The sequence below is a fragment of the Leucopleurus acutus genome, assembly GCF_964270905.1.
Source record: "Leucopleurus acutus genome assembly, chromosome: 18".
In the NCBI taxonomy this organism is placed as follows: Eukaryota; Metazoa; Chordata; class Mammalia; order Artiodactyla; family Delphinidae; genus Leucopleurus; species Leucopleurus acutus.
In genome coordinates, this window is record NC_139160.1 from 54671775 (window position 1) to 54743863 (window position 72089).

Genomic DNA, 72089 nt, shown 5'->3' on the forward strand with positions numbered 1-72089 from the left:
TTTATTTAAATATTCATACACTACAAAATAATGAACATCTGTTAATTTACTATTCAATACAGGTATACCTCGTTTTATTGTGTTCTGCTTTATTGAGCTTCACAGATATTGTGTTCTTTATAAACTGAAGGTTTGTAACAACTCTGAGTTTAGTAATTCAATGAATGTAATTTTTCCAACAGCATTTGCTCAGTTTGTAACTCTGTGTCACATTTTAGTAATTTTGCCAAAATTTCAAACTTTTTCATTATTATTATATTTGTTATGGTGATGTGTCATCAGTGATCTTTGACGTTACTATTGTAATTGTTTGAGGGGGAGGTGCCATGAACCTCGCCCATATAAAATGATGACCTTAATTCATAAATATATGTGTTTTGACTGCTCCACCAACTGGCCATTCCCCACCTTTCTCCCTCTCCTTGGCCTCCCTATTCTCTGAGACACAGCAGTATTGAAATTAGGCCAGTTAATACTCCTAAGATGACCTCTAAGTGTTCAAGTAAAAGGAAAAGTTGCACATCTCTCTCTTTAAATCAGCAAGTGCTGATGTAGAAGCTGCAGCAAGTTATCCAAAAGATCTAGCTAAGATAATTAATGAAGGTGGCTATGCTAAACAACAGCAGACTTTCAACATAGATGAAACAGCTTTATATTGGAAGAAGATGCCATATAGGACCTTAATAGCTAGAGAGAAGAAGTCAATGCCTGGCTTCAAAGCTTCAAAGCACAGGCTGACTCTTTTGTTAGGAGCTAAGGCAGCTGATGACTTTAAGTTGAAGACAAAGCTCATTTACCATTCTGAAAGTTCTAGGGCCCTTAAGAATTGTGCTAAATCTCCTCTGCCTATGCTCTATAAATCGCATAACAAAGCCTGGATGACAGCACATCTGTTTACAACATGGTTAACTGAATATTTTAAGCCTACCATTGAGACCTACAGCTCAGAAAAAAAAGATGAGTTTCAAATTATTACTGCTCATTGACAATGCATCTCGTCACCCAAGAGCTCTGATAGAGATGTTCAAGGAGATTAATGTTGTTTTCATGCCTGCTAACACAACATCCATTCTGTAGCCCATGGATCAAGGAGTAATTTCAAGTTTTATTATTTAAGCCAATCTCATAAGGCTATAGCTGCCACAGAAAGTGATTCCTCTGATGGATCTGGGCACAGTAAACTGAAAACCTTCTGAAAAGTATTCACCATTCTAGATGCCATTAAGAACATTCATGATTCATAAGAAGAGGTCAAAATATCAACATTAACAGGGTTTGTAAGAAGTTGATTCCAACCCTCATGGATGACATTGAGGGGTTCAAGACTTCAGTGGAGGAGGTAACTACAGATGTGGTGGAAATATCAAGAGACCTAGAATTAGAAGTGGACCCTGAAGATGTGACTGAATTCCTGCCATCTCATGGTAAAATTTTAGTGGATGAGGAGTTGCTTCTTATGAATGAGCAAATAAAGTAGTTTCTTGAGATAGAATCTACTCCTGGTGAAGATACTGAGAAGATTGTAGAAATGACAACAAAGGATTGAGAATCTTACCTAAACTTAGTTGATAAAACAGCAGCAGATCTTGAGAGGGTTGACTCCAATTTTGAAAGAAGCTCTATTGTGGGTAAAATGCTATCAGACAGCATTGCATGCTGCAGAGAAATGGTTTGTGAATGAATGGATGGAGTGATCTTTATCGCTGTCTTATTTTAATAAATTGCCTCAGCCACCCCGACCTTCAGCCACCATCCCCCTCATCAGTTGCGAACCATCATCATCAAGGCAAGACCCACTACCAGCAAAAAGACTATGGTCCCCTGAAGGCTCAGATGATGTCTAACATTTTTTAGCAATAAAGCATTTTTTAAATTAAGGTATGTACATTGTTATTTTAGACATAATGCTATTGCACATTTAATAGACTACAGTATAGTATAAACATAACTTTAATATGCACTGAGAAACCAAAAAAATTGTGTGACTTGCTTTATTTCAATATTTGCTTTGTTGTGGTGGTCTTGACTGAATTTGCAATATTGCTGAGGTATGCCTTAAAATAATTAGAATATTGCCAGTAACATGTAGGTACCTATATAATCCTCCTCTAAGCTGCCAAGTGCATCTTCCCACCATGGTAAGCATTATCTCATTTTTAATGTTTATCATTCACCTTTTTGTTCTCAACAGTCTTATCACATACCTATGCACGCTTATACAATATATTGGTTATATATTTTTTGAATTAGAGATATGGAATATGAAAAAAATATATAATCTCAGAGTTGCTTTTACTTACCCAATATTTTTTCTTAAAGTCTAACCATGCTGTTGCATATTACAGCAGACTTTTATTTTTACTACTGTATACAATTCAATTCTTTGAATATACTACAGTTCATTTATCCATATTCTGGAAATGGATGTTGTATGGCTTTCAAGGTTTTCTGTCAGAGAAGTGATGTTATGAATTTCTCTCAATATCTCTTTTTTTTTTGATGAAGTCTATTTGTTTCACTATTTTTAAATTAAACATTTTATTTTAAGATAATTGTAGATTCACATACTATTATAAGAAATAATGCAGAGAGATTCTGTGTACACTTCACTTTGTTACTATTGTTTTATAGTCAATATTTATTTAATTTTAGGTTTATATCAATGTTAATAGTCAAACTGAATTAAGTGTAACTTCACTAGAAGATAGTAGGAGAAAATCTTGGGGTAGGCAAACATTTTTTCAATTTAATACAAAAGCACATTTCCAAAAATGGAAAGCTTAATAAATTAGATTTCATTGAAATTAAGATCTATTGAAAAAAGTATTTTAAAAAGTTAGAAAAGCTGAAATATTGAGAAAATATTTGTGATACATATATCCTATGTAGGACTTCTATATAGAACACATAGCTACCAATTAATTATATCAATTAAGTATAAAAAGACATGCATAAAATTTAAAAATGATAAAGTTACTTGGACATTTCACAAGTATCCAAACAGCAAAAAAAAATACAAAAACATGTCCAAATTACAAGTAATCAATTCAAATTTAAATGTAACCTGTAATGAGATACCACCAGTGCCCACTGGAAAGACTAAATTATTATTACTTTTAATTACCAGGTGCTTTCAAGGATGTAGAACAATTTTTAACTATATATTCTGTTAATTGAGTATAAAGGGAGATATCCACTTTTGAAGTTTCAACTATGGATCAACATACATGTGTCTTAGCAGAAATTCCTATTCTGGTTATATATGTAAGAGATGTGTAGAAATGTGCAAAATAAGCCATGACAAAAAGTACATTAGGGCATTATTTGTAATTACTACTACCATCTAAATGTATATCAAAAGAAAAATGTATAAAATAGATATATTCATACAATGATTTACTATATAGCAATAAAAACAAATTAGAGTTATGTCCAAAAATGGGGTGACTCTTAGAAACATAATATGGAGTGAATATAGCAAACAGAAAAGTACTTGTGCTGTGATCCCATTCTTTTAATGATCAAAAAGAATCAAAATGAAATGACTATTAGTTATCAGGATAAGATTTGCCTTTGTGGAAGAGAGAAGGGATAGTGATTGGAGAGGGTAGGAAGGGTCTTCTGGGTTGCTATTAGTTTTCTATTTCTTGACAGCTGTAGTTGCAAAGATGTGATCATGTTGTGGTAATCCACTGAACTGTACAATTCTGAACTGCGCACATTTCTCTTTGTATGCCATACTTCAAAAGTGTATGTATTGTTAGCAATATTTTAGAAATTTTCCTCATTCACACATGCAAGACTTTCACTGTAACATAATTTTCAACATTAAAGGATATGACAATTTTCTTTTTTGAAGAAGCTGCAACAAGTTATAATCACATTAACAATAAAAAAGTTATAATATCCATTACCATGATATTTAACACTTGATATTGTTAGGGTATCAATTTTTAAATATTGGTTTTGTATCTTATTTTAATCCTGTTTGCATTTATCTGACTATTGATAAAGTTAAGGATGTCTTCATTAATTTACTTCACAATTTGCAACCCCTAATGCTCTAGATATTCAGAGCATTGTATTTATACAATACATTGTATTTATACTATGCTATTTATAGCATGTACCTGGATTTATGTATGTATTTATTTATCTATATCTATGGTGTGAAGTGAAGTTTGTAAAGGGTACCTTATTTATTTTGTTATGGTATGGTATGGTATATCATGTTATGTTATGTTTTTTTTTTTTTTTTTTTTTGGCTGCATCATGCAGGATCCTAGTTCCCTGACCAGAGATTGAACCCAGGCCCTTGGCAGTGAGAGCACAGCATCATAACCACTAGACTGCCAAGGAATTACTTAGGATACTTCATTTTAAATTTTAGTATGTGAATATTGATACTTTCTCTATGCTTCAAACTAGCATTACTACCAGAAAAAGTTATATTACTGGTTTTTGCATAAAAGTGGTCATCTCCGAATTGTGTACAAATTGCACTAAATATGTTTGGAAGGTACTAGGAGATTCTAATATGGAGTAATAAGAATCTTTATAACATAAACAAGTTTCATAAAACAAATTATACATCACTTATGTAATGAATTATATAACGTTGGGAGAAACCAATCAAAACACTGCTAATGCAACTGCAGACTAATAAAATGTAAGGTTTACACAAAGCTCCCAGGACTATTTTATTTAGCATATAAGCCAAGTCAACCAAATTGATAAGGAGCCTCACTTCCCTTTGTCTCTCTGGAGTGTCAGCTGAGCTCGCTATGGACCAAAACAAGCTGATAATAAGGTGATTCCAAGAAAATTACAGGTCAGTATCACTGATGAACATAGATGCAAAAATCCTCAACAAAATTCTAGCAATCCAAATCCAACAATACAGTAAAAGGATTGTCCACCATGATCAAGTGGGATTTATCCCAGGGATGCAAGGATTTTCAATATCCACAAATCAATCAATGTGATACACCACATCAACAAATTGAAAAATAAAAACCATATGATCATCTCAATAGATGCAGAAAAATCTTTCGACAAAGTTTAACACACATTTATGATAAAAATCTCTCCAGAAAGTAGGCACAGAGGGAACATACCTCAACATAATAAAGGCCATATACAAAAACATCTATAGCTAACATCATATTCAACAGTGAAAAGCTGAAACCAGTTCCTCTAAGATCGGGAACAAGACAAGGATGTCCACTGTCACAACTTTTATTCAACATAGTTTTGGAAGTCCTAGCTACGGAAATCAAAAAAGAAAAAGAAATAAAAGGAATCCAAATTGGAAAAGAAGAAGTTAAACTGTCACTGTTTGTGGATGACATGATACTATATGTAGAAAATCCTAAAGATGCTACCAGAAAACTACTAGAGATCATCAGTGAATTTGGTAAAGTTGCAGGTTACAAAATTAATGCACAGAAATCTCTTGCATTTCTATACACTAACAATGACAGATCAGAAAGAGAAATTCAAGAAACAATCCCATTTACCATCGCATCAAAAAGAATAAAATACCTAGGAATAAATCTACCTAAGGAAACAAAAGACCTGTACTCCGATAACAATAAGACGCTGATGAAACAAATCGAAGACGACACAAACAGATGAAAAAATATACCATGTTCTTGGATGGAAGAATCAATATTTTCAAAATGAGTGTACTACCCAAAACACTCTACAGATTCAATGCAATCCCTACCAAATTGCTAATGGCATTTTTCACAGAACTAGAACAAAAAAATTTTTTAAATTAATATGGAGACACAAAAGACCCCTGATAGCCAAAGCAATCTTGAGAAAGAAAAATGGAGCTGGAGGAATCAACTCCCTGACTTCAGACTATACTACAAAGCTATAGTCATCAAAACAGTATGATACTGGCACAAAAATAGAAATATAGGTCAATGAAACAGAATAAAAAGCCCAGAAATAAACCCATGCACCTATGGCCAATTAATCTATGACAAAAGAGTCATGACTATACAATGGAAGGAGGACTGTCTCTTCAATAAATGGTGCTGGGAAAAATGGACAGCTACAGGTTAAGAAAATTGAACTAGAAAATACTTTAACACCATACACAAAAATAAACTCAAAATGGAATAAAGACCTAAATATGAGACCAGACACTATAAAACTCTTAGAGGAAAACATAGGCAGAACACTCTCTGACTTAAATCTCAGCAGTATCTTTTTCGATCTGTCTCCCAGGGTAATGGAAATAAAAACAAAAATAAACGGGACCTAGTTAAACTCAAAAGCTTTTGCATAGCAAAGGAAACCATAAACAAAATGAAAAGAGAACCCACAGAATGGGAGAAAATATTTGCAAATGATGTGACCGACAAGGGATTAGTCTCTAAAATTTACAAACAGCTCATGTGGCTTAATATCATCAAAACAAACAACACAATCCAAAAATGGGCAGAAGACCTAAATAGACATTTCTCCAAAGAAGACATACAGATGGCCAAGAGGCACATGGAAAGATGTTCAAAATTGCTAATTATTAGAGAAATGGAAATCAAAACTACAATGAGATATCACCTCACACTAGTCAGAATGGCTATCATCAAAAAGTCCACAAACAATAAATGCTGGAGAGAGTGTGGAGAGAAGGGAACCCTCATACACTGTTTGTGGGAATGTAAATTGGTACAGCCACTATGGAGAAGAGTATGGATGTTCCTTTAAAAACTAAAAATAAAGCTACCATATGATCCTGCAATCCCACTCCTAGGCATATATGGAGAGAAAACCATGGTCCAAGAGGATACATGTGCCCCAATGTTCATTGCATCACTGTTTACAGTAGCCAAGTCATGGAAGCAACCTAAATGTACATCAACAGAGGAATGGATAAAGAAGTTGTAGTACATATATACAATCGAATATTGCTCAGCCATTAAAAAGAATGAAATAATGCCACTTGCAGCAACATGGATGGACCTAGAGATTGTCATACTGAGTGAAGTAAGTCAGACAAAGAAAGAAATATTGTATGATATCACTTATATGTGGAATCTAAAAAAAACAAAAAACTGATACAAGTGAACTTAAACAGAAACAGACTCACAGACTTAGAGAACAAACTTACGGTCACCAGGGGGAAAGGTGGACGGGGAGAGATATTTAGGAAGTTTGGCATTGACATGTACACACTGCTATATTTAAAATGGATAACCAACAAGGACCTACTGTATAGCACAGGGAACTCTGCTCAAGATTATGTAACAAGCTAAATGGGAAAAGAATTTGAAAAAGAATAGATACATGTATATGTATTGATATAACTGAATCACTTTGCTGTACACCTGAAGCTAACACAACATTGTTAATCAACTATACTCCAATATAAAATTAAAAGTTTAAAAAAATAAAAATTAAAGAAAAATAAAGTGATTCCAATCCCTTGGAAAGATATCCACAAACAAATATTACTAGACATCCCAGCAGGAAGTGAGCAGAAGGCAAAACAGAGAAACCGATGAGTCCCTTGTTGAAAAAAGTAAAGTATTAAGTCATGTCACCTAAGTCCTGTTTGTTTCCTACTTGCAGATACCTCAGACTCAGGCTTTTGGTGATCTTGATTTTCTGTTTCTCAGAATCATTCAGTTGGTAATGAGATGTACTTAAGAGAGGATCGTGAGAAACTGATCCCTATCTCGATAAAATGATGGCTTTGTATATTATTTCTGCTGCTGGATGTGCTAGAAATACTTAAGAATAAATTTGTAAACCCTGTGAAAGATAGCTATTTTAATAAAGAGATGGAAAATGTTTCTTAGAAATCAACCCTTGGTACCCCATAAAAAAAATTTAAAAAATATTAGATAAAAAGCCAAATGTTTTGAGAAGAAATGTCATAAAATCAGGAAAAGTTTTGAAAAAAAAAAAAAAGAATCAGAAAAAAAGGGACCAAAGAAAACAGTATGAACACTACAAGTACTATAAATAATTACAAGGGAATATTAAATATGGCATTAAAAATTAAGCAACGTTGGTTCAGTCCATAGCTGTCTAATGCAGCATATAATGATTGGTCTCTAGCAGCTTTGCTTCTTTATGTTTTTAGAGAAACAACATAAGTAGAAGAAAATTGAGAAAAAGAAGGTATAAGTCCACGGCACATATTGGGCAGACTTACAAAATCTGAGAACTTTGTGCCAAGACCCAGGACAGAATCTCAGTGACTTTTCAATTTATATTTTTTAAAAAACATTGATAAGGCTATTTTTATCAGTACCAGCAGTGAAATATAAGAAATATAACTAGAAATAAAGGATTTATTCATATCCTTAAAGCAATAGATGCCCATGAGAAATATACAAAATACGTTTCAATTTAGGTATTTGAAGCATGGAAGCATTAATTCTCAGTACATAATATGAATTGCATGGCAACTAGGTCTTGGGAAAAAATATGAGTGTATCAAATTAGATAATTAGATATTTTAGGACCAATATTAGATATGACAGAATGGAAATATAAACCTTAACCTAAGCTAGCATTCCAAATATCACAAGCAATACAAAATTTTCTAATAGATTATTACCAGATTGGATCTGCAACACACAAAAGAAAAATTATGACTAAGTAGGAATGTAACATTGGTTTAATATTCCAAAATTAATAAATTTGAACTAGATAGCCTTTTGACCTAGATAATGAGGCTATTCATACAATAGGCAAACATCAAGATAAACAGAGAAATGGCCATGGGTGCAAATGAATTTGATTTGTAAGCCATATAAAATTCACTTATGATTAATAATATTTGACAAATATATTGTAATGATTATGTAGACTGATGGAGATGCTACCTGGACCTGGGCTTAAGTTTACCTCTGAAAGTTAATAACTCAGTAACTTGTACCACATCAAGTTAAAAACCACTCTGTGAAAAAAAGAGATTACTCATTCTTGATGGTGTGGTGATGGTGGTAAAATAACCTTACCACCTGATATACACATATTCATTAACTGTATGATGTCATAATTATTACTTTGTTTTAGTATTATTGGTAGAAATATTACAACCATTTGTTCAGATATCCATATTGATACCAACCCTCAATTATTTGATTTACAGTATATTCTGTTACACTTATTATTAGAAAAGGGCATGGATATGACAAAATTTAGACCTTCCAACTTTCAGGAACTTTATTTTGCAACTATATAATGAAGTATAGAAATAACAATAATGCAGATCAGATCCCCAAAGTAAATTCTTTCCATTTTCTCTACTAGTTACAGACCATAAAGTACTGTCATGTAAATATGAGATAAACAGAAATTACTATTCACTTATCTTATCATATTCTTCTTCTTTATAGTAGCATATCCTGCTGCCCACACAACATTCTCAAAAACTAATGAAGAGCTTTCATGGCATTCCTATTTAAGTGTGTGGGAGTGGGGCTGTGCATGGAAGTCAAGCCAATAATTTAAAAAAAAAAAAAAAGAATTCTAGGAATTTGAAAGATAAATCAAAAAGAATAAGGATAAACTTTTAAAAATGACACTAAGACTACTCAGTGTTTTAGCTTCACTTCAGTGTTTCCCAAAGTTGATCAGTAGGACCAAGTTAGAAATTTATATTCTAGACACCTTCCTAATCCAAATATATTTTCAAACCATGAGGTCCTTTAGGAATAATAAACTCTGCATCCTTAATAAGTTTCCAAGTGACAATTTTGCATAACATAGTTTGAGAACTACTCTTCTTTCTTGACAACAGAAAGCTTCTATTTCTGTTTCTGAGAGGAATTTTTTAATGGTCAACAGCTGAAAGCAAATTATAAAATGGGTGTCAAAGCCTTTATCCCATTAGTAAGAGTCATTTTTAGCTCAACATTACTAAAGTTTGAATAAACATCACTATATGTTATGATTTTATTGCAAATAAATTTCTCATGAATGAGGGAAGAAGGAGGACTATCACTGACATTTGAATTTTGTGAAAAACAAAATCTAAACGTGGAGTGCATAGGTTTCTATATAATGCTACTGTTTTACTTGTGTTAGCAATGAACCAGAAAATTAAGATATAATGGTTGATGTGGATTAAAAATATTTATGTTAAAATCAACCTGTCTAGGGTATGGATTCAGATGGAGTTATCAAAATCCAGATGCAGATAGGAAAACTGAAAATGTTAAAAAAAAAAAAAAGAAAGAAAGACAGTGTGTAGCAGGGTTATTCCAATTAATATCACTATATAATAAAGCACACAAAAATTAGTGACATAATCACAAGAAGAATATGATAAGATAAGTGGATAGTAGTTTATGTTTCTGTTATATTTACATGAAGATACACAAAGCACACAAAAATTAATGACATAATCACAACTTATAGTCACAAATTAATGACTTTTAATCATTTTATTATCTCTCATAGTTTTGCATGTCAGGATTTCAGCAAGGATTCATCTAGATTTCAGGCTCAGAAACTCTCTTGTTATTCAGATGGTGGCATGGGCTGAAATGGGAGGGGTTGGGTGGAATAGACGGGTACAGGCTGGGCATTTCACTCTCTTCATGTTATCTTAGTTGTTTTCCATGGATTCTCTCCTTTTTGCTGTTTTGGACTTCCTCAGAGCATAACCACTTTTTGTGAGTGAGATGACTTAACATCAAAGGTCAGCAAACTATAGCACAAATAGAATTGCCAGATAAAATAAGACAGTCGGTTAAATTTGAAATTCATATATACATGAATAACTTTTGTGTATAAATATGTTCTGGACAATATTTGGGACAAAATTACACATTAAAGAAAAATGTATTTGTTGTTTAACTGAAATTCAAATTTAACTGGGTGTCCTGTGTTATTAGTTAGGAAATCTGGCAACCATGGTTCAAATCAGGATGGCCTTCTGTTTATGTAAACAAATTTTAAGGGGAACACAGCCAAGCCAAAACATTTAGGTATTGTCTATGGATGCTTTGGTGCTGCAACAACAGAACTGGGTAGTTACAGCAGAGACCACATCTGACAAACACTGAAATGTTTACTACCTGACCCTTTACGGAGCAAGTCTGCCAGCCCCTGTCTTGTAAGGCAGCTTTCCAGTAAGAAAGGTCAAAGCTACATCCACTTTCATAAGCAAACCTGAGAAGTCTCATAGCTCACTTCTGGCATAGTCATAGGTTTCAAGGTGAGAAGAATTAAACTCCTTTTTCAAAAATGAAGGGAAAGTTTTCAGAAAAACATATGAGATAGTAGATAAACTTTTACAGCCATCTTAGAAAATACAAAACTGTCAACAAGATTGTGACTTGTTTTCTAAAAGACAGCACTCTGAAAACAAATGAGGTAATTCAGAAACAAGAAAAGTGATTTTTATTTTAAAGTTTTCCACTATATAAAATTAAGATGTATAGATTAGAGGTGTTTTCCCCTAACAGTAAAATTCATTGAAAAGAAAAGCATATACAGTATTGCTTTTTTGTTTTGTTTTGTTTGTTTGTTTGAATTTTATTTTTTTATACAGCAGGTTCTTATCAGTTACGTATTTTATACATATTAGTGTATATACGTCAATCCCAATCTCCCAGTTTATCCGAACACCACTCCCCACCCCGCTTTCCACCTTGGTGTGCATACGTTTGTTCTCTACATCTGTGTCTCTATTTCTGCCTTGCAAACCAGTTCATCTGTACCATTTTTCTAGATTCCACATATATGCATTAATATACGATATTTGTTTTTATCTTTCTGACTTACTTCACTCTGCATGACAGTCTCTAGATCCATCCACGTCTCTACAAATGACCAAATTTCATTCCTTTTTATGGCTGAGTAATATTCCATTGTATATATGTACCACATCTTTATCCATTTGTCTGTCGATGGGCATTTAGGTTGCTTCTATGACCTGCCTATTGTAAATAGTGCTGCAATGAACATTGGGGTGCATGTGTCTTTTTGAATTATGGTTTTCTCTGGATATATGCCCAGTAGTAGGATTGCTAGGTCATATGGTAATTCTATTTTTAGTTATTTAAGGAACCTCCATACTGTACTCCATAGTGGCTGTATCAATTTACATTCCCACCAACAGTGCAAGAAGGTTCCCTTTTCTCCACACCCTCTCCAGCATTTGCTGTTTGTAGATTTTCTGATGATGGCCATTCTAACCAGTGTGAGGTGATACCTCATTGGAGTTTTGATTTGCATTTCTCTAATAATTAGTGATGTTGAGCAGCTTTTCATGTGCCTCTTGGCCATCTGTATGTCTTCTTTGGAGAAATATCAATTTATGTCTTCTGCCCATTTTTTGATTGGGTTGTTTCTTTTTTTATTATTGAGCTGCATGAGCTGTGTGTATATATTGGAGATTAAACCTTTGTCTCTTGATTCATTTGCAAATATTTTTTTTGCTTCTGAGGGTTGTCTTTTCATCTTGTTTATAGTTTCCTTTACTGTGCAAAAGTTTCATTAGGTCCCATTTGTTTATTTTTGTTTTTATTTCTAGTATTCCAGGAGATGGGTCAAAAAAAGTTCTTGCTATGATTTATATCAAAGAGTATTCTTCCTATGTTTTCCTCTAAGAGTTTTATAGTGCCTGACCTTACATTTAGGTCTTTAATCCATTTTGAGTTTATTTTTGTGTATGGTGTTAGGGAGTGTTCTAATTTCATTCTTTTACATGTAGCTGTCCAGTTTTCCCAGCACCACTTATTGAAGAGACTGTCTTTTCTACATTGTATATTCTTGCCTCCTTTATCAAAGATAAGCTAACCATATGTGTGTGGATTTATCTCTGGGCTTTCTATCCTGTTCCATTGATCTATATTTCTGTTTTTCTGCCAGTACCATAATGTCTTGAGTATGGTAGCTTTGTAGTATAGTCTGAAGTCAGGGAGTCTGATTCCTCCAGCTCCATTTTTCTCCCTCAAGATTGCTTAGGCTATTCAGGGTCTTTTGTGTCTCCATACAAATTTTAAGATTTCTTGTTCTAGTTCTGTAAAACATGTCATTGGTAATTTGATAGGGATTGCATTGAATCTGTAGATTGCTTTGGGTTGTATAGTCATTTTCACAATATTGATTCTTCCAATCCAAGAACATGGTATATCTCTCCATCTGGTTGTGTCATCTTTGATTTCTTTCATCAGTGTCTTATAGTTTTCTGAGTACAGGTCTTTTACCTTCTTAGGTAGGTTTACTCCTGTGTATTTTGTTCTTTTTCTTGCAGTTGTGAATGAGATTGTTTCCTTAATTTCTCTTTCTGATCTTTCATTGTTAGTGTATAGGAATGCAAGAAATTTCTGTGCATTGATTTTGTATCCTGCAACTTTACCAAATTCATTAATTAGCTCTTGTAGTTTTCTGGTGCCATCTTTAGGATTTTCTATGTATAGTATCATGTCATCTGCAAACAGTGACTGTTTTATTTCTTCTTTTCCAATCTGCATTCCCTTTATTTCTTTTTTCTTCTCTGATTGCTGTAACTAGGACTTCCAAAACTATGTTGAATAACGGTTGTGAGAGTGGACATGCTTGTCTTGTTCCTGATATTAGAGGAAATGCTTTCAGTTTTTCACCATTGAGAATGATGTTTGCTGTGGGCTTGTCATATATGGCCTTTATTTTGTTGAGGTAGGTTCCCTCTATGCCCACTTTCTGGAGAGTTTTTATCATAAATGTGTGTTAAATTTTCTCAAAAGCTTTTTTTGGAAGAGTTTGAGAAGCATGGGTGTTAGCTCTTCTCTAAATGTGTGATAGAATTCACCTAGGAAGCCATCTGGTCCTGGACTTTTGTTTGTTGGAAGATTTTTAATCACAATTTCAATTTCATTAGTTGTGATAGATCTGTTCATATTTTCTGTTTCTTCCTGGTACAGTCTTGGAAGGTTATACCTTTCTAAGAATTTGTCCATTTCTTCCAGGTTGTCCATTTATTGGCACAGAGTTGCTTGTAGTAGTCGCTTATGATGCTTTGCATTTCTGCAGTGTCCGTTGTAATTTCTCCTTTTTCATTTCTAATTTTACTGATTTGAGTCCTCTCCCTCTTTTGCTTGATGAGTCTGGCTAATGGTTTATCAATTTTGTTTATCTTCTCAAAGAACCAGCTTTTAATTTTATTGATCTTTGCTTTTGTTTTCTTTGTTTCTATTTCATTTATTTCTTCTCTTATCTTTATGATTTCTTTCCTTCTACTAATTTTGGGATTTGTTAGTTCTTCTTTCTCTAGTTCCTTTGGGTGTGAGTTTAGATTGTTTATTTGAGATTTTTATTGTTTCTTGAGGTAGGATTGTATTGCTATAAACTTCCGTCTTAGGACTGCTTTTGCTGCATCCCATTCGTTTTGGATCATCATGTTTTCATTGTCATTTGTCTCTAGGTACTTTCTGATTTCCTCTTTGATTTCTTCAGTGATCTCTTGGTTATTTAGTAATGTATTTTTTAGCCTCCATGTGTTTATGTTTTTTACGCTTTTTTCCCTGTAATTTATTTCTAATCTCATAGCGTTGTGGTCGGAAAAATTGCTTGATATGATTTCAATTTTCTTAAATTTACTGAGGCTTGATATGTGACCCAAGACATGACCTATCCTGGAGAATGTTCCGTGTGCACTTAAGATGAAAGTGTAATCTGCTGTTTTCGGATGGAATGTCCTATAACTATCAATTGAATCTATCTTTCCTATTGTGTCATTTAAAGCTTGTGTTTCCTTATTAATTTTCTGTCTGGATGATCTGTCCATTGGTGTAAGTGAGGTGTTAAATTCTCCCACTATTATTGTGTTACTGTTGATTTCCTTTTTTATAGCTGTTAGCATTTGCCTTACGTATTGAGGTGCTCCTATGTTGGGTGCATATATATTTATAATTGTTATATCATGTTCTTGGGTTGATCTCTTTATCATTATGTAGTGTCCTTCCTTGTCTCTTGTAACATTCTTTCAAGTCTATTTTATGTGATGTAAATATTGCTACTCCAGATTTCTTTTGATTTCCATTTGCATGGAATATCTTTTTCCATCCCCTCACTTTCAGTCTGTATGTGTCCCAAGGTCTGAAATGGGTCTCCTGTAGACAGTAGGTATATAGGTCTTGTTTTTGTATCCATTCAGTGAGCCTGTGAATTTTTTTTTTTTTGTGGTACGCGGGCCTCTCACTGTGGTGGCCTCTCCCATTGTGGAGCACAGGCTCCAGACAGACGCGCTGGCTCAGCGGCCATGGCTCATGGGCCCAGCTGCTCCGTGGCATGTGGGATCTTCCCAGACCGGGGCACGAACCCATGTGCCCTGCATCGGCAGGCGGACTCTCAACCACTGCGCCACCAGGGAAGCCCAAGCCTGTGTCTTTTGATTGGAACATTTAATCCATTCACGTTTAAGGTAATTATTGAAATGTATATTCCTATTACCATTTTCTTAATTGTTTTGGGTTTGTTTTTGTAGGTCCCTTTCTTCTCTTGTGTTTCCTACTTAGAGAAGTTACTTTAGTGTTTGTTGCCAGGCTGGTTTGGTGGTGTTGCATTCTCTTAGCTTTTGCTTATCTGTAAAGCTTTTGATTTCTCCTTTGAATCTGAATGAGATCCTTGCAGGGTAGAGTAATCTTGGTTGTAGGTTCTTCCCTTTCATCACTTTAAACGTATCATGCCACTCCTTCTGGGTTGTAGAGTTTCTGCTGAGAAATCAGCTGTTAACCTTTTGGGAGTTCCCTTGTATGTTGTCATTTTTCCCTTGTTGCTTATAATAATTTTTCTTTGTCTTTAATTTTTGTCAATTTGATTACTGTGTGTCTCAGTGTGTTTCTCCTTAGGTTTATCCTGCCTGGGACTCTCTGTGCCACCAGGACTTGGGTGTCTATTTCTTTTCCCATGTTCGGGAAATATTTGACTATAATCTCTTCAGATATTTTCTCGGGTCCTTTCTCTTTCTCTTTTCCTTCTGGGATCACTATAATGTTTAATGTTGTAACAGAGGTCTCTTAGGCTGTCTTCATTTCTTTTCATTGTTTTTTCTTTATTCTGTTCTGTGGCAGTGAATTCCACCATTCTGTCTTCCAGGTCACTTATCCGTTCTTCTGCCTCAGTTATTCTGCTATTGACTCCTTCTGGTGTAGTTTTCATTTCAGTTATTGTATTGTTCACCTCTGTTTGTTTGTTCTTTAATTCTTCTTGGTCTTTGTTAGATATTTCTTGCATCGTCTTGATCTTTGCCTCCATTCTTTTTCCGAGGTCCTGGATCATTTTCACTATGATTATTCTGAATTCTTTTTCTGGAAGGTTGCCTATCTCCACTTCATTTAGTTGTTTTTCTGGGTTTTATCTTGTTCCTTCATCTGTTACATAGTCCTCTGCCTTTTCATTTTGTCTGTCTTTCTGTGAATGTGGTTTTCGTTCCACAGTCTGCAGGATTGTAGTTCTTCTTGTTTCTGCTTTCTGCCCTCTGGTGGATGAGGCTATCTAAGAGGCTTGTGCAAGCTTCCTGATGGGAGGGACTGGTGGTGGGTACAGCTGGGTGTTGCTCTGGTGGGCAGAGCTCAGTAAAACTTTAATCCACTTGTTTGCTGATGGGTGGGGCTGAGTTCCTTCCCTGTTGGTTGTTTGGCCTGAGGCAACCCAGCACTGGAGCTTACAGGCTCTCTGGTGGGGCTAATTGCAGACTCTGGGAGGGCTTATGCCAAGGAGTACTTCCTAGAACTTCTGCTGCCAATGTCCTTGTCCCCATGGTGAGCCACAGCCACCCCCACCTCTGCAGGAGACCCTCCAACACTAGCAGGTGTGACTGGTTCAGTCTCCTATGGGGTCACTGCCCCTTCTCCCTGGGTCCTGATGCACACACTACCTTGTGTGTGCCATCCAAGAGTGGAGTCTCTGTTTCCCCCAGTCCTGTCAAAGTCCTGCAATCAAATCCCAGTAGGCTTGAAAGTATGATTCTCTGGGAATTCCTCCTCCTGTTGCTGGACCCCCAGGTTTGGAAGCCTTACGTGGGGCTCAGAACCTTCACTCCAGTGTGTGGACTTCTGTGGTATAATTGTTCTCCAGTTTGTGAGTCACCCACCCAGTGGTTATGGGATTTGATTTTATTATGTTTGCTCCCCTCCTTTGTCTTTGGATGTGGAGTATCTTTTTTGGTGAGTCCCAGTGTCTTCCTGTTGATGATTGTTCAGCAGTTACTTGTGATTCCAGTGCTCTTGCAAGAGGGTGTGAGCACACGTGTTTCTACTCCACCATCTTGAACCAATTTCTCAGTATTGCTTTTTAAATAGAGCCTCAACTTAAATTCACTTTTAATTTATGTTTCCACTGTATACCAAACAGGCTAAAATTCTTCTTAAAGTTAAATTTCTAATACAGAAAATGTCAAAATATATATAAGATGATACAAAAAGTAAAACTAGCCTAGTCAACTAATTAAATTGACAGCTGTCCTTTGATTGTCAATTTTGCATTCCCAGGCAATGTTGCTTGAAGAGTAGAGATGGGAGAGACACCCACAATCTTAGTAAAACTGTCAACTTTTTGTTAATACATGTTTTCTGATACTTCTAATTTGCCCGATTAAGGAATATTAATCATATTGTAATGTACCAAATAACTTAGTCTGGGCTTAATTCAGAATGTGTAAAATCAACTTTAAAAGGTACTTTTTTCTTTCCTTTATATATTTTTCTAAAATATTATGTTTATAAATTGACCTTCCTTAAATCAGTTTTATGTCTTAATAAACTAACAATATGTGGATTTGCAGAAAGTACTAAAAAGCAGATTAAAAAATTTAGTTGGTTTCTAACATCAATGAAAATGTTAACTCTTAACATTTTAAATCAGATAACTGTTTCCATATCAATATTTAATGCTTTGACTTATTCCACATGCTTCTTTACTGTTTGTAATTTTTATTTAAACTCTGAACACTGTGTATCTAAGATAAATATTCACATGAAGTATATAAAATAATCTCATTTTAGTATTGTTTACTAAATAGATGCACCAAAAACAGGTTAAGAACTGTCATACCACTGAAATAATACAGAATTTGCTGCATGTATTTCTGGATCATGTGATTAATAGCAAAAATTCTAAATAATTCATGCTCAATTTTAAATATGAAGCCTATCTGCAGAACACATAATGCAAATTATTTACCAAACCAAAAAAAACAAAGAAAAGTGTTATAAAAATTAGTAATGAATATAGTAAGGAAAACAATTTGGGGTGATATAATTTGTAACTGGTAGTAATATTCATTAACAATAGATAAAAAGAAAATGCTAAAATTCAGATGTATGTAATTAACATTTTGATTCCTCAAAGTAACTGACCAACTAATTATATGGAAAATGATTTATTATCTTAGCATATTCATCTGTATTGTGTGCTGTCATTATGATTCACACATCACAATTGATTCACACATCCATATTTAGGATGGAATACTGCAAGACTGTAGTAAAGATTTTAGTGTCAATATCAATTACTCAACAAGTGCATATTAGTAACATATCTTTTAGAAATGTCATTGAAATTCCAACCCTGAGTTATTTTCTAAATATCTAAACTTTTAAGTTATATATATATTTATTTTTACTTAATTATAGGAAATACAGTAGTTTATAATCACAGTTTTCTTCTTTTTTTCTATTTTAGGCCATTTAGAAATAAGTGCCACATATATTCATAAGATAATCTTACTGATCTTAGATTATGTGATAATAATAGCTAACTACCATTTATTCTGTACTGGTAACATGTCTATCAATTTATATGTCCTTAGAATATCTGTATAATATGGATAATATGACAAAAGTCATTTCTATAGAAGGAGAAACTAAGTCTTATCCAGTGTGACACAGTTAGCAAGTGATAAATCTATTATTTGAATTCTTGCAGTTTGGCTCCAAATCCTTGACTTCTCATTACCTCTTAGCATTTATCAAATATTGAGTTAGTATCAAGAACACAAACAAAAAAACTAAGTCCTTGACCTCACAAACTTTCTTCACAGTCTAGTGTTAGAAGTAACAGTAGTGAATAAATGATATGATAAATAGAATAATGAACAAAATCATATGAGATTGCAAAGAGGAAAAGCATCAGTATCACTCCAATAGGTAGTAAGAAATGTTATCATAGACAGAAGAAATGACATGTACAAAGTCATAGAAGTATTAATTTTGATTGACCCTACACCTTTCCCCTTTTGCATCATAATTAGTTGAGTACACCTTCTAGCAATCTGAGGTCATGTTTGTTTTAGCATGTGTAAAGCAATATTTTAATTATGCATTTCCCTGTCATTTTCAACTACTAAATTGTTAAATTCCAGAAACCAGGTTCTATATCTTAGTTTTCATTTAATCTCTAACTTATAATTTAGTGCTTGGCTGTAGTAGAGGTGCTCAAGAAATGCTTGTGGCGTAAGTGGAAGAATTAACAATGGAGACTGACACATTTAAGATGCTTCATTGGTATAATTACTATATTAAAATTTAATACTTATTACTCAATTTTCTTTTTATAAATTTATTTACTTTTGGCTACATTGGGTCTTCATTGCTGCGCGAGGGCTTTCTCTAGTTGCGACGAGCAGAGGCTGCTCTTCGTTGTGGTGCGTGGGCTTCTCATTGTGGTGGCTTCTCTTGTTGCAGAGCACAGGCTCTAGGCATGTGGGCTTCCGTAGTTGTGGTGTGCAGGCTCAGTTGTAGTGGCTTGTGGGCTCTATAAGTTTATTTATTTATTTGGCTGTGTTGGGTCTTCGTTGCTGCACGCGTGCTTTCTCTAGTTGCGACGAGCAGGGGCTACTCTTCATTGTGGTGCTTGGGCTTTTCATTGCAGTGGCTTCTCTTGTCACGGAGCATGGGCTCTAGGTGCGCGGGCTTAGGTGTGGCATGTGGGCTCAGAATTTGTGGCTCGCGGGCTCTAGAGCACAGACTCAGTAGTTGTGATACATGGGCTTAGTTGCTCTGCAGTATGTGGGATCTTCCCAGACCAGGGATCGAACCCATGTCCCCTTTATTGGCAGGCGGATTCTTAAACACTGTGCCACCAAAGAAGTGCCAATACTCAATTATTAAGGTAAGAAGAGAAACATTTACATAATTAGGATTCAATTATATCAGTTAGATATAAAGTATCTTGATAGCACACAAAATTATAAAGTGCTTTTCTACATTTGACAAGAAGGAAATGAAGGTAGAATCACCATTATATTGCATTCCAACTCTATACAGGGTAGAGTTTCTTAACTTTCCTTGGTCTATAAATCCACTTTTCAAACTGTTGATTCATTCTCAGTAATATTTTAAAATATATAAAATGCATAAGATTACAAAGGAAACAAATTATGTTGCATTATAAATTTGTCAAATAAACTTGTTATATTTTATTATAAATTCATCCTTATTAATGTATTAAATGACAAGATCTTGTAGCTGGCCTAATAATTATTATACTTTTAAAATACTAATGAGTGTAAATGATATTTTGAGATATGTACAAATACTTTCCCCTTCATCATGGAAAGAAAAAAACACAAAACAGACAAACAAAAGAAACAGTAAAAAGAAAAGAAAAACTCTTGCTTATATATCATTTAGGAAACTTGGTTTTACCAAAAATCCATGACCTTGTCAATACTGCTTATCAGCTAGCAGCAGTAATTAAGTTATGTGGGACAAATGTGTTCCAGAAGATTGCAAAAGTGACCCCAGTTCTTCATCAGTCCCCTTGCCATATGGCTTTGAAGTCTCTTCCCACTCTAATAATTGCTTTGAGCATGTGACTTGCTTTGCCGAGGGGTTTTTAGCAATGTGATACAAATAAAGGCTTATAGAAGCACATGTCCAACTGAACTTGCTCTTTGTAGCTCTGCCAGTGTCATAAGAACATTCCTAGGTTAGCCTGCTAGCAGATGAGATATGTGGGCTAGCAATAACTTGCTTCAATAGTCCCAATGAAGGCCATCCTAAATCAGCAGACAGCTGGCCAAATCCCTCTGTGTAAACTTAACCAGCCAAGGTCAGCAAAGCTGTTTTGCTAACTTCTAGATGACCTCAGAAGTGTGAGTTATAAACACTATTGCCATATGCCAGCATTGTTTTGCACACTTTCATTTAATGTTGTCTCTCAAATTGATAGAATAAAATAGTTGCTTTAAAAATATATATATGTATATATATATATATATACACACACACAAGAGAACTTTCACATCTCCTATTTTTCATGAAATCTTATTTTGCATATAGTGATTAACAATTAGTGAAGTCAATTCTGCACAATGTAAGAATTAAAAAATGCACATTTCCTAATAAATTATAAAATCACTTTCACAATGAAACATATTTTAGGATTCGTATGAGATTATGATGAACAAGGACAATTTGTTTGAACATCTGCCATGAACTTGATTAATCCCTATGTTGACTAAAAAAAAAAAAAAAAAAAAAAATTCACAACATGAAAGCTGTGAGTAAAGTTTTATTTGTAGCCTGGGAGACAGCATCTCTGATAGCACTGAGGTACTGGCTCCACAGAGGTAGGGGGAGAGATCAGAACAAAATATGATTTTAGTGAAGGGGGGTATGTGCAGTCAAGACTAGCAGAGGCTTTCTGCTTGTCATGAGGAGCAGATGTCACCATTAATGATTTTAGTGCTTTTCTAGATATAAAAAGATGCAAGAATTTGGGCTCATAAAATCTTCTCCTGGAAATACGTAACTACCTGAAGTCGTGTTCGGCCAGTTTTTCCCAGAGCAGAGTGGCTCATTCCTGTTCTCCACCCTGAACTCCTTTCAGGGTGTGTTGAAGGTTAGCAGTTACAGTGGCTAGAGACTTAATCCTTATAGAGGCAGATGGCAATTGCTAATTTTTAGTTGGCACCTACTTTGAGGAAAGTATTGATATAAGACTGTACATTGAAAAATAGTGTATAGCAAAAAAAAACTGAGTAGTAAAAAGCCACTCATTTTCAAGAAGTTAAATATTTACAAAAGTTACAAATAACATGTAAAAACCATGTGAGTCTAACTTATATTTACTCACCTATTACACTACTCACTAAGAAATAATTTCCCTTAATGTCCACAATTTACAATTATGCCTAACCAATAGTTATGTAAATGCACTGCAAATGTCTTACTTGATATTTAATTAACAACATCAAAAGCAGATTTCTACATATTTTAATTTAGTCCAACATTTTAATTTCATTTTAGAAAGAAAGCCATTTAGCTATAGCAAATAAAATGCAGTGCATGCTAAGTGTGTTTGTTCTACATTTTCTAACAAGTTTGTTATTCATCACCACACCTGGGCACTCTGCAAAAAGGGAACGTGATTAAAATAGAATTGTACCCAGTGGCCCAAAGAGAAGAAGCCAATCTGTCAAAAATGAAATAAAAATTCAAAAGAATAAATTGAAGTTAGGAAAGGATAAAAAATTAAAAAGTTGGTATTATGTAAAAGAAACCCATGAGAATAACCAATAGTTGGAATGCTGAGCTATTTCATCTACAAAAGAACTCTGGAGAAAAACAATGGCTAAACTTTTCTCCTAGTCAGAGAGAACAACTAAAATAGTTTTAATATTAAACATAGTTAAATTACTAAAATTGTATTGTTTTTCATTCTTTTAAGCAAGTATTGCTCATCAAAGCCTCGATTCATATAGCTTTATTATGAAGATAAAGTTGAAACTACAATGAGGCATTTGAGTAAATCAGCAACCAAGTTCCTCTTAATCTGGTTTCATTCATTCCATAATTCCATAAATATTTCTTGAGCACCTATTGTTTTCCAGGCACTGCTCTGGTTGCTGGGGACAGGACAGTCAATAAAAGTGACAACATGTTTACCACGAGACACATTATTCAGTGAGAAGATTTAGAAAATAGTATAATAAGCAGAATAAGAAACAAATATTTTGTGGTTAAGAATAAATACCCTAGAAAAAATAAACAAGACTGAAGGCATAGAATGTAGAGGATTATAATTTTATTAGGAATGACCAGTGTGATGAAGTAAAATTTGGGTTGAGACTAAAGGATATAAAAGAGGAAGTAGTGCCATACTTGGGTGTTATGGGTTGAATTATGTCCCCCACAAAGATATGTAGAAACTCTAACTCCCTGGTACCTGTGAATGTGACCTTATTTAGAAATAAGGTCTTTGCAGATGTGACCAAATGAAGATGAAGTCATTAGGACGGGCCTTAATCTAATATGACTGGTATCCTTTTGAGAAGAGAAAGCAGAGACACAGGAAATAAGAATGTCATGCCTTGTGACAACAAAGGCAGATATTGAAGTGCTGCAGTTCCAAGCCAAGGAACTCCAAGCATTGCTGACAAACTACCAGAAGCTAGGAAAAGGCAAGGAAGGATGCTTCTCTACAGGTTTCAGGGAGAGCCTGGACTTGCTGACACTGTGATTTTGGACTTTTAACATCCAGAACTGTGAGACAATACATTTCTGTTGTGATTAAGCCATCCAGTTTGTGGTACTTTGTTACACTGGCCCCCAGAAACTAATATATTGGGAGAAGATAATTACAGATTAAAGAAACAAGTGTGAAGGACAAGTTATAAATATTCCAGCATAAAGAAGATGAGTGAAGCTAAGGTGGCAAAGGATAAAAAGAGGTGATGAATGGAGATCACTAATTCAATCAATTTTTCTAGTAATCAAAAAGTTACTCTGTAATTAAAAAATAATCAATTTAGGAAAAAATAAAACTGTACTTTAAGGAAGCCATATGCCTGTCTCTGAATTTGAATGTTTCAGTTATTAAATGTGATGATGAAAGAGAACAACTAGAAATCTTTTTTAAAACCAAAAAAAAAGAAAATGATTAAAAGACATTACAAAATATTTTTCAGTGAAATTAAATAAATAAACAAAAATATTAGAGATGACAAAATAATTATAATACCTTTTATTAATGAAAATTATAAAATGAAAAAACAAAACACATCCACTTGAGGTAGGCATAGTGCTTAACAATACTCAGTTTTCCTTAGTTTCCTGGGCACATGGCAAATCTACATTCGTCCAAGGCTTAAGCAAGTGACCTAAGCAAGGTAAAATAAAATCAATCACTACAACTTTTTATCTAAACCATGGGATGAAATTTGTCCCTTTCTTTTCCTAGAAGAGCTCTAGGAAAAAAATAAACTCCCATTGACTTTAATGTATTACTTAACTTCGTTTCCTGCTTTACTTTCCTCATTAGCACTTATACTTACATGTTTTATGTTTTTACTTCTCTGTTCACTAAAATGTAAGTGCATGAGGGGATGAATTTTATTCATTTTGTCATTTTTGTACCATCTATTGCCAGAAGAAATTCTCCACTAGTGCTAGTAAGAGAGTCTCAACAAATGTGTATTAAAAAGAATGCGTGATATAGCCTGTATTGTGTGTGTGCATGTACTAGCATGTATATGAGGGGATAAATCTATTTTAATGTTAAAAATGTGCAGGAAATAATAGTATTTCCCTTAGATATTATATATCCTTGGATATTGTTACTCACAGAAATCATTATACCCATTCCCTTCTTCCAGGGGGGAAATGAATCTACAAAAGATTGCATTAAAATTGCATTTATTGGGCTTCCCTGGTGGCACAGTGGTTGAGAGTCTGCCTGCCGATGCAGAGGATATGGGTTCGTTACGCCGGTCCGGGAAGATCCCACATGCCGCGGAGCGGCTGGGCCCGTGAGCCATGGCCGCTGGGCCTGCGCTGTCTGGAGCCTGTGCTCCGCAACAGGAGAGGCCACAACAGTGAGAGGCCCGCGTACCGCAAAACAAAACAAAACAAAACAAAAATTGCATTTATTATGAGAACTTATGTTACTACCTAATTGCAAAAGTTGTTAGTCATAATATTTTGGAAATTTCTCTGGAATTAGATTAAATGAAACGTTCCAAAATTTTTATGTGTACAGGTTAGGAAGTGTCATTGCATATGCTGTTAGGAGTGGTGACACTGATGGATTAATAGGAGTCATAAGGATAAATGAATATTGAATATTTATAGGCTATAAAGCTCTTCATATCTATCTTTCTATGCACTCCTTATACTAGAACTCCATTAACAGCTTAGAATTATTTTTCAATCTTTTGCAATTTATTTACTTGTCAGTAAATAGCTATTCTTCCACAATTTCCTGTTACTCTTTTTGTAATGGACTGGTAAAGTTTAAAAAACATAAAGCTCTAGGGAAATCATTGATGAGAAGGATTTTTCTTAAGAATAAGAAATTCCAGCAGCAATCTTTAAATGGATTTAAAAGATTATTAGTTTTGTAACAGTAATTCAAAATAATATAGGCAAATGAATGTTTTACCAAAATTTTATTAATTATTTGGGCAATATACTTTCCTGTATACTTCTGTTTCTTGAATATAGTTTAGCTATCTCTTGAAGTTTCTGGACTGTATCTTATACTTTATAAAAATTAAAAATTGATTTAGAAAATTTAAATTATTAAATTTATCATACATCTTAGTATTACTTAAAAGCTAGAAGGGGAGATGTTATATGATTTCTATGTTGAGAAAAAACTCAGATTTGCAAACATGTGAAAGATCTTGAAGGAGTACTCAAAATAGATTCTATGGTAAAGTATTCAGCTAAACTTATTATCTCCTAAGGGCGCCGGCTTCAAGTATCATCACATTGAAGATTAGGGCCTCAACATAAGAATTTGGGGGAGATATAAACATTCTGTTCAAAGCATTAGATCAGCTCGATTTTTTTCCCCACACTGTAGAGTAGGTTGTGTTATTAATTTGTTATGTTTGATTATTTTGTCACTGTTTTCATTCTGTTCTGGGATGTCCAATATTCTGGTTGATTTTTTTTTTCCACTGCATTCAGAAAAGTTCACTCTGTACGGGTTTTGGAAAATAAATGAAGTCAGTTATCCATCATCTAGTTACTATACTTCATCACTCTAAGAAAAACCCTGGATGGCCTCTTTGTAGTCAACAACTCTTCACGTTCAGACCCCTGGCATCCATGGATGTGTTTTCTGACCATACAGTATTGACTTCTATAATATCATGCAAATAGAATTATTCACTATGTAGCGTTTTGAGTCTGGTGTGCTTCACTTAACAAAATGCACTTAAGTTTCATCCATGTTTTTGTATGAACCATGTAGCTTGCTCCATTATCAACGGATAGTATTTCATTTTATGAAATACAAGTCCTAGTTTTATTATCCATTCAAGGTCATCTATATAAGGGTACCTTGGTTGCTTCCAGTTTTTGATTATTAGGAATAAAGCTCCTATAAGCATTCACATGCAGGTTTTTGTGTGGAAATAAATTTTTAAATCTTTTTGATCAATACATAGTAGCAAGATAGCTGAGTTTGGTAAGCATATATGCAGAAGTGAATTAACTCAGCAGACTTGAGTTGCTCAAACTTTATACATTTCCAGTAAGGACCTGTTTTTATAACCATCACTTGCCCTGCCACTGTGAGAGGCTGGCAGTCCCTTTATTACTGCATCTCCCAGGAGCTTCTCACTATCACTCTAGCCTACTCTCAGCCTCCAGCAATTTCTCATAATTTCTAATTTAATAAACTTACCAAATTATATGAACTCTGACAGTCTTCTGTCCAGGAGAGCAAATTCTTAGGTCGAATGTATGCCTGCCAGTATCTGTCTCTCTCCAAATTTTGGGGGGACTGTCCTATGAAATCATTCTGATGGATTTCACAAAAAAGTCATCTGATACTTGTCTAATTTTTTTTGTAAGGATGGGAACTTTTTTCTTTTTCTTTTTTTTCTCATGTCTTTGCCGAAACCAGAAGCCTTTTCCTCTTTGCTTTTGATTATCTCTACCTGCCTCTCTGCAATGATTACAGATAGAACCTTCAAACAATAGCCTTCTCTCAAGAAAAGGGGTGATAAATTAAGTGATATGATAAAGATTGGAATATTGTTACTCACATAGTAGAACTTGACTTGTAAAGCACATGAAAGATATTTTGGGATGATGAAAATTTTCAATATCTTGTTTGGATGTTGATTACATAGAATGTGCCTATCTGCCAGTACACTCAAGATTTGTGTACTTTTGTAAATTATGTAAATTAAAAATAATTTTAAAATAAATATAGAAGTAATTCTATTTTGTAATCGTTATCTGGCATTTTGTATTTCTGTTACAATATTCACTATGCTGAATTATGCAGAAACAGCCTTATGAAAGTAAGTCTTGATTCGCAGATGGCGGCTTTGTGTGAAGAACTTGGCATTTCCTTTTCTTCCCCAACCCCAAACCTGAGGTACAAAGCTTGGAGAGCAGAACATGGGTTGGTTTCTGCCCCTGCTACCCACCAGGGCAGGGCACAAACTGCTCAATGGATGCAGCTTCCCTGATCTAAAGATTGGGAGGAGGACAGTAACTCGGAAAATCTAACATTAAGAATAACAGACAAGATAGCAAACTGATACATACCACACCCAATCTTCAGAACCCTTCTCTTTTAAATACATCAGTAATGTTAAGTATTTTTATATTATTTGGTGTAAATTATTATTCTTATGATGAAAGGAATTCTGAAGCTGTTTCAGAGACTGAAAAGGAGAAAATTCTGATTGCACCCATGGTAAGCGGAGACGTCTCCCTTTGCTAAACTGTTGCCACCATATACTATAGTGCAGTGGCAATGATATACTATAGTATGTAAATTTCAACATATTTTTCTCTGTATTTAAAACTAGTACCTATGTCCTGGACAGTTTCCTGTGTTTTCATTTAAAATACATTTGAAAAGGAATATAGGCACATGGCCAAAAAATTACCTATGAATTTGAACGCCCCCTTTCATTGATATAAATTCTTCTGTGTCCTTGCCGTGTTACTGTTCATGAAGGCAAATATAGAAATAAATCCTTATCTTCACTGATTTTCAATGTAAATGGTAGGACACTTGACACTCTGTTTCGTTCATAGTTTTTAGACTAACAGTTTACCTTGGAGAAAATTCAGATTCTTTCATAGTGTTTCCTCATTCTTTTTCTTTCTTAGTGCACATTATTACATTTGTGGATATACCATGATTCATTTTACCAGTTCTCCATAGCTGGTTATTTGGGTTGCTGACAATATTTTGCTGTTTCAAACAAAGCTAAAATTAATAAACTAGTTCATATATCATTTCACATCTGTAAGAATACCCATAAGATAAATCCCCAGACATAAAATCACTGGGAGAAACTACATATACACATGTAATTTTGATATATACTGCCAATTTCCCCTCCAGGAAGTTTGTGCCAATGTACACTCAACAGTAATATATCAGACTTATTGTTTCCTTAGTCTCACAAAAAGAGTGTGTTATGAGCATTGGATTTTGTCAGGTGGACAGATGGAATATTGTATGACAGAGTAGTTTGCTTTATTTTTTATTAAGGTAGAATTTACATATTGTAAAATAAATAAGTCTTAAGTGTACAGCTTGTTGACTTTTTACATATGTATGTATGAATTTTTACATATGTCCACCTTGTGAGCACCACCCCTATCAAGATATAAAGCATTCTCAGCATCCTAGAAAGCTCTCTGATTCTACCATCCAGGCAGTATATCCCTAAGGACAACCACTATTCTGACTTCTACGATCAAAGATTATTTTTTCACGTTTTGTATATAATATAAATGGAATATAATAGCATTAGTGTTATGGTGTAACTGGCTTTTCCGCTCAATATTATGTCTGTGACATTTATTCGTGATATTGTGTATGCACATTTTTCATTCATTTTTACTGCTGGAGTATCCCATTGTATGAATGTCACAATTTATGTATCTATTTTGTGAATAAATAATGCTTCAATTGGTTCCCATTCTTTGCTACTAAACAGTAATCTCCTAGCCATGCTTTATGTATATCCCACAAAATTAAATATGTTGATATTCATAATTATTCCACTGAAAATGTTTTCTCACTTATGTTTGATTTCTTCTTTAACCCATGGACTGTATGGTTTTGTGTAGCTCAGTTTCCAGACATTTGGAGATTTTCCACTTAGCTTCCTAATGTTGCATTTTAGTTTGATTCCATCTATTAAGAGAACATATACAAATGATTTCAATGTTTTGTTATTGGTTGCTACATAGTTTATAAAGGAACATGTTAATTTGAACATGCACTTGAAAAGATTATATTTTACAGAGGTTGGATATGATGTTCCACATATCTCAAATACATCAACACTTAACCATGTTATTTAAATTTCTGTGTTATTAATGATTTCATTGTATGCTTGTTTTACCAATTTTTGAGAGAGGTCTGTTAAATTCTGATTGTGGATTTTTCTGCCTCAGGATTTAGTTCTGTCAAATCTTCATTTTTTGGGAGGGGGAGGGGGAATGCTCTTATTAAGTATATACAATTTAGGCTTGTTACATCTTTTTGTAGTAGTAATATTTTAAATCATAATAATATGTCTCTTTATCATGTACTCATTTGTGTGGTAATTTGGAAATGAGTGGAGTCTATACGACTAAAGACAAAAGGAATTGTACATAACAATTAGAGTATAGTTGATAAAGTTGTCTCCCACATGAATATGAGTTAACAATTCTGGAACAATTATATGTGAATTCTTGAATTGAACAACTAAGTAAATGAATAGTGCATAGTTTAGCCAGGATTCTCACTGCTGGACTAGGATGAGTTAAAGATAAGTAAGCGGAGGAGGCTAAACTTATCTGTATGGTAATGGATTAGCATTGGTGAATCAGTATGAACTCATGTTTTGCTTAATATAGATACAGATGGCTACATAGAAAAATATTTATAGTTGTATGTGCATATACAGGGTAGTATACACACATATATTTCTTCATCCCCAATAAAGGAAATCAGGGCTCCTTGGAGAAATGGCCGATTCTAGGACTAGGGCTGGAAATACATAAGATGAACCTGGCACTTCTTGTGGTGCCAAAAATTAAATTAAAAATTAAAGAAGAGGCAATACTCAAAGAAATCTACAAGGGACACAGGAGCCAAATGAAAGCCATTCCAATGGCCAAAGCTAGAATAATTTAAGCAACAAAATAAGTATTAATAGTACCTCAGCCAGGTGATTAAGAATTAGCACCGACAGTGGTGACATGTTGATAATGTATTCCCTTGATATGATGTAATGACCATGACACTTAACCTCTACAAATATTAGATAAATCCTAATTGAGGGACACTTTATAAAATACTTGATCAGTACATTTCAAACTGTCAAAATCATCAAAAAAATCTGAGAAATTGTGAACACCAAGAGGAGCCTAAGGAGGCAAGACTACTAAATACAATGCGGTGCTATGGTTGATATCCTGGAATGAGAAAGGGAAAAAGTAAAATCTTCATATATTTGAATAAGTATGGGCTCTGGTTAATACTACTGTATCAATCTTGGTTCATAAAATGTGACAAATGTAACACACCAATGTAGATTTTTGTTTGTTTTTGCGGTATGCGGGCCTCTCACTATTGTGGCCTCTCCTGTCATTGTGGAGTACAGGCTCCGGATGCGTAGGCTCAGCGGCCATGGCTCACGGGCCCAGCTGCTCCGTGGCATGTGGGATCTTCCCAGACCAGGGCACGAACCCGTGTCCCCTGCATCGGCAGGCGGATTCTCAACCACTGTGCCACCAGGGAAGCCCACCAATGTAGATTTTAGCAATAGGAGAAACTGGGTGCTGTAACACAGTAGGAACTCTCTGTATCATCTGCAACTTTTCTGTTAACATAAATCTATTCTAAAGTGAAAGTTTATTTAAAACAAAACAGGAACAAAATATCTTGCCAGTTGATGGCAAAAGTGTCAAATAATTTGTAGCCATTTTAACCCATCACATGTTAAACCTAATGCTATGTTTCGATCCTGGACTCTAAAGTCAAATGAAAAAAAAAAAATCTAACTAAAGCAAAGAGGAGACACTAGGTGTACAGGTCATTTAGATTGTTTAGATCATCCTGAAGCAGATTTCAGTTTACATTCCACTGTCACTTATTTTTCATAAGTCACAGAGTTCCCCTTATTAACAAATGAAAAAACAATAGTATCAATGGAAATAAATCAATAAATTCTGATGAATAAAGTCAGTTTAATACCCAAAGTCTCATGTTGATGAAAACAGCAAAGTTAAATTCTTTACTCCAGATTTAATCAATTTATTATTACAATTCTCCAAGAATACCTAAAAACTTAACCTTGTTTGCCTCACCTACCAAATCTTTCATATGGTCAAATGTGTAAATAAAATTAATTATGAATTTTGGTTTCTTAATGACTTTTAGCCTTTGCAAACATTTTGATGTGGAATAAGGTAGTCTCACTGAACAAGCACAGTGCCCTTAGAGAAGTGAGTCAGTTAATTCTAGAGCTGAAGCTCCATTTTGTGTGTGCCAAGAAAGGCAGCCCTGAAAGAATATTGGAATACAAAAACAGTGAAACATTTCAGTGCAAGTGGAAAGGACATTTTGTTTGGGAATAATATCCTTCCAAATTCTACCTTCAGAATTGTTTTGGTGGCTGTTCAAAATATACTACTAATAAAGTTACTGCACTGCTCTTAAATATGCAATGCCGGCAAAATCATGCTAGAAAGGAGAGCCTATTACAACTTCCTACTTTTGTTTACCCCCAACCTTATATATAGGAGTGGGGATTGTATTAGTGTTTAGCCATAGGGCTTTAAAAGTATCTTTAGAATTGGAAAAACACATACTTACTGGATAAATACAGCAGGAGTCTTGAAATAATATATATAATCATACCAGGTGGCTTTTTATATTTTTTGAAGAAGCTTATTCTAGAATATAATAAATTATCAGACATAGTGGAAACTCTGGTTTAGAAGTCCATGAGAATTCTGATAGCAGTCTTAAAGATAAGTAAATTGGAGAAAGCACTCCAATTTACTTGAAAAACTGTATAATAATTGCCCTCATTCCACTACAGACACTATGAAGTCCTTTTAAAGAAATAAAATCCTAATAGAAAATATCCACTAAAAATCAGATAGCCTTTTAACTATCTTTTAGCAGCTCAAGGAAGACTATGTGTTTTAATCAATCAAATACCTTGTACCTGTAAATCCAGATAAGTACATCAAACCAATATAATCAAAATTCAGATTTCTGTGAAGCTATACGAATAAGCTCTACAGACTGGGTTCTCAGTCTAATTCACAGGCCTACCAGCGCTCTAGGAAAAAAAAAAAAAAAACAACTACTTAAATGATATTGGAAAGTTAATGATATGTATCCTAACTCTTTTTCCTTCCTTTTCATTTTTATTCTTTTATAATAACATATAGCATTCATGCATATGCAGACAAGAAGAAAAATCCCTCTTCAAACATGTAGGTTTTAACCAGTCTGAATAAACTGAGCAGGGTAATTTTCAGATAGTGCATATCCAAAGATAAATGGGCAATTCCCTTTTAATTGATAATCACTCTTTGTGGAAAACCATGCAAACCATGTGCTTATCAGAGGTAGGTATCTAACAACAACAAAAAATTTCCAAGAAAATTGTTCCTCCAGAAAATAGTTGAGTTTAGCCAGAAAATTGTCTTAACAGAATAGTCATAACATTTCACTATTCATGTGACATATGACACTGAGACACCTGCATTTGCTTCTTTGACTCAGTGTTTCCCAGCCCAAAGGCTGAAAGCCTGATTTCTTTATTAGTCAGTTATCAGGCTTCTGTAATAATTCAGCATTAAAGCTTCTGCTGCACACCACCTACCAGTGTGAACTGGTCCTATTACATACTGAGGTACAAAAAAAAAAAAAGAAGGAAAAGAAAACAGAACCTGTTAAGGGGCAAGGAGAGATAAATTGGTTCTGTTTTTTTAATACAGTTAGTGAAGAATCCTCAGGAAGTTCGGTAGTGGGCCACATAGATATCTGTGGTGGAGTTTCTGTCAGAAATCAACAAGTGCAAAGGCCATGACTGTGGACATCTGGGTATCGTGTTGAAAGGTATTAAGTGTGCACTAAAAGTAGGTCACCAAGTCTAAAGAGAAGTGAACAAAGGGGAGAGTGGAGAGTGGAGAGTGGTAGATCTCCTGTCACATAACTAGTACTTTGGATTTTACTCTGCTGTAATGGGAGTCTTTGGAGCTTTATGAGCAGAATTAATGATACGATATGTTAAAAAAAAAAAAAAACCTATTCTGGATGCACTGTGAGAAAATTTTCTCCTCTGTCTCTCTCTCTGCCTTTCTCTCCATCTCACTCTCTGTCTCTGTCTCTATATTTGTCTCTCTCTCTACATATATATATATATATATATATATATATATATAGTTAAATAGTATAGTATGTATGTAGAGAGAGACAGATATATAGTATAAAACCTATATATATAATATTATATATAAAACATATATAAAATAAAAAATATATAAGATTTGGTGGCTCATATTTTTAAGGTGAATATTCTGAATGTTATGGCAATGCAAGTGTTTAGAATAAACACTAGTTACATCAACTAAATGAATTAAGCAAATGAATGAATGAATGAACAAATGAGTAATAAATGAATAAATAGATTAATTGATGAATAATTTGGAGAGTATGCTTATGTAATATAAATATTTTGTGTTACAGATGAACACATGATACTTTATGTGAGGGCTTAGTTAAGTATTGCTGGGCAATTAGTTTGGAAGAATAATTTGCCTAATTTACATACATTTGTACTTTGAGTTTAGGAGAGTCTAAGTACTAACACAAAACAATTAGCATGCTGAATTTGTTTTCAGTCATTATTTACTGCAGAACACAAATTAAGTCACATTTTAAGCCAAGAAAGTCTATCACACGCTTAATAAGAAATTCACTCACAAGGTATTGTTTATGAGTTTCTCCTTTAATGCATCTGGATGAACTGATGTGCTATTTGAAAAACTTTATTAGGTCATGAGTCTGAACTATCCTCAGTTCTCACCCACTACTAAAATTAAGCAATATGGACAAGCAACTTGTACTATTTATTTCTTTATGAATTATCTATGTAAAAATATCTGATACAACTACACAAACTTCACCTTCTAATTTTCTTCCCTGTATACCTAGAAAAAAGTAAGATTAAATTAAATACATACAATTAAAAATAGAGACATTTTCAAACATGATTCATATAAAATCTATCACCAAATACCGAAACAACCACTCTTTTCTTTTTTATAAATGATTTGATCATAAATAAACATGTCACTTTGGCATTTAAATATATTGTTTTATGTATATCTGCCACTATACACTATATTGTAAACCCATAGAATAAATGCTAATATTTTTTTGCCTGTGTATATTCTACATCTGCAAATTGCCTGATGTAAAGTAGCTCAGTACATTTTTAATGTTTTTATTGAGATATTATTCACATACCATATCATTTACCTCTTTTAAGTTTATAACACAATGAATTTTAGTATATTTACAGCATTGTACAACCATCACACAATCTAATTTTAGAAGATTTCCATAACCCTAAAAAGAAAATTTGTACCAATTTATCACTCTCCATTCGAACCTCTCGTCATAGGAAAAAACTTTCTGTTATTATAGAATTGGCTTTTTAAAATATTTTATATAAATGGAATTTTATAATATATGCTTTTTTTGTGTACCTTGCTTCTTTCACTGAGCAAAATGTGTTTGAGTTTCATCCATGTTCACATGCATCAGTCCTTCATGCCCTCCTATTGCCAAATAAGATCCCACCGTACAGATGTGCCACATATTGTTTATCACCACGTTTTGTTCATGAACCTTCAGACTATTTCACTTTTAGCTATTATAAATAATGATGCTATGAACATTATTGCACAGATATTTGTGTGGACATACGTTTTATTTTACCTGGATAGAAAAGTAGGAGTGGAATCTCTGGGTCATTAGAGAAATATATTTTTAACTGATTTAAGAAATTGTCATGGTATTCTTTTTAAATAACTGCAGCAATGTTTGAAGGTTCCCATTTTATGCATACTCACCAACACTTGTTAATGTCTGTTTATTATAAAAATCCTCAGCAAAGTAGGGATAGAAGGAATCCTCTTCAAACTTACAGTGATCACCTATGAAAAATCTTCCAGTGCCATTATACCTAAAGATGAAAGACTGCATTATTTCCCTCTAATATCAAGAACATAGGAAGGATATCTTCTCATTATTTTTACTTGTCATTTTACTGGAGGTTCTATATAGTAGTACAAGAAGTGAAGAAAAATAAATCAAGGTATTCAAAGGTAAAGGAAGAATTTAAAGTCTTTATATTCAGATGAGATTGTTGTTTTTGTAGAAAATCCTATGGAATATTCAAAAAAGTTAAAGTAACCAAAAAGTGAGTTCAGCAAGTTTACAGCAAGTTTGTAAATTCAATATACAAAACTCAATTTTGTTACTATAAACTGTCAGTGAAATATCAGAATTGGGATTTTAAAAAACCACTTACAATAATATCAAAAATATGAAATATTCAAGGATAAATCTGACAATAGATATGCAAAAATTTTACTCTAAAAATTATAAAACATTGCTGAGAAACATTAAAAGAAAGAGATATACTGTGTTCATGATCAAAAGAGTCAATATGTTAATATATCAATTCTCCCCAAATTAATCTATACTTTAAGGCCAATTCAGTAAAAATTCCAGTGCTTTTTTTTGGTAGGTGTTAGCAAGCTGATTTTAAATTCATATAAAATTCATAGACTATAGAGCAGCCAAAACGAATTGAAAAAGATTCTTGTTAGAGGACAGACTGTGATATCAAGACCAATTTTAAAGCTGCAGTAATCAAGATGATATGGTATTGGAATATAAATAGAGAGATAGGTCAGTGGAATAGCAAGGAAAGCCTACTGGTAGACCTATGCGTGTATGTTAAATTGAGTTTTGAGAAAGTACAAAAGTACTTCAATGGAGAAATAAATAATCTTTTCTACAAATGCCACCAGAAAATTGAATATACATATGCCAAAAAAGTATCTCTATCCATCCCTTGCAACATACATAAATATTAATTCAACTAGAGCAGAGGCCTTACTGTAAAACTCTTAAAGTATAAAACTTCTGAAGGAAAGCATAGGAGACAATATTTGTGACATTGAGTTAAACTGGGATTTGTTATACACAAAACCAGAAAAGGATGAACCATAAAAGGAAAACTGGTAAATTGGACTTCACCAAATTAAGACCTGCTGCTCTTTGAAAGACATTGTTAAGACAGTATAAAGGCAATCCACAGATTGGGAGAAAATATTTTCAAATTACATACCTGATAAAGTATTTTTATCCAGGATATGTAAAAATAGTCTAAAAAAATCAATAATAAAATATTTTTAAAACCCAATTGAAAATATCCATAAAAATAGAACAAAAAATGAACAAATGTTACTAAAGAAGAAATATTAATGGCAAATAAACACAAAGAATGTTAGACCACATATAGCATTGGAATATTTTTTAACAATCTGAAAGAGAAGAAAGTATATTCTTTTAAAATTGAATTAACTTGGCAATGTTTTAGAAATAATTTAGATCAACTTTTATATTATTACTCTTAAGCATTATTGTATTACTCCTATGTATTATTTCCTCTTTTCTATCAATCTTGATCATTTATATTTTCAAAAATTCCATGATCAAAACTTTTTTGCAAATTTATGAACACAGAGCTATATAAATTATTCTCTTTCATGTAAAAAAAGGAAAAAACACCTAACAGCCCTTATTCATTTCAATTATTTCAAGTCTTTTTACTTTCTGTACATTCTCTACAATCAATATATCCAAATAATTTTATCTGTTAGCATTTTAGTAATTTTTAAAAAATAGCGTCCTAAGATGTACTTCAAAGTTATTGTTTTATGATAAACCTACTGATATTGTTACATTCTAATATGTGATCTACACTGTGATAAAAACCACATTTTCTCTTAAAACATACCCCAATATTTTCTTATCTACAAACTAACAAAAATAAACCGTAACCTTTTCTTTTAGAAAAACAATACCAGTGTAGTATGTTCCTATAAGCAAAGGCAACACCAATGGCAATGATTTAGAATTGTCTAAATATCTTAATCTTTCTATTTTTATTCTAAGATAACAAGTTTTATTTTTTTTGATAAATATATTTTCAGGTATGTAACTAATGAAAAATTTAGGATGATGTTATCACATTCATCAAGACATTGCCACACTTATCAACGTCTTATATTAACATTCCAGGTTTTATGAACGAAAACATTCTCTTTGAAATGAGTCTCAACAATTTTGTAAGGAAATCAACAGTAAAATCAGAACCTTAGGAACTACTTTTGGATAATGTGCTATTTCAGAGTTAATGAAACACGCTTTCTAGGCAGACCAAAATATAGCAATTACAATGCTGGGAAAACACAGTTTGTAAATTGCAATCATAATATCATTATTTTCTGCTTTCTTGTTTTTCATTGGCCTGAACACTAAAAGAATATTCTCATTAACATGTATTGCTATATATTATACTCATTGAAAGTTTGTAACATTTATTATACCTGAAATTTATCTTGAATGGTATTTCTGTTCCTCTTTGCATTTAGCAACTCAATTAATTTGTCATGAGGAGAAAATAGTTTCTTAGCATGCTTATAACTTTTTTCTTAATATCAGACAATGCTATAATTTTAATCTGTTTAAAAATATACTAATAGAGAGAGAAAAGGGTGTTTCAGGCAGAAAAGCCTGGTAATCACAACAGTATATGAAATTACATAGATGTTAGATTGACTCCTATCCAATATTTCCTTAAGAAACTAATATTAACTTGTGTGAGAAACCAGACGATTTCTGTAAAATTATCCCACCTCAAATTGAGCAGTTCAAAAGATAAATCAGTCTGCTATAATTATACTTTATAAGGTAATGTTAACTGGAGACTGTTAAAAAATGTATCAAATTGAGTTGGCATATTTTTTTTACTCCTTTTTGCTTAATTGTTCTGCCTAATAGAGCAAAGGGACACAAATGACTCAGGTCACAGTCGTCATTAGTATCAATATGTAATATGAATAAAGCCCAAACTTCCAACTGTTTTGTGAAAATGTGAAGTCCCATCTTTTAAAATAAGTTAAATTATCATATGTTATCTCTTGAATATGTATCAAAATTATCCCACATTTACTCTCAGGTTTAAGACCTACATTAAATGCAGCATGCTTAGATACGGATATACTTTTGGATTTAGAGATAGAAATTACCTCTGCTGACCTTATCCTATTTTAAAATCAAGACATGTATTGCAACTTAACATCACCATCAGCTAACATTTAAAGGCTTTAAATAACATGCTTTTGAGGAGTGAATGAATTGCAGTGAAACAGCCTGAGTAATTGAATCTGAATCATCTGGTTCCATTGGTTAGGAAAAAAATAAATAAAGTTTATTACGACAATTCAATTTAAAATTGTCTAGTTAAATGTAATGTAAGAATCTCTATTAAAGACCCAATTTTCAGGGCTTATTGCAGCTTTGGAAAAAATCCTTTAGGCTAAAACTTGATGGATATTTTTGATGAATTTGTAATTTATGATTCTTTGATTTAACAAAGTGATATATTAATGAATATTAGCAATTTCAGCTTAAAGACCAAACTTAAAATAACTGGTTTAAATTATTTTCACTTGCCTTTTCTGTCTTTTTTTCTAATTTCTCTCCATTAGAATTGAGCAATATCTTAAGACTGAATTTCCAAGCAGTGTTGTGATAAAGAATAAAAGCCTTGGGATTGAGTAAAATATACAGGTTCTTCTGAAACAGGCAATACTTCTGAGCTATCAAATATAAAAAGAAAAACTGCAATGATCTATGATGTAAAATTAGCCTAATTCTATGTGAACATTATTTTCTCACTTCTCTGAATGGGTCATTATTTTAAGATTAATAATTTTAAAATTCCCAAGAATACCATAGAAATTGATTTTTTTTTCTCCCTAAGATCCTCTTTTGAAAGAAAACAATTCATGTATAATGATACTTGTACTGCCGTCAGGCCCAATTTAACTTTAAGAGGAACTGATTATTCAGTGTACGTAGTAGGTTCTATTTAATAGAGCAATTCTTCAATTATAAAAGGAAACTTAAACAATGTCTTGCCTCTTGTCTTCTCAACTCTCCGGAGTCCAGAATTTTTACTCGCCGATATGTGATTTTTTTTCTTACAGAATAGTCCCTATTGCTTCCATTCATCAATAACTGGATTGTAGTGGTTGCTTTGATTCTAAAATGTCATGAAAATAAAATTCAGTTAAGTTAGCTGAGAAACAGAGGAAGATGTATTATGTACAAAATCAATTACATGTAATCATAATCATAATTAGTCTTGCATTTATTACTACATTCAGACCACAATGGAATAGCATGCGAGAGTCACTCAGTATAACACAGCTTTCACTATAATCACCATGATTTTTTTTCCAAACTTCATTCAGGCACACAAATAATACTTTAAGCGTCTTAAAAGATATAACTTACTTTACCATACGTGATTTCAGTGGTACCATCATTTTACAAAACAAAAGTAATGATAAACTGTTATCCATAATAATAACTTACCTACATTTTTACTTATTTCCTTAGATTTTATCAGCATTCTACAGGAAAAAAAATATGTATGGCTTTAATTCTGGTGTATATATTTTCACTGCAACATGCAAATATATTTAAAACAATGTGATGACAGCTAGCAGAGTCCTTTATTTCTGCATTTAATGCCTTTAGAATTCTATAAAATTTAACTTGATGCATTTATTCAAATGTTTACAGAGTTGACTCAACAACGCCATTTCACTTTATTGTCCTAGATGGCATTCCTTTTAGAATCTAATGCTTCATTGTTGAAGAATGAATATTTGGACACAATTTTCACCACATTTTCCCAAATTCTTGGGTTTATCCTATCTATCTATCTATCTATCTATCAATCATCTATCTATCTCTACCTATCATCTATTTATAATCTTAGCCATCTATTTTTCTTTCAAGTAAAAATCAGATTAGGCCACAATAAATTGTTAGTGAGGTATATGGTTATGTTCAATAAAATATTCCATTTAATAAATCATTTTGATCCATATCAATTATTAATTTCTAAAAACTCACAAATATATTGAAATGAACAAAGAAATTCTGCTGAAAATTGGAAATGTTAAAGAATCATCATTATTACTATGAGGTATCTGTATTGAGAATGTGTAGAAATAAATACTGGTAGTGAATTACATTTGACAGACTTAATTTTCTAGGATATTACGTTGATAACATGAACACTTCATTAAAGATCAATGTATAGTATAACTGTGTCCAAGGAATGTAAAACTATGCTTTCTTCAATCCAGCAAACAAGACTAATAATTAAATAACGTTATTAAACATCGCCATCATGGACTAAAATTTTGCGTCCTTCAAAAATTCATATGATGAAGCCCTAATCCTTGTTAAAAGATACACTGAGGCAAATTAAAAATATTGAGTATATTTGAGCAAAAATCAATTTGAACTGGGTAGTATCCAATTTAGCAGATAGAAAGGAGTTCCCAGGAGCTAGACAAAATGGAAGACTTTAATAGCCAGGAGGGAGGAGGAACAAGGAAGTTACCTAGGCAAAAATTTGGATTAGTTATTGCAAGGTTAATTTCCTTTAAGGGATGGCAGAGGTCATCAGACAGATTATCTAACTAGTGCTAATTAGGAGATTCCGATTGACTGGTTTAATATTCCATTTCTGGGAAAGCCAATACCGTAATTAAGTTGTCTCAATTCGGTGCTATGGAGTTTAGCATAAGCGACTCTATTTGGGGCCTTTGGGAGGCAATTAAGTCCTCCCAAATGAGAGATGAGATCATGAACATGGGGCCACCATAGTAAGATTAGTGTCCATAGATGAGATCATGAACATGGGGCCCCCACAGTAAGATTAGTGTCCTTATAAGAAGAGGAGGAGAGACTGGAGTTTTCTCTCTGCTATCTGAGGACACAGAGAGAAGGCAGCCGTCTGCAAGCCAGGAAGAAAGCTCTCACCAGAACATGACCTTGCTAGCACTCTGATCTCAGACTTCTGTTCTCTAGAAGCATGAAATAGATTTCTGTTGTTTAAAGCCACTCAATCTATGTCATTTTGTTATAATCGCCCGAGCAGACAAAAGCAATCTCCAAGAGTAAGTTTATTTTTCTTCAAAGTGGATATAATGTCTGTATCTCTGCCTGACTTCCAGGATTATGTTGCAAATATCAAATTAGTAAATGTTTGAAATTATAGTTATATGTACTTTTGGATTGAGCATCTTAATGTCATTCAGAACATTGGTGAATGCACTAAGGAGATCAAAAATGTGTCTAAATAAAAGTTCAATATAGAGATTTGACATGTCTTTTTATAAAATTAACTTTGGTCATGGCATTTTATAATTTATGTCTTTATATACTGTTCTCTATTCTCAGCTTTACCAGCTCAAAGTATGCCAGTAATTTATTTCATTATTTCTTCTCTGGTAACGCTTGCCTTCATCATTTCAATTTCCACCAGACCAAACTACTTAATTATTTTTTTTTAAATGTTTCTCAAAGAAACTTTGTTGCCAGATGTTTCACATAAACATTCATAATCTGAGACCCGTGGAGGTGTATTGGATGAGTGCTAATTTATCTGCTTTTCATCATTGGTTAATTTATTGGAAGGGAAGTATGAGTAATTGATAATTAAAAACAAAATGTATATAGGTTTTTAAAACATTTAAAGGTAACTACTATTCAAATAGGAATGCAAATTAGAATAAATTACTATGGAGAAAACACGGAACCACCAACTAAAACTGATTAATGCAGAAAGATCCAGGAAAGGAATAAAATAAGAAAATGACAGAAAAACATAGCCAATAAAAATTAAAAATAAGGTCACAGAAGTGTTTGGGTATCTTCAGCTTGTTCCTCTATATCCATTCTCTAACTTTCTCCATCCTTTACCTTGTCTCTAAGCAAAAGGAACCTGACCTTTATCCCCAGCTCTCTTGCACTCTGGCTTCCAAATGTGTAGGCCAGTGAGGAAAACTGGAGGAGACACATCTGTAGGAAGGAGAGGAAGGGGAAGGACTGGGGTTAGTATAATTATTACCCTGGCTAAATCCCTGCAGTATTGCCATCAGGCAGTTTCTCTCCTGTCAGGTGGCCCTTCCCCTCACATACTTCCTTCAGTTGAACACTCCACTGTTACTAGTTCCAGGAAAATACAATATTACTTGCCGTTTCCTCATATCCTACCCATGTCTTTGAAATAGGTGCTATTACAATTACCCAGCTTTCCTCAAGTATTCAATTTGAGGAAATTCACCATCTCATTCATGTGGGCAGCCTAATACAGCAGATGAATAATCGGAGCCAGATCAAGGAGGCAAAGTCACAAGTCAAATGCAACCTTATTTGATAAGTGAAGAAATGCAATGTTTTGATTCTGTAAAGTATCACTGGAAATAAAATAATACTGAAAGGTTGAACATAAATTGGTGAATAAAATATATCAGAAAAAAATGACCAGAAAATAAAATATTAAAATATTAAAATCATCAAAATGAATATAGGGTCAAAACTTTTCCATATATCTGGGGAAATGTAACAGACATTAGATAATTGGGTACCATAATTATCTGATACGTGGTTAAGTCTGTGTAGGGTTGCTAGATTTAACAAATACAAACGCATTCGCTCGATTAAATTTGAATCACAGGTAAACGACAAATACTTTTTTAGTAAAATAGGCCCTATACACTTTTCACTATTTAACTGAAATTCAAATTTACCTGGTATCTTAGTCTATTCAGGCTGCTATAACAAAATACCATAGACCGAGCAGCTTGAACAATATACATTTGCCTCTCAGTTCTGGAAGGTGGGAAGTCCAAGATCAATGTGCTGGCAGATTCTCTGTCAGTTGAGGTCCCACTTCCTGGTTTGCAGACAGCATTCTACCATTCTCACATGGTAGAATGGGCACGAGAGTTAGTTCTCTGAGGTCTCTTTTATAAGGACACTATTCCCATTCATGAGAGCTGTACCCTCGTGACCGAATTACTTCCAAATACTATCACACTAGGGATTCAACAAATGAATTTTGAGGGGATACAAATATTGAGTACTGTACTTGGGCATATTATATTTTAACTGGCAACTCCAGAAAGGGATATAATGTGTATTATTCACCCCCTATTCTGTGAATGCTCATTAAAATGCCCACACCATAGAAGAGGTGCTTAATTATCACAAAGGATATCAACCCACTAGAGCTTAGTCAGTCTCCTTACTAGCTCTCTCCAAGGTGCTCTTGTAAAAATGTGGCCCTGGTCTCAGAGACAAAGGCTCTTTGTGGAGTCAATGATAAGAATTTGACCTCACCAAAATTCAGGGTTTTTTTTGTCTCTGTCATCTCTTGAATTTAATATTAAGATGGTGCTATTCATGCTTTGAGAAGGTATTATTCTTATGTTTTTATTCCCTTTCCTGGTGAAGCTTTAACCTCCACGAACTTTATTAAATCCCTCTCACAATTTGATTCCTTCTATCTTAAAAGAGAAGGGTATAAATCGTTGTTATCTGGTCATTGCTTCTCATTACAGTTGAATCTCCTCCATCTTGAATAATCAAAATCATTACAGTGACAGCATCCACTTACACTTTTTTCCTTATTTGAGGCATTAGGGACAGGCTTCCTCTGTTGTCTCACAGAAATATATAGAACATCCTCCATCTGTTTGTTCCATTAGGCCTTTAACATACTAATCATAGTTATTTTAAAGTCCCTGTCTGATACTTCCAAATCGATGTTTTATTGAAATCTCATTCTGATTTTTTCCTCCTTAGACTGTGTTTTATCTTTCTGTACACCTCATAATATTTTGTTGAAAGCCAGATGTGTTAATTGGGCAATAGATAATGAAGTAGATATTTTGAAAGCTTGAAGGTCGTTCCTTTCGCTGAGCATCTGTTGTGTGGATTTGTGTTAATCTAATCAGAATTTGGGCTGAATTTGAAGGTTGCTGTCAGGTTTACCCTCAGTGTGCCACAATCTAAATTCCTCCAGGGATACCTAGTGTTCAGCTCGTAGGCTAGTTTAGTAGAAGGTTTTTTCCCATGTTTTTTTCACCTGAGAGAATCTGTCTTTTTCCACTCTCCCAGTCCTATGGTGGTGGTTTAGCATGGCAGCCGGGGTGGGTGGGTGGCGGTGGTTCTCCACTGTTCTGACTAAGCCTCTGTCTGTATCAGGCACAGGGAAACTGGGTCTTGCATTATATGACTTTCCAAGCATTCTTGCCTCTCAACTTGCTATAATGCTAAGACTAGCATATATTCCTGCTTCTCTGCCAGAGGTAGAACTTCTGTCATCTCTTTTCTTCCCCTGGTTGAAATGGGTTTCTACCAGTATCCTAAAGAAGCAGTACTTTTTCCCCCTCTTCTGTTTATAGAATAAAGCTTTTGTTCTATCAAGGACTTAGAGGTGAGTCTGGGTGGAATTTCAGCAGTGGCTACTGCTCCTTGACCCTAGTTAGGACCACGATGAAAGTTTACCTGAAATTCTCCCTGGGCCTCCCTGTCAGCACCCAGTCGATGTCATGAAGGAAAAGTCTCCATAAGGGTGCAAACTTCCTTATATCTGCAGCCCTGAAGAACAGGTTCTTGATCCTCTCATCTCAGTTCTCTGATGGGTTCAAGAACAGTCAATCAGGTTTTCCAGCTTGTTGTAAATGCAGGACCAACACTTTTTTCAGCTCTTTATATCTCCAGCCTGAAACAAGAAGTCCTTCTTATCCCAGTTAAATTTTTAGTTTCTCTGTCAAGTACTTTTGCTTATTTGCCATGTAGTTATTTTTTGTGTGTATTGCCTATTCAAGGGTGGGTTCCCATTTTTAATCTAGGTTGTCTTTACTTTTTTTTTTTTTTTTTTTTTTTTTTTGTGGTACACGGGCCTCTCACTGTTGTGGCCTCTCCCGTTGCGGAGCACAGGCTCCAGACGCGCAGGCTCAGCGGCCATGGCTCACGTGCCCGGCTGCTCCGCGGCATGTGGGATCTTACCAGACCCGGGCACGAACCCATGTCCCCTGCATCGGCAGGCGGACTCTCAACCACTGCGCCACCAGGGAAGCCCTGTCTTTACTTTTTTTAAGTGAATAGTAATCATAACAGTACCTTACACATTTTGATTATAAACATTTTATTTGATATATTTATTCTGTATACGTTTTTATGTGTAACATATGTTACACGAACTTTTTTTTTTAAATTAATTAATTTATTTATTTTTGGCTGCGTTGGGTCCCTGCTGCTGTGTGCGGGCCCTCCCTAGTTGTGGAGAGTGGGGGCCACTCCTTACTGCAGTGCATGGGCTTCCCACTGCAGTGGCTTCTCTTGCTGCAGAGCACGGGCTCCAGGCATGTGGGCCTCAGCAATTGTGGCACACGGGCCCAGCAGCTGTGGCTTGCAGGCTCCAGAGTGCAGGCTCAGTAGTTGTGGTGCACAGGCCCAGTTGCTCTGCAGCATGTGGGATCTTCCCAGACCAGGGCTCTAACCCATGTCCCCTGCAATGGCAGGCGTACTCCCAACCACTACGCCACGAGGGAAGCCCACATACGTTTTCTGTGTAACATACGTATTTATTATGTAACTCTGAGTTTTACATTTTCACGCTTTTTAATAGCGTTTGTTTTGTTTGGTGTGTGAATTAAATGGTTAATTTTAATGAAATTTCAGATTAAGCATTCTTCTTTGTTGAAGTTATTTTGTATCCTGTTTAAAATAATTGTTTCAAATTCCAACATCCTGAACATAGTCTCCTATTGTATATTTTAGAAAATGCATTGCTTTACTTTATGAGGTTTCGTCCATGATGTATTTGAAATGAGCTTTCAGAATATGGTGTGAGATAGGGTTTTAGGTTCATTTCCCCCCCATATAGATATTCAATTGAATGTGCACTGTTGTATTTCAAGGTCTCCTTTATCATATGTAAGCAGATGTAATTTGTGTGGGTTCGTTTCTGCTTGAAATTTCTCTTCCATTTGTTTTTGTGTACAATATCCTTATAACAATACACACTGTTTTAACTACAAATACTTCAAAAGTACCTTGATATCTATAGTCTATATCATTCTCTATCTTTCCTTTTTTTTTTTTTTTTCCAGCATTTGGGTTCTCTTGGTCCCTCTGAGCAATACACAATTACTTTTAATGTATTTTTTTATTTCTTGAATTTCCATTTAAATTTTAACTAGTTTTATTCCCAAATTACCTCTGAGAAGAAAACTCTATATAAAATTAGAATAAAATTCTCAATTTAAATTAAATATAAAGAGAGAAATACATGCCTACTGCATGTATTACTAAGAGTTATTTTAAAGTCCGTTTTTTTCCCACATTAATAACAGGACAATCTGTTGCTGTCTCCGTGGTCTGTGTACCATAGCTTTGGGAGTGCTGTGTTTCCATTTTTATTTGTCTCCAGGTATTTTCTGATTTCCTCTTTGATTTCTTCATTGACCCATTGATGTTTTTTAGTAGCATGTTGCTTAGTCTCCACATGTTTGTTCTTTTCCCATTTTACTTTCTTTGATTGATATCTAGTTTCATACCACTGTGGTTGGAAAAAATGCTTGATATATTTCTATGCTCTTAAATTTGTTGAGACTTATTTTGTGGCCTAGTACGTGATTTATCGTGGAGAATGTTCCATGTGTAGTTGAAAAGAATGTGTATTCTGCTGTTTTGGGAGGTAATGTCCTGTAGGTATCTATTAAGTCCAGCTGGTCTGTTATGTAATTTAAGACCATTGCTGCCTTATTGATTTTCTGTCTGGATGATCTGTTCATTGATGTAAATGGGGTGTTAAAGTCCCCTATTATTATTGCACTATTGTCAATTTCTGCCTTTATGTCTGTTAGTATTTTGCTTTATATATTTAGATGCTCCTGTGTTGGATGAGTATGTTTTAACAAGTACAATATCCTCTTCCTGTATTGATCCCTTTATCATTATATAATTCCCTTCTTTGTCTTTTGTTATAGCCTTTGTTTTAAAGTCCATTTTGTCTGATATCAGTACTACTACCCCAGCTTTCTTGTCATTTCCATTTGTATGAAATATCTTTCTCCATCCCCACGCTTTCTGTGTGTGTGTGTCCTTAGTCCTGAAGTGAGTCTCTTGAAGAGTCTTGTTTTTTCATCCAATCTGCCACCTCATATTATTTGATCAAGGCATTTAGTCCATTCATATTTAAATTCTTGATAAGTATGTACTTACTGATATTTTATTACTTGTTTTCTGGTTGTTCTTATAGTTCTCTGTTCATTTTTTCTTCTTTTTGTTTCTTCCCTCATGGTTTGATTATTTTCTTTAGTACTATGCTTGTGTTCCCTTCTTAATTATTGTGTGTCTGTTGTAGGTTTTTGATTTGTGGTTACCATGGGGTTCATATATGTTGACCTCTAATTATATCTACTTGTTTTAGCTGGTAGTAATTTAAGTTCAAACACATTCTAAAAGAGCTACATTTTTTTACTCCCCTCCCCGACATTTTGTGTTTTTGATGTCATACTGTACATCTTCATGCTTATCCCTTCACTGTTTATTGTAGTTATAGTTGCTTTTACAATTTTTGTCTTTTAATCTATGTACTGGCTTATTTTAGTTGTTGATTCTCGGTCCTTACTATATATTTGCCTTTCCTAGTGGGATTTCCCCTTTCCTATAGATTCTTCTTCTCCACTTAGAGAAGGTCCTTTAACATTTCTTTTAGGATAGGTTTAGTATTGATGAACTATTTTAGTTTTTGCTTGTCTGACAAGTTCTTTGTCTCTCTTTCTATTCTAAATGATAACCTTGCTGGGTATAGTATCCTAGGTGGCAGGTTCTTTCCTTTTAGCACTTTGAATATATCATGCCACTCGCTTCTGGCTTACAAAGTTTATTCAGCTGATAGACTTATGGGGATTCCCTTGTACATGACTCTGTTTTTCTCTTGCTGCCTTTGTAATTCTCGCTTTAATTTTTCCAGTTTTACTTATGATATGCCTTGGGGTAGGTCTGTTTGGGTTGGAGGGTTTATTGTAAGGCACCAGACAAGGAGTCCAGCATAGCTAGTGCTCAAAAAACCTGAACTTCCCAATGGAGTTCAAGGAAGCATTTTTAGAGGCAAGGTGGGGGCTGGCAGCAGGTGTAGTCACAGGATGTGTGATCAGCTCCCGCACAATCCTCTGATTGGTTGATGGTGAAGTAACAGGGCAGAGTCAAAGGGATTAACATTATCAATCCTCAGGCTCCAGTAGGTCTAGGGGCTAAGTGCTCATGGTCATCAATTGTTAACTTTTTCCATTTGGTGCAGGTTTTAGTATCTGTAAAACAGTTCAAGAAATGTGCGTCAGACTGTTATCTAGATACTTTAGAGAGGAGCTAAAGATTCTGTGACTACCATATGGCTGATTTATTGTTTGAATTGTTACTAGTTCTCCTGACCTAACTGCTATTTTTGTCACTATGTTCACATCCTTTCAATCATTAATTCCTGAGCCAGGCTTTTGTGACCCAGAAGAGCCTGGGAGACTACAGTTTTTCTATAAATAAGAGGGAGGCAGAAGACATGGTGGAATGGGTCTTTCTCAGGAAGGTCCCACAGGGTTCTGCTAGGTTACAGTATGGGAACAAGCCTACTTTGTTTGTATATGTTTGTCTGTATATGCTATATATTTATGTCACTGATTATTAGAGTTTTAATGATAGTATTTTTACTTAGAGTGGAATATATACTTGAAGAGAGAAATTATTATGTATAGCCAAAATTCAGTTAAATAAATATCTATATAATCCATTCATTTACCCTAAACTTGCTTCAAATTAAAGTAGACATTAGTAGGGGAAGTTTCTTCAACTAAGCTTAGTTGTATTCTCATGAAAAAACAAATAAACAAATAAAAACTTCATTTTAATTGAAATGTCTCCAAACACCAGTATATTAAATAATATTTCATCCTTCATGTATTTTGGGTATTATCGTAAAAAGGCATGTTTTCAAACACTTGAAATCCACTTTGCATTACTTAGATGTTTCCTTAGATTCTTTATACTTGCCATGAAGAATGAGCATCATAAACATCTGTGTACACAATAGAGTAGGTTTTTAAATAGCCACTTTAGATAAACTTCACTATCAGAATCATTCTCTGTGAATAATTTAAAAATATGTAATAATCAACTGTACAACTACTGAGTTGTAATAATCAAATGTACAACAAAGGTTATGCTTAGACACAAGAATATCCAAGTGTCTAGATTTAAAGCAAGACCCAAACCATTGACAGAAGACAATAAAATAATTAAAAACATGCCTCCTGCTTTTGGAATATTTTTCAGGCATCAGTAAAAATCTTTTCAGCAAAGTAATAGAATAAAACATAATTAGAAAATGGTAGGCAATTACTCTTGGAAGTATTTCTGTTTATCACCATTAAAATGCTGCTAAGCCTAGAGACAAATGCTATGTGAGTGTGCATTTGTCAGATAAGAATTCTGAATAATTAGTGCTCTTAAGATTAGCATAAGTAGCATAAGGGAGCATTCATACATAAAATAAGTCAAGAAAGAGGTTAAAGAGAGAAAAGAAGAAAATAACATTTTAGGCTAATGCATAGTAGTTTAGAATCCTTTTTCTATTTGTCAAAACATAAAACTGATCCCCTTCCTTTTTTTTTTTTTCTGGCACAACTTGTCCTTATCCCACATAGCACATTTTAATGAGGTTTCATTCACTCACATCATACTTTCTGAACCAATAATTCTTGGTTATTTTTCAATGAAAAATTGTGTAGGGGAGCAAAATTTGCCACCCTAAAATATGTCTCTTTAGCATATTAATTGTATGCGTCTAGTTATTGTCTGAGAAACAGTTGACATGGAAGGGCTCTGCAAATCAAGTAGGAGTTGCCCTTTAGTAAGAAACATTTACATTTGTAAGGGAAATCTCCATTTGTAAGTGTGTTTTTCTGTAACTGAGAATGACCAAATCTCTATAAATTCTTATCCATTGAGAAGGGAAAGACATAAATCTGCATCAAAATCACCCTTGTTTACTGTTCTTTCCCTGACAACCTCCCATAACTGACTCTCACCACACTCAACATCCTCTTTTGTTTTTAGCTGAGGAATGTGTTTAAGATGAGGGCTTTGGCTGTTTTGGTGAGTTACTCAGTATTTCTGAGTATAACCCCTGCATACATGTTATGAAATTTTTGTTTGATTTTCTCCTGTTAATCTGGCTCATGCCAATTTAATTCTTAGGCCAACCAGAAGAACCTAGAAGGGTAGAGGAAAATTTCTTCCTTTGTGATAATGATCACACCAATTTTAAACATTTGTAATTTATCCACATCACACCACTAATACAATAAGCAAAGCAGATTTAAATGAAATCAGAAAGCAACAACTTACCGGCAACAAACCTTCCATTCACTCCCATTTTTCTTTTGTGCACCTCTTCTAACAAGGACTCTTTTCCTGTCTCTTATTTCACTTCAAAGTACTCAGTCAGTCATTTTGTTCATCAGTGTTCACCTCCTTCACCCACTGGCATAGGAATCTGTCTTTTGTCTTCCCCTTCCTAGAGTGTTCTGTTTTTTCAATTTAAACTTTTATTCTGTCCCAACAATTAAAATTCTACTACTTCTTTATTAAGTTTGTTTAGCTACATTTTTGAAGATCATCTCATTTTTCCCAGCCGTGTGATACAGATCTTCAACCCTAGTTGCAATTCAGGGTTCCTAGTTGCAATTATCAGAATATCCTTTAATTGGTTTTAACAGAAAATAAATTTATTAAAAGATATTAGTTCACAAAATTTCTGGGAAAATAGCTCCAGGTTTAGATGCTCAGAATACTGTACGACCAAACCAAGGAAGGAGTTTCTCCATCCAAAGTGCGTCTGTAACCACTACCCAGAGGCAACGCTGTAGCATGAAGAATCTGTGAGCTCTGCTGACTCTTAGGACTCTACACCACTCACACCTTCAAAGAGAAACAACACTTACTAAGAAAGAATGCCCTGAGCAACTACTTCTTAGTGTCCTTTCATCACAATTTAATTATCTTTTGAGTGCTGTGCTTGTGGGAGCCTAGTCACATGCCTGTGCCTTAGCACTAAGAGGTAAAATGAGGTCTGGGTTCTAATTTGGTGTATTGGGACACATAATGAGGGAAATTTACATCTGCAGAGTATTTTTAAATTGCTGGGCATAGACAGTCCAACAATATGATAGTCACTGAAAGTCATTCCAGATAAGTTTTTTATTTAAACAGCTTTTCGAGTTTATTTCAGCAAAATGATTATGAAAAGAGGGTGAATTTTTTTCCAAATCCTTATTAGAGTGGTTATATCCCTTATTAATTATCTATACTGAAAAACAAAAGCAGTCTACAACTTTTGTCAAAAAACGATCAGCAGTCTCTACTGTAGTCTTTGCTTCTACGAGTTTGACTTTTTAGACACAGAATAGAAGTGGAATCATGTAGCGTTTGTTCTTCTGTGATGGGCTTATTTCATTTATCATAATGTCCTTCAGGTTCACACATGCTATTGCATATGGCAACAATAATTTCTAGAGATCTGCTGTATGACATAGTGCCTACAGCTAACAATATGGTATTGTGCATTTCAAAATTTATTGAGGATAGATCTCATGTTAAGTGTTCTTATCATGAAAAAAAAAAGGAAGAGAAAGTAAACAAAGAGACACAAAGAAAGTTTGAGTGGTGTTGAATATATATATTACCTTAATGGCAATGATGGCATCATGAGTGTTTTTATATGTCCAAATTCATCAAATTGTACACATTAAATATGTGCAATTCCCTGTGCATCAAGTTATACCTCAGTAAAGCTATTAAACATTAAAAAAAAAATCAGAATGATTTTGGACACACGCAGCAGTTAAGTGGCAGCTTGCAGCAAGCAGCAGTGAGAAGTAGCTGGAAGCAAGATCTTAGTTCCCAGGCCGGGAGTCCTACCTGCTAGACCACAGAGGCCAGCGACTAGGGCCTAGGTCCCTAGTTCTTACCTGCCTTGTCAGGAACGAATTCAGGTGAGGAGGCAGAAGGTAAAAGAGTAAAAAGTTTATTGGAAAAGCAAAGTACATGTGGAAAGACGCATGGGCGAACTCAAGAGAGAGAGTTGCACCTTTGGGAAGTTTAAATCCTTTATAAGGGGGGCGCTTTTCCGGGTCTTTGTTTCCCTTCTGGCCAATCATCTTGCTTTGTCCCTCCTGGCTAATTAGTCTCAGGACCCTCCTCATAGGTGCATACGCACCTCTCAGTCAAGTTGGATCCCACCGTAAAGACGTCTGGGAGAGACTCATTATGGCCTGGAGTTGTCCTCTGACTTTTGACCCCCAAGGAGCCTTTCTGCACATGCATAGTGTCTCCCTTGCCCCAAGGGTGCGGTGGGGAGGGGTGGGGGGCGGCGGGGATCAGAGATCCCTTGATCCTTTATTCAAACAAGGTTTTGCCCCTCTTTGTTCTTGCAATGACTGTTACCTTAAGACATCCGCAAGAGACAAAGCTTGGCTATTTACCCTGTCTCTGTCATTGCTTCCATTTCAGAGAGCAAACAGGAGGCTGATTTTAAATGCCTAACCTGAAGCCCACCTATCTCCTGTCTCAGGAAATGAAAACAGGAGGCTAGTTGTAAGTGTCAGGCCTGAAGCCCACTTTTTCCTGCCCCATGAAATGTAAACAGAAGGCCAGTTGTAAATGTCTAACCTGGAGCCCATCTATCTCCTGCCTCAAGAACTTAGATAATGAGAGATTTTAATTACAAAGATAACTGCATTAAGGAGAATGATTCAGTCTCAGAAACCTGCAAGAATCTCCTCAAAGGAATAAAGCTTTCCTTTTATAGTTAGGGAGAGTGAGCAAAAGTTTAGCAGAAACCACTAAGAGGAAGTTGTGTAAGCGAGGGGAAATAATCAGTGGGGTCTGATAGGAAAATTGTCTCACTGTGATCTGCCAGTTCTCAGGAGAAGCTGGTAAGCGATGCATCCCACTTTTTAGTTCTTATTCAGGCTTGGAGGCAATTAGAGTCATAGAAAGTAAAGATGTTTGATTAAACTTTGGTCAAGATAAAGCAGAGGAAGAAACAGGCAACTGAGAACACTTGGTTAGTTCCCCTGGTTGTTCAAGACAGACAAAATTGGCTTTAAATGTTACTAGAGATGGAAGAAGTAATTGCAAGCTTGAAGTTGGTAAAGTATTTTTCAGGGCTGGATTACTCTTCATTCTCATCAGCTCTGAAAGACTCCTATAACATCTACTGAGCCTGTTGTTGGATTGGTAGCTGTTGTAAGGTCTTAGAGATCAGGCATTTAATGAGAGGAATACCCAGGAATATAATAAAGAGAATATTTATTATTAAAGATTGACTAAGGGAGATTTGGGAGCCAGTCCTCTGAAATTTAACCATCAAGGTAGATAGATAATTTATCTCCCTGTCTCCGTGGGAGGGTAGGAGTCTAATTTAGGTAGGAACCTTGCTTTTCAAGTTGTAAAACTACCTCCTGTGTTGAAGATACAATGAAGTTTATATTTCCTTTCGGTAAGGCCAATTAGTATTTGGAGAAGGCAAAATGTCTGAAGTTGTAAGGAGGTTTGAACATTTGGCTAAATAGGATTATGGATGGTTGAGAAACATACTTGCCTATGCATTTAACCAAAATGACTATATATGTTTTTAATAAATATAGGAAGTAATATGATTATTAAAAAAACACCTTAGCTCTTTTAAAAGTAAGACTTGGTTCTCATAAGTAATCAAGAGCATTATAAATTCATTGTAAAGCACAGAAATTTATTCTAAGACACAGAATCTTTGCCTCTGGGAAGATCACTTATAAGGTAAAGAAAAGCCTTTTACAACCTCTTATTAAGAGTACACAATTAATCCAAGAAATATTTGTCATTTTAATGGAGGTAAAACCATGTTATAGTTTTGTATTGGTATGCTATTGTTTCTAAAGCTGTTAAATGTTTCTAAAACAAACATTTTTTAATCTTATAAATAAATGTATATATATGAAACTACCAGTTTTGATCAAAAGAAATAAAATCTTATTCCATGAACCACCTACAACTTACCATATTCATTTAGATGCTGTCCTCTGTTTTCTTCTTCCTCATTCTAGATAAACTAGTCATTTTACTTTAAGACACAATTGCACTCTTTTACCTTAACAAAAACATACTGGGCAAACCTTGCATATAAAGTTGCTTCCCTTTGCCATTGTACAATTCTTATGAAAAGCATCTGCTCTTCTCGGGCTATGTATTGCCATCTTCAGTTGTAGTAACATGAAATGGCAGATGTATTGAATCCCTTAAAATGATTATATTTCATGTGTTAGGCAGCTGGTGAAGTTGTGGGGAAAATGTTGTACCAGATGCCTTTGGCAACTTAGTTTCATTATGAATTTTCATGTGCGGCTTTTTCACTTTTTCTGTACCAGATTGATAAATAAAGCTTTTAAAAAAAATTTTTTTTTAAATTTTTATTTAAGAAGTATGAATCTTCACTAAATGTATTTAGTATCAGTGTATAACTATCTTAATTAGACAAAGGAGCTTAAAATTAAACCTTTCATTTTTTAAAATTAAATCATTTTATTACAGTCTATTTCATTTACCATATCTTTTACTCTGTTTCTACTATCATCTTTTTTGGCAACACAGTGCTTTTCAGACGTTACTTAGTTACTGACATCAAATCCCTCATGAAAGTTCGTAGGAAATTTCATCAACTTTTTGGTTAAATGAGTATTTAGGAAGACTTTTAAAATCATTAATCATTTCTGAAAAGATAATAGAGTTGGTGTTACATATGGATTAATGAAAATGGAAGGGCATTTCATTGTGAATTGCAAATATAATTAGGTAATACTAATGTAAAAGTTAACATAGGCCTATTAAATATAGTAAGATTTTTACTATATGATCATGTAGACTACGTATTCTAACAAAGAAGAATGTCCCAAAACATATTTGGTATTTAAACCAATTTGCTCTTAGGATAAAATGATTTCCGCTCTCTTTAGCCATAGTTTCTCACGTAGGAAAAGGCATGTAACCACATTTATCTTTTAGGGCATTCATTCTACTCTGATAACTCTTTTACCTTTACCAGCTTCCTAAGGCAGAAAGAATATTTTCCCAAGTATGACAAAATATGACTTCTGACTTGCTTGATATTTACAGGTTTTTAGTTTATATGTTTCAAATTTTATAAATTAGATGAGGGTTAAATAAACTACTGGATTAACAATCATTTATTTTAGCATGGGGCATGCTCATACTAGTCAGCATAATTTTGTTTACATAAAAATGAGTACTAGTCAATATATATTCTTCCTATTTTGGTGTAGCAATCTGGTTCAGCCCTACGTTCAGCTCTTTCATTATGATAAACACAACCATATTAAATTTTAAACTTTCATTCTCTATGTGTTTATTAAACCACATGCATATTCTGATAACCTCAGATTTGTTTGTTTATCTCTGTGAGTCAAGTGGTGCTTTGCTTGTTTGGGCTTACATCCTCATGCCAGGCTAAATCCATTTGAGAGCCACGGATAAATGATTAAAAAATAAACATTGCACATATTTAACAAATCATTTCTGTATTACAAATTGAGGTAGATGAAAAAGAAATTTGAAAATTAAGGGTTTTCATAAATAATATAACAACATAGTTCTTTATTTATTTCCTTGTTTTTAACTCTGCTTTCTCTTTCACAAAACTTATTATGGTTAAACTATGCTTAAATCTTGTAATTTTTTCTACATTTATAGCTGTCATTCCTCTGCAAAAAAATACCTTACCTTTCATTCATCATCTGGGGCTATTTAGTTGCCCTTTAGTAGAATTCTTCATAGAAAGACAAGATAAAAACTGACTACAAAAAAAAAACAACTGACTACAGGGCTTCCCTGGTGGTGCAGTGGCTGAGAGTCCGCCTGCCAACGCAGGGGACACGGGTTTGTGCCCCGGTCCGCAAAGATCCCACATGCCGCGGAGCGGCTGGGCCCGTGAGCCATGGCCGCTGAGCCTGCGTCCGGAGCCTGTGCTCCGCAATGGGGGGAGGCCACAACAGTGAGAGGCCCGCATACCGCAAGAAAAACCAAAACCTGACTACATCCCCATTAACTCCCAACTTTCAGAGTAAGAAGTCAATGTAACAACTATTTCAATACTGGACAATGACACTTTCAACTTTGTTTTTTCTTCTTGAGACATCATTGCAGACTCGTGGATTTTTTGTATATTCAATATATTTCAAATGCTTCCACCTTTTTTTAAATATAAAATTTCCCCTAATTAAACTGTGGGAGACATTTAAACTTGCTCTCTTTATTATGTTTATTAGGTTGACAAGTGCTCATTAGTTTTTCTTCTCTACACAAGATGTTCCAGGCTCATCTGATACATTTTTTGTCCCAAATCAAGATTCAATCATTTATCCAAGGAACTTGGATCACTTCTAATGTATCCCATATTTGGCATGAAATCAAATTTTGGTGTTACAAAACCATTTGAGATTATTCGTTTTTCACTATGGTTATAGAACCAAGTAATGTAGAGACAGTGCCATTTGTTTCAGGTTATTTCAAATGTCAATGGTCACTTCTTTTTATTTACTATTGTTGAATATGAAAACAATTTGATAGTCTAGATTCAAAATCACATAAGAAGCCTACACACCAAGAAGACTTTTCTACTAGCCCTGAATCCTAGACCCCATTTCTCAAGCCTTTCCCCAAGGGGATTCAATTTTGTTGGCTTCTCATTTATTCTTCAAGTGTTTCTACTTACTCTTCAAGTGAATTTTTTTATACTGCTTTTGTCATTTGCAAATAGAGATAATTTTGCCTCATTTTCTAATGCATATACCTCCAACAACTGGTTTTATCTAATTGCATTGACTAATGCTTCCAGTATAATGTTTAATAATGGGAATCATAATTTATACATTTTCCTTTTTTAATAAAACACAGTGGAGACAATATTATTATCCCACATAGTTAGATTTTGCTTTGGGGAATTTTGCAGAAGTATTCAATACTAATTCAGTGAGAAATTTCCTTAAAAAATGTATTTCAATTTTGGTCAAAAATAATTTTTTTCAAATTTATTAATAAGAATATGCCATTTTCTCCTTACCTCTATTAATGTGAAAATATAATTTCCAATATTAACCTATGTTTATATTCTTGGGATAAATCCCACTGGTGTAGAGAAAATATTCTACCAGTTATGAAGACCTATATTATAGTAAATAAAAAATAAGCTATGGATATATGGATAAAATATATCTTTTAAAATTTTTTTCTCTTTGACGATTATAATTTCCTCTTAAATGGTCACTTCTGCTTCTCATTGTTTTCTTCAGTGTTCATGTGTGTTCACTTCTGCTCACTTGTAGCTTGAGTTAGTTACAGGGCTCCACCTTCACAGGGACTGGGCAGTGTAATGTAGATGTAGATATTAAGAGAACAATTAGTAACTCAATAATAGATCCCTATGTTCAGATGCCTGCTTCTCACTTTTCACCACTAACATCCCTTCAATTCACAGCAGAGAGTAACAGGTTAGCAAAATTATTTTAAAAACAGCTCTGTATTCTATTGTCAGTGTCAGCTGCCCAGCTTAGATTGTCACAACCTCTCTCACACCATTTAACTTCTCCAGGAATGGAACCAGTCAAGGCTTCATGTGTGAAATTAATTCTAGAGAGAAATGACAGCCTAGATCCAAATCTCCTATCCTCTACTCCCAAAAAGAAAGAGCGGTATTAGGACAAATAAAACATAAACGTGTCAGAGAAACTAAATCACAATTTACACAATATTTTAAAAAATCAAAATTTACGTGTACTCCATGCTATAACTCAGTGTTCAGTGAAAGTTAAAGGAATGAACAGAGATGTAAGGGATTCACAACATTGGGGAGAGGCTAAAAAACTTTAACTAGGGTTCATCTTCACAAAAATAGGGCTCCGTCCTGAGTGTGAAGAGCTCAAAGCATAAATATGGTCTGGACTGTATCAGATCAATAGGAGAGTCAAAAAACAAAAAAGGGCTTGGGAAAAAATGCAAGGAAACAATTTGGGTCTAGGTAGTGTAGAAACCCACATGTTTAATATTATTTTCTACCAATATATCTACATAATAATTTTGATAATGAATCCCAAATCACAGAGAATCATAGAATAACAATAAAATAGTATACTATAAACACTAAGAAAATATAAATGTGCTAAGCAAAAACATGATTTTTATCTCAAAAATGTAGTTTATTTTTCCTTAGAAAAAATCAATAACAGAAAGATTGTGGTAAAATCCCCAAATATTCAAAGATTAAACAATATCTTTGTTAATAATACATGGGTCAAAGAAGAAGTATCATGAGTAATTAAAATATTTTAAATTAAATGAAAAAGAAAATACACTAATCAAAATTTGTGGGATGCAGTAAACATGCTTAGAGGAACATTTATAGTATTAAATAAATATTTGGTAAAAGAAAGAAGACTAATCAATAATCTAAGCTGACATCTCAAGAAGCAAAGGATGGAAGAAAATTTTAAGACTAAAGCAAGGAATAAAAATGAATAATAAAAATTAGCACAGAAATAAATAAATAGAAAACAGGAAATAGAGAAAATCAAACAAACCCAAAATGGTACTTTGAGAAACATCAATAAAAATAATTAACCTCTAACCAGGTTAATCATGAGAAAAATAGAGAAGGCACACGTTACCAATATCAGAGAGGTCATTATTATGGATCTTAAGGACACTGAAGGATAATAAAGGGATACTATAAACAATTCTATGTCCACAAATTTAATAATTTTTACAAAATGCACCAAAACCTTGAAAGACTCAAGCTATCAATACTCTTAAGAGGAAGAAATATCATTTGAATAGGCCTATATCTATTAAATAAATCAAATTAAGAAATAATAATAACCTCTCAAAACAGAAAGCTCCAGGCCCAGATGGGTCACTGGTGAATGCCACCAAATATTTAGGGAAGAATTTATACCAGTTCTCTACAATCTCTGCCAAGAGGATGGAAGTAGGGGAAATACTTCATAAATCGTATTCCTAATGAAGCCAGTATTATCTTAATGCCCAAAGCAGAAAAAGATATTAAAATAAAACTACAGACCAATATCTCTCATGAACATAGGTGGAAAATTTCCCAGTAAAATATTAGCAAATCAAATTCAACAATATATAAAAAGAATATATACCTTGACCAAGTAGTATTGTTTTAATTAATTTATTTTAATTAATTTTAATTAATTTATTTTTGGCTGCATGGGGTCTTTGTTGCTGTGCATGGGCTTTCTCTAGTTGCAGCAAGTGGGGGCTACTGTTTGTCACAGTGCACAGGCTTCTCATTGTGGTGACTTCTCTTGTTGCAGAGAATGGGCTCTAGGTGCATAGGCTTCAATAATTGTAGCTTGCAGACTCTAGAGTGCAGGCCCAGTGGTTGTGGCACACGGGCTTAGTTGCTCTGCAACATGTGGGATCTTCCCGGGCCAGGGATCAAACCTGTGTCCCCTGCATTGGTAGGATTCTTAACCACTGCACCACCAGGGAAGTCCGACCAAGTAATATTAATTTCAGATATGCAAGACTGGCTCAACATTTGAAATTCCATTAATGTATAATAATACATCACATCAACATATTAAAGAAGAAAAATTACATGATCATATGAATAGATGCACTAAAAGCATTTGTCAAAATCCAACACCTATTAATGATAAAATTTCTCAATAAACTAGGAATAGAGGGGAACTTTCTCAACTTTGTAAAGAAAATCTACAAAAACCTACAGTTAACATCACATGTAATGGTGAAAAACTCAAAACTTTCTGGCTACAATCAGGAAAAAACAAGGATGTCCTTTCTCACCACTATGTTTTAACATTGTGCTGGAAGTCCTTGCTAGTGCAATAAGATAAGAAAAGGAATAAAAAGTTACACAGATTGAGAAGAAAGAAATAAGACTGTCTTTGTTTGCAGAGGACGTTATCATTTATGTAGAAAATCCAAAAGATTCAACAATAAACCCCTCCTGTAACTAATAAGCAATTATAACAAGGTTGTAGGGTACAAGGTTTATATACCAAAGGCAATTATTCTCCTATATACTAGCAATGAGCAAGTGGAATTTGAAACTAAAAGCATATTACCATTTAGATCCCCTAAATTAAATTCTTAGGTATAAATATAATGATATGCATAAGATAATTATGAGAAAAGCTACAAAACTCTGATGAAAGATATCAAAGAAGAACTAAGTAAATGAAGAGATATTCCATGTACATGGCAAAAAAGAAAATTATCAAGATGTCAGTTCTTTCTAACTTGATCCATAGATTCAATACAATCCAAATCAAAATCCCAGTAAGTTATGCTATGTATGTCAACAAACCGATCTTTAAGTTTATATGTAGAGGCAAAAGACACAGAGTAACGCATTCATTATAGAGGGAGAAAAACAAACTTGGAAGACAAACATTATCTGAATTCAAGGATTACTATACAGCTACAATAATAAAGACAGTGTGGTTCTGGCAATAAAAGAAAATGAAAACAATGGAACTAAATAGAAAGTCCAGAATTAAATAAATAAAACTGGTGTTTTATTTGTCCAAGAAATATTGATTGAGCATCTACTATGTGCCAGCATCTTCAAATGAACATGTGCTTTTCCTCACTACAGATAGCTAAAGTAGTTTTGCAAGTTTGAATTTCTACCTTTTCTTGATGCCCACTAGGTGATTCATTTGAACTCATGTCACTTTAGGATTAAAAAGCTCATCTGATCTTGGAAGCCCCAGGCTGTGCTACAGCTTTCAGCTGTATCTGGGCTGCTTTGTTTGTGCTCTATAAAACTTCAAATACATACTTGTACCCACCAAGAGAGTAATCCTTATTGTTATGTTTCTTATTATCATTTTTTTTTTTTGTCCATGACTTTTTCATTTAGGAATTTCCTTTATCATTTCTCAGAAAGTCTTTTGTCTGTAGTTGGTCCTGATACAAATAGCTGCAATAAATGCAAAATGAGACAAATAATACTGCACCTGTGTTAAATAGATTATGTATAAAGCACTAAGAATAGCATTGAAAGTTACTTGCCTTCACTCTGGACCCATAAACCACATGAAAGTAGAGAATGTGTCTTTACAGGATTTTTGTTCTTTTATGCATCTCATTTCAAGGAAGTTAGATATGAGCTTTTAAAATTTTTGAGTATATATATGCATATATATGTGGGTGTTTATGTACATATATATGTATATATATGTGTATATATATATATACACACATTATATAAAATACGTCATTATCGTAATTTCTCTGACATAGATAATTTTATTATTGCCTTATGACAAGTGAAATAAAATGAGGCTATGATAGATTAAATAATTTGAGTAATATCCTCCCACAGATACTCATATAATAAATGAATCTAGTGTAGTGTAGTAATATATATGTTTGATCATGGTTTTGTTTTGTTTTTTGACCACACCGCATGGCATGTAGGATCTTAGTTCCTCGACCACAGATCAAACCCACGTCCCCTGCAGTGGAAGTGCGGAGTTCTAACCACTGGACAACCAGGGAATTCTCTGATCATGTATTTTTAATTAAAATATTATGTACAATACATGAACAAGTAATTATAAAAAAGACACAGATTTGGCAATTAAGTGAAGATTGCTTCAACATCACTGATACTTAAAGGACTATAATAAAAATATATTAAATAAAATGTATATATGAGTTGAGTGAGATGCTAGATTTCAAAATATTTAATGTTATGTATAAAGTTAAGTACACGTAAATATGGTGTTGGTGGTTAAATAAGTAGTTAACCTTTAACCTATTTGGTATAAACTCCTATAACTTTCCAAATAAAATGTACAAATATTTGATATAGCCCTTATATTGATTGATGGTATCCTACAAATATGTGTAAATGTTAATTTTTTTGTGTTAAATATCACAAATAACCTAAGTAGTTTTTTAAGAAGGAATGGAATAAATACATTGTGAGTCATAAATAACATGATATTGAAAAAGACATGGGTAGATTTATATGTAGAGTATGAAAAATGCGTGGTCTCAATTATTAAGCTACAACTAAGTTACAGAATAGAAGGTAGAAGAATACTTGTAATATTTTCTAGAAGATTACATTAGAAACTTTTAAAAAACTATTGTCTTTGGGAAGTAGGACAGGAGTCGTGAGGAAGGGACAACTACAATTTATTAGTAACTTTGGCAATATTTAGATTTTAATAACAAGATACCCTTTCTTAAATACCTACATATACAAAAACGCATTACAACTATCAACATGGAAACAGTGCTTTCAGAAATTCTAAAGAATATTTTTCTGAAAAAACATCTATCTAATCTATCATTTATCTATCTCTTCTACCTGCCTACCAACACATTTGAATATAGAGGTGCTAATTTTAAAAATGAGAAATTTCAAATTACATACTAAAGATATATATCACATTCTATAATGTATGGAAAATTGTAAAGCTTCCATTTGTGTAATATATCTATTTTAAATCATATTTCAAAATATATAAATATACAGTATGACAAATGAAAATAAAATATTTTCCTAAAATAAGCAATTTTAGTGATTATCAATTCATTTTATTGTCAGTATTAAGTTGATAATAAACTACCAAGTTTATGACACTCTCTATGTTAAAAGGTCAAATTCATTAAATTCATTAAAATGTAATGAATAATAAAACTGAAAACCAAATCAGCAATAAGCATAATTATGTACAAAATAACAATAAAAATGTAGAAGGCTATTGTTTTCTTCACCCAGTTTCAGTATACTACTTAAAAACAATTGCTGCTTAACTACTCCTTGTTCTGCTGAAACAACTGTGCAGTATAAGCAGTATTTTGCATCTTTTCATAATAAGAGTAGCAATAGACATCCATGTAATGTTATTTCATGTTAAAGACTTGGTTTAAATGTGTTAATTTAAAAGTCAGTTAAATCCCTACGTAGTGCATTTGTTTTATGCAAGACCACTCAGAATTCATAAAATTATTTTTATGTTATTTATAAAGAAAACTAGTTTTGCTTTTCCATTAAGATTTGACTTTTTTTTAGCATTGAATATGCCAAATATCAGAAATAATTAGAAGTTGCTTTAAAACATCTGGTAATGATATTTCTAAAAAGTTTCTAGAAATTTAGCTTAGAGAACAAAATCAATAAAAAGATGAAAACCACAATTCAGTTTTGTTGTATAGTTTCCATATAAGTATAAAATGCATTACTTCAAGTTGTAAATACTTGAACATTGTATGCAACGTTTTTTACATACTATTGTATGCAGCATTTTTTTACATACTATTTTCTGATGGTTCTAGGAGTATGAAATTGTTTTATAGAAGTTAAATAAAGAAAATTCCCATTCTTGCTGCTCACTGCCATTTTACCCTCTCTCATTGAACATGAAACCATAGCATAGATCCACTAGCTTTTACCACCATAACGGAAGATTTTAGTCACCTTAATAATGTTACTTGTTTTTCCTGTATGGAGTTTTGGATGATGCAAAAGAAATATGTAAGAGAACTGATAAGAAAATAAAATAAGAATTGGATATGCATTATCCTGCGTACTTGCTGTTTGGATTCTAACGGCAATCAGCTTTTACAATTGTCCAAGTTCTTGATTTCCAAACTCTTTAATATTTTCTTGAAAACCTGTCAGTTTTTTAACTTCATATTTTTATAGAACTTTGCTAAACACACCAATATAAACTAATAACGACTAATAACCTTTTCTTCTAGAATTGCTCAGTATGTGGTGGTCTGCCTCCCAAATTATCACAAATGATAGTTTTACCAAAAGTTTGCCAGTGTATACGATTAAAAACTTAATTTCCAGCTAAAGGTATTCATTTTTTTCCTCACATATCATCTGTTAGGCAAATGCAATATATTTTAAATATTTCTTATAAAAGCATCCCACTAATGATACCATATTCTGCATTATTTAGGATGAAATAGAGAATTTGTGGGAAAACTCGCAGTGATTTACCACACTAAAGTTTACTTTTAACTCATCTCTTATGTGTGACATAGTTCAGCAGCCTTTTACCTATTGAGTTGCATAAGTACTCTGGTTGATAGAGGCCCTTTGGATTTGGGGAAGAGGGAGGACTGGCGTTGAACTGGTGCCAGAAAAATCAAAAGATGAAGAAGCTTTGGTTACTGACTAAACTTTTCAAAATAGACAGAAGGCTTCATGAGGAACAAAATGTGCCTTTATTAAATGAGAGGGCCAGGGATACAGGAGAGTTCCACGTGGGTATAAATATTGTATTTTTGTACTTACATTGTTATGTTTTTCTAAGAAAATGCCCATTTATCTAAATTTATTTGCTTAAGTTTATTTGTAATATCTTTTATAGATCACTTTAACCAAGACAATGCCCCTTTTTTTTGTTCCTAATATTTGATATTTCTCCTTAAGAAAGAATGTCTAAATGGGAATGAATCATATGCATTGTATGATATTTCAGTAATCCAATTTGAGAAATAGTTGTGTAGATAATGTTTTTTAAAATGTCAGTTTTATGTTCCCCCTAAGAATTGATGAGAATTAATTCAAAGTACCTGTTTTCCCAAATTCTATCCTTAAAATATTTTGTTAATAAAAACTGAATGGATAAATGCAGTTCTCATTCCTCAAAATGACACAAAATTTCCAATATTAAAACATTGCCTTAAATTAATTTTAATGTATATATTTGTGTATACTACCTGATAAATAATTGGGTTGGTGCTATTTCATTACTGATTTTAATTGTTTAGAAATCTATCATCTAGGGCTTCCCTGGTGGCGCAGTGGTTAATAATCCACCTGCCAATGCAGGGGACACGGGTTCAAGCCCTGGTCTGGGGAGAGCCCACATGCTGCAGAGCAACTAAGTCCGTGTGCCACAACTGCTGAGCCTGCGCTCCAGAGCCTGCAAGCCACACCTACTAAGCCCATGTGCCACAATTACTGAAGTCCACGCACACTGCAACGAAGACCCAATGCAGCCAAAAATAAAAATAAATTAAAAAAAAAAAGAAATCAACTCCTTTAAAACAGAAAAGAAAAGAAATCTATCATCTAATTTTCTTGAGACTATTCAACAGTGTGAATATAGCGTTGGTTGTATTTGTTATATGTATTGCTAGCTAGCTTGAAAAGAAATCATTAGGCTTATACAATTTGATTTCAACCTTAACCATTTATAAACAAAATTAGAAGTTTTTAGTCCTTAAAGTTTCTTGGATGTGTTGTGTATTCTGGTTGGGCCAATTTAGTGGTGTAGAAGTGTTTTCACTCATCACGTGTCATTTTATTTATAACCAAGCTCTTAAGACTGTGGCAGCATACTAGGCAGCATTAATAAAGCATGTCTTGGAGCAATGTATTTGTTTTCACAGGCTGAAATCAATTCACCTTGAAAGCACTGCTTTCATATAGAATGCATACTCTGGAGATAAGAAGATCTATCCTATTAGCAATGAAAAAATAGCCTCAGAGAGATAGAAATTTAAAAGCAAGTATGTTTGTTGTTATTCAGTGCCTCTATACATCTTAAACTGGTTTGGCTATTAGTATGTTAGATGGAGAGTAAGATTCTTTTAGTGCAAGAGGGGCAACCTGGCACTGCTGGACACTGGTGCAAGAGAAGGAAAGTTAAATCACCCAGCTCACCAGTACAATGAAAGAAGGAACATGAAATTGTATTCGTAGGACTAAAATGCCAAAAGCAGTTTGACATTCAGAAATAACTTAAACAATTCCCAATCAGATTCAATAAAAAGAATTATCCTTACAAGAAACGAAGCCTACAGGTTGTTATCAGGAACGTTTAAGAATATTTTTCACTCCTTTTTATGGTCTAAATAGAGCCATGAAGAAAACACCAAGATATTTAGTAAGCACTATTGTGACTATTTCACCCGGAATATTACCGTGTAGTCGTATCTAGATGGTCTTTCCTCCAAACTAATGTAATCATTTATTTCCTTTTTCACTCTTATCTACCCAAAGGCCATGCAATATTTTCTTAAAATAATTTAACCATAAATTGAATAAAATTAACAATTAAAGTGGATTTCCACCCTCAGATTCACTATTAATTAAATCAGTTTAATAATGAAATCTTAAGGATAAATCAAATTTGAGATGAGATTTAAATCTCACAGAAATAAGTTCCATTGTGTTCCACCATGATTAGTCATAGAGTCATCTCAGCTATTATGTTTTTTATCAAACTCAAAGGTACTTCCCATTCCCTGTTCCCTCACCCAGGGGAAGCATTACAGCTGTGTTAACCAGAATTCTTGCTATGTTCCTATGAGCCATTAAGAAATAAAGCCAAAATTATAATAAATTCTGATTTATATTAATACAAATACATTTTAAATTATTTACCATAGTAAATATTCCACATCTAGAATAAATTATCCAAAAGATATCCAAGTTTTAAATACCTCTGATAGACATTGTCAAATTGCTGTCCTAAAGCTTTACGTAATTTTATTTTATTATTTATTTATTTATTTATTTAGGCTGTGTTGGGTCTTTTGTTGCTGTGCACGGGCTTTCCCCAGCTGCGGCGAGCAGGGGCCACTCTCCGCCGCAGCGCACGGTCCTCTCACTGCGATGGCCCCTCCCGCTGCGGAGCACAGGCTCCAGGCACACGGGCTTCAGTAGCCGTGGCACACGGGCTCTAGAGCACAGGCTCAGTAGTTGTAGCACATGGGCCCAGCTGCTCCGCAGCATGTGGGATCCTCCCAGACCAGGGCTTGAACCCGTGTCCCCCGCATCGACAGGTGGACTCCCAACCACTGCGCCACCAGGGAAGCCCGCTTTGTGTAATTTTAGCAACATATTAGAATAGACAATCCTCAATTCTTTCACTTTACTGTGAAAATTTTCAAATAGAGACCAAAATGGAAAGAATTTTAAAGTGTACACCATTTCGTAACTACCTAGATTCTTCAATTATGATAATACCATGCTTGTTTTAGCATTTATTTACCCATGTATCCTTCCCTCCATCTCTCCATCAATATAAATTACTTTTTGATGCATTTAAAAGTAAATTGCATACATTAGTACATTTTCACTTAATACTTCATCCTGCATGTAATTCTGTCAAGCTCAAGTTTTTGTTTCTATTGTAATATTTGCATGTAATTAAATGTATTTTGACTAATGAATGCACCTGTATGTCAGGAACAATCAAAGGCCTCAGATTTTATCCTTATTGCAAGACCACAGGTTTAATGGATACCAGTAGAAACTCATTGTTCAGAGAAACAGAATTGTTTATCACTCACAGTAATAGCAAAAGCCCAAGTAACATTATTTGTGCTGCTTCCCTGATCCCAGTTTCTCAAAAGGAAAAACATTGGGGGCTAGGTGACTCTTGCACACAAAGTGTTGCATTACAGGAAAGGGGCTCTGAGCTTAGGAAACCTCAGACTTTTAAATGGCTTAATTGCAAACTTTTGCTAACCTTTGCCACAGATGGAGATATTAACTTATGCTGGCCAACAGTCCCTTCCCTGGAGAAATATAATGTCTCTATTGTCCAAGGCTGTTTGCTATATAAACATCTTTGAAGAGATATTATGAAACAAAAACATCATCAATGCCTTTGCTTAGAAGGTATGCTGAAATGGATGGGACCCAAGGACAATTCTCTCTCATAATACATATTACTTAATGGTTGGGTCTGCACTATCTCGACTTCTGTTTCATATATATATATATATGTGTGTGTGTGTGTGTGTGTGTGTGTGTATGCCACTTATCAACCACTCCAATTAACCTAACCTGATATTTAAAAATAGAAGTTTTGATTTGTGTTATACACCAATTAATTGTTTACTATCAATAGGTCTAAAAGCAACAAGAATCCAGTTTTGACCTTAACTATGTCCCTTAGGTTTCAAGTGGAAAGAAAAAAAAACCCATAAATGATCAAGACCTACCTTAAAAAGCTAGGTGGTTTCTGCTTAAGTTTCTGTATGGAACTTTTCCACCTGGCCCAAAGAAACATTCCAGATATGACAGTGTTTATTCCTGTTTACACAGACTTCACCTTGGGCCACAAGGAGTTAGCATAGAGTACTTCCATCATCTGTAACTATTCTGGCCAGTGAGTTGAGGCTGATTTAAATGTCTTCCAGGGTGAAGTGGTTTTCTTTAAACACATTTAGTTTTCTTATGATCACTCCTTAAGTGAAAGTCATCTTAATTTTGGAACAGAAGTAAGGTAAATCGTGGATTCACAAAAGAAAACACTGTCCTAAACATGTACATGATATCCTTAGAAAGAAGATGTTTGCAATTTTTGGGGTCCCAAGTTGACCAACATCAATCATGGGGCAAAGGTTGACAGTGCTCTCAGCTGACAATACCAGCAGGCTGGTAGGCCCTGTGGTTCACAGTTCTGTTCAAATAATTGAGTCTAGTTCTTTTTTCTTGGAGGAGTTGCTTGAGGGCAGTCAATCCAACCAATTTTGTCAGTCAAGGCAGTCAATCCAACCAATTTTGTCAGACAAGTCACATTCCTCTGCTCCAAGTAAAGATTGAGAATGGGATTGGGGAAGACATCCAGAGGTGTTGACTGGTGTTTTGCTTGGAAGATGCATTGCTGGCAGCTTCCTCTGATGTTTCAGTTAGACTGCTTGGTAATTTCATGAATACATCATAGAAATCATGAATGAGTTCCTCCACATTTGAAGTTTCCCAGCATACTCGGCTTTTTCCTCCAACGGGCTGGGCTTGGAATATAGGGGAAAACAAAGGCAGTATATAAGAAAAGAAGGATCTGTGCTATTTTTTTTTTAATATTGCTGTTTTTAATATTATTAATGATTTGTAAAAGAAACTTTAAGTATAAGTCATTTGTCAGTTATGAGGTTTGTACATATTTTCTGTGTGTGCAGCTTAAACTTTCATAGATGTCTTTACAATGCATTTCAAAGAGCAAATATTTTTAATTTACTTGAAGTAAATTTTATCAATTTTTTCTTTAGTGGGTCATTCAAGTCCTAGTTAAGAAATGTTTGCTCGGGCTTCCCTGGTGGCGCAGTGGTTGAGAGTCCGCCTGCTGATGCAGGGGACGCGGGTTCGTGCCGGGTCTGGGAAGATCCCACATGCCGCGGAGTGGCTAGGCCCGTGAGCCATGGCCGCTGAGCCTGCGCGTCCGGAGCCTGTGCTCCGCAACGGGAGAGGCCACAACAGTGAGAGGCCCACGTACCGAAAAAAAAAAAAAAAAGAAATGTTTGCTGGGTCCAATATTAGAAATATTTTTTCCATACATTTCATTGTAAAAGTTAGAGGTTTTACCTCGGTCCATATTTAACTCGGTCCATATTTAACTTGATGAGAAATTGCCACAGTTTTTACCAAAGGGGCTTTATCATTTTGCAATTCCTATGGCAATGAGTGAAATTCCCTATCACTCTGCATCTTCACCAGCATTTGGTACTGTCAGTTTTTGAGTTTTAAACATCTAGTAGATGTACAATATATCGTATGTGATTTTACAATGATGAAGAGTAATGTTGAGGATTATTTCATGTGTTTATTTGCAATCCATATGCTTTTTTTTTGCTGGAGTGTCTGTTCAGTTCCTTTACTTATTTCTTAATTGGACTGTGGATTAAATGATTGTTGAGTTTTAATGTTATTTGTATATTTGGAAACAATTATTTTATCAAATATATAATTTGCAAATATTTTGTCCCAGTTTTTTCTTGTCTTTTCATTCTCTTAACAGCATCTTTCAAAGACAAAAAGTTGCTAATTTTTTAAAATTAATTTTTGGCTGAGTTGGGTCTTCATTGCTGCGCACGGGCTTTCTCTAGTTGTGGTGAGCAGGGGCTACTCCACGTTGCAGTGAGCGGGTTTCTTATTGCGGTGCCTTCTCTTGTTGCAGAGCAACGGCTCTAGGCATGCGGACTTCAGTGGTTGTGGCTCGCAGGCTTAGTTGCTCCGCAGCATGTGGGATCTTCCCAGACCAGGGCTGGAACCTGTATCCTCTGCATTGGCAGGCGGATTCTTAACCACTGCGTCACCAGGGAAGTCTCCAAAAGTTGTTAATTTGGATAAAGTTCAGTTTATAATTTTTTCTTTCTCAACTCACGCTTTTGGTTTTATATCTAAAAAACTAGTGCCAAACCAAAGTTCACATTATTTCTTCCTACACTTTCTTCTAGAAATTTTATAGTTTTGCATCTTAAATTTGTTTATGGCCTATCTTAAATTTTATCTTTTATATACTTTTATATAAAGTTGTCTTATACAATTTTAATTTTTTATAGTATGTCAGGTATGCTTGGAGATTCAGTTATTTTTAGACATCTGAATGTCCAATTTTTTCCAGCACCACTTTTTGAAGTGACTATCCTTTCTCTATTGAATTGCCTTTGCACCTTTATCAAATATCATTTGTCTATATATGTGTGGGTCTATATCTGGATTCTTTATTTTCTTACTTTATTCTGTGTACTTATACTTTCACAAATACCACACTGCCTAGATTTCTTTAGCACTTTGGTAATTGGGTCATTTTAAATTGGGTAACTTGAGTCCTCTAACTTTGTTATTTGTTCTTTGTTTATCAAATTTTTTTAAAAATTCTATTTTTTTTCCATATAAGTTTTATAATCAGGTAGGAGATAACTAAAAGAAAGACTATGGGAATTTTGATAGGTAAATCTATGAATGAAATTTATATGAACTGACAGCTTGTAATATTAGTCTTCCAATATAGATGAACATGATTTATGTGCCCATTAACTTTATCTCCTATTTCTTTTATAACTTTTATGTAGTTTTCCACATGCAGATTCTGCACCTATTTTATTAGAGTTATATATAACAGTTTAAATATTCCAGGGAGGGATTATACATTTACTGTTTAATATTCAGATTCTAATTATTTATTATTTTTATATAGAAATGCAATCAACTTTAAAAAATTGACCTTGTACACTGTAACATAGTAAGCTCACATATTAGCTCTAGGGTTTTTTTTTCTTTTTTTTTTTGTAGATTGTCTGGAATTTTCTCCATAGACAATGTTTCTTCAAATAAAGACAGTTTTATTTCTTCCCTTCCACTGTATATGCATGTCTTTGTTTATTTTTCTTGCCTATGACATTGCCTGGTACTTCCAGTGTGATGTTGAATAGAAATGATATGAGATGACTTCCTGGTCTTGTTCCTGAGTGAGTCTCTTACCATTAAAGTGTATTAGGTGCAGATTTTCTATAAATAAATTTTATTAGAATTAAAGAAGTTCTCTTTTATTCCTAGTTTGCTGTATTTTTTAAAAAAATATTTATTTATTTTTGGCTGTGTTGGTTCTTCGTTGCTGCGCACGGGCTTTCTCTAGTTTTGGTGAGCGGGGGCTACTCTTTGTTGTGGTGCGTGGGCTTCTCATTGTGGTGGCTTCTCTTGTGGAGCATGGGCTCTAGGCACATGGGCTTCAGTAGTTGTGGCATGCGGGCTCAGTAGTTGTGGCTCATGGGCTGTAGAGCGCAGGCTCATTAGTTGTGGTGCACGGGCTTAGTTGCTCCGCGGGCATGTGGGATCTTCCCGGACCAGGGCTCGAACCCTTTTCCCCTGCATTGGCAGGCGGATTCTTAACTACTGCGCCACCAGGGAAGGCCCTGTTGAGGTTTTTATAATGAATAAAATTTGATATTTGTCTTTTTTTCCTCATAGATTAATACAATCATATATTTTCTTCTTATTAATATGTTAAAATGGTGAATCGTATTGACTGATTTTTGGAGTGTTGAATTAGTCTTGCATGTTGGAAGTT